Source organism: Vanessa atalanta, chromosome 8 (genome assembly GCF_905147765.1).
Source record: "Vanessa atalanta chromosome 8, ilVanAtal1.2, whole genome shotgun sequence".
In the NCBI taxonomy this organism is placed as follows: domain Eukaryota; kingdom Metazoa; phylum Arthropoda; class Insecta; order Lepidoptera; family Nymphalidae; genus Vanessa; species Vanessa atalanta.
Window position 1 is genome coordinate 10,222,273 of NC_061878.1, and position 61,767 is coordinate 10,284,039.

Here is a 61,767-nt window from a genome sequence, read left to right on the forward strand (position 1 = left end):
GGCACTCCCGCCACTTACGTCTCGTGGCGTGTATAACATAACATGTATAAAGTATGATTATTGATTCGGTTATTGACACCGTGTTGTGGCACTCCCGCCACTTACGTCTCGTGGCGTGTATAACATAACATGTATAAAGTATGATTATTGATTCGGTTATTGACACCGTGTTGTGGCACTCCCGCCACTTACGTCTCGTGGCGTGTATAACATAACATGTATAAAGTATGATTATTGATTCGGTTATTGACACCGTGTTGTGGCACTCCCGCCACTTACGTCTCGTGGCGTGTATAACATAACATGTATAAAGTATGATTATTGATTCGGTTATTGACACCGTGTTGTGGCACTCCCGCCACTTACGTCTCGTGGCGTGGTGAGGCGAGCTGGTACTGCCTGGCACGGAGACGCGCGGGATTTTGGAACTAGAGAGAAAAAAGAAAGAAACTTAGGACGAAGGACGGATTTGCTGTTAAAGTTATAAGTAATACATGAATCGAGTGGTTTATCAATATAGTGGAAATCAATGTGATGTGAGTTGTTTTATTTTACTACCTAGTGGGATACCTGCGCCAATAAATATATTAAAAGAAGAACTTCAATAGTTCATCGTTCTACGGATTGCAATCAAGTTGTAATCAACTAAGAATCGTATTTGATCCTTACCACTGTCTGATTAATTTATTTATTTTTATACGCCATAAACAATAGTTACATGAGGTGGTCTTATAGCTAAAGCAGCGATTATCTTCCAGACGACCTTTGAGGAAAGATCCACTTAACACTTTTTCATTTAAGGGGAAGATGATCAGTAATCTTAAAATAGTTGAAAAAAGAGCTATATATAAAAATCAACTCAAAGCTATGAAATAAAATATATTTAACATTTTTAATATCAGCTACACAAATATAATGAGCCATGCTTATTTCGTCTTAAATGAATTTATAAGTACTCTCAACTTTCTTATTCAGAAATAACTCGAAGTTTCCTTAGAAATGTCTAATTTTCGCTTCCTTAGAAAAGTTTATTAATAGCCTATTTGGTTCCAGAATATACTCTTAATATAAACTTATTCTCTAATGTCCGGTTACAATAATCATAAGAAATGATAAATTTAGCTTACGAATTTTGTATAAGAGGCGTAATTAAGAAGCCACTACTTACTGACTATGGATAAGTAGGTACCGAATAATAGATACAATAAAATGGACGCAATTAAAAAGTGCAATAACAGTTTCAAGAAAAATTTAAAACGTCAACTTGACAATTCTGGTATACAAAAGCTAAACATATTTTTTTCAATAGGTAAACTTAGCTACGTTTAAGTTAATATTTATGCCTAACTAATAAAATACTAAATGACGAACTAATCCATGGCTATCTAGTCATCCGTACATTTATTTAATAAATAACTAGGCGTCACCCGCGGCTTTGCTAACATTTTAATTAATTTAGTCATCAGCTTAATTTTGTCTTCGTTGGATGACCTTGCTTTATAAACCTTTTCAGTGATTTGAAAGAACAACAGACAGAGTTACTTTCGCATTTATAATATTAGTATAGATAATAACAGATGAATATTATAATCGTTAAATATATAAATGTTGTTGAATGTTTCTTATTCATGAAAATCTTAAAAAATACACACTTTACAATTTTCTTTCCTTTCAAGACGGATACACAATTGGTGTTGCATTTTACATTACGTGCCAATTGCCATCTTCGGGTTATTGTATCTTTCAAACTTCGCTGTTCTGTTATCCGTCACACCGAACCGTAACGTAGCCGTAGTTGGAATATTACTTGTATATGTGTAACACCGTTGCTCACATTTGCTATTGCACAACTGTATCTGTAAGCATGATTTCGTGAAAAGCAACGTAAGCAAAAGGAAGCCAGGAAAGCGCGCGAAATTTGATTTGACTAATAAGCGAGCGTGATACAGGAGTCAGTCGTCAGATGTTAGCAACACGTTTTCCGATAGGATACAATTTCTACGTTACTAATATTACCAAGACGAGATGTCGTTTGCGATATATATTCACAATGCTCGATCGTATTTTTTTTCTGCTTTCTTTTGCATTATAAAATAACGATTTTTTATTCGAATAAACTGCAAACGTTTCTGGGTAAATACCACCCACTTATGCGATATTCTACCGCCAATTAATACTTAGTATTTTCGTGTTCTGGTTTAAAGGTTGAATGAGTTAGTATAACTACAGGCACAAGGAACAAAACAACTTTGTTCCCAAGAATGGTAGCGAATTTGCGATATAAGGAATGCTTAATGTTTCTAAGAAGCCAATGCGTATGGACGGTAATGACCACTTAACATCAGGTGACCCATTGGCTGGACCGCCTAGATATTACATTAAAAAAAAACAGTAGAAACATTCATAATTCAAAAAATCATTGTCTATGGGCGGTGATGACGATGACGGCTTACCACCAGAAGGCCTATTTGCCCCTCCTATACCATAAAAAAAAACTTGTCAAGACAATTATAGGATGTTACTCTTTTTACTCTTCAATTGTTGACTATCTGCCTGAAGTCTAATGGAATAATTTCTAGAGTATTACTAAATTACATCCTCTTTGTTATTTAATTTTCCTGGCCCATAAACATCAATTTTGACACACCGGCTTAGACTGAGGGGATGTCATCAACTCAGTAATTTTAAAATTTTATATCAATTAGATTAGTTGGGAGTTATTAGACGTTTTTGAGTTCTAACAACATAAAAAAAAATATGTCCAAAAATTGATAAGGCTCTATTTGAAACCAGCTTAATTATTGGGTTTACATATTGAAAATATTTTGCGTCATTGTAAAATTACTTTCTCATTATATTAACAGCATACTCGTAGTAAATGTATTTTATTTTAGAAGGAATAGTAACATACTATATAATTTTGAATATGCTATATGTTTTACGTGTTTGTCCCAAGTATAGATTGATGTGAATTAGACAAAGGAATGTGCATAAAGTGCAATCTTATATATGTATACCATTTGACATATAAAAATGTATTTAAATAAGGTTTCATAATTTTGATGCCAAATGTAGATGAGTAACTTATTTTGTGTATAGTTTACAATGAAATAAAATCAAAGTAAAACTTGTCATAGTATCGAAATTTCTAAAAAATCTTTTGAATAAAGGAGATGTTTCGCGGGAGACCCACTAGTTTCTCATTAAGTATAACATTAACATAAGTAGCCTATAAATTTTCCCACTGCTGGGCTAAAGGCCTCCTCTCCCTTTGAGGAGAAGGTTTGGAGCATATTCCACCACGCTGCTCCAATGTGGGTTGGCGGAATGCACATGTGGCAGAATTTCGTTGAAATTAGACACATGCAGGTTTCCTCACGATGTTTTCCTTCACCGCCGAGCACGAGATGAATTATAAACACAAATTAAGCACTTGAAAATTCAGTGGTGCCTGCCTGGGTTTGAATCCGAAATCATCGATTAAGATGCACGCGTTCTAACCACTGGGCCATCTCGGCTTTAAGTACAGCAAAAATGTTTTATATATATTATTAATCTTTTCATACTTTTTATAAAAAAAAAACATCGCATCGGTGTGATATACATCCACAACATGTGTATCCCTACATATGTTACAAAGTTAGCAATACAGCTTTTCCAAAGAAGTTTTATATAAATAAAAGATTTTATTACAGAGAATCGACGGTAACGTGGCGAAACAGTCGATTGAAAATCGACCATTAGATCGGAATTTCCTCGTCCGAGTAACAGTAACCTTAAATTTGGGCTTGTGAATTAAGGATAAATTGTATTTTGATTAAACCTATTCTATTTCAAATAACGCCGTAAACGCGTACTTCTGATATTTATTTTAAATTAAACTCGGAAATATAAAGAAAGGTACGAAAATGAAATTGTGATTAAAAAGGAAGAGAAATAGCGTTTGATGAGAATCCAATATAGATAGGAAGTAAGTTATTAACAGAATATCCAAAATATCCCACTACTGGGCCAAGATCTCTTTTTGAGAAGGTTTTAAAGCTTATTAAAACGCAATCCCAGTGCGATTATGTGTATTTACAAATAGCAGATTTTCATCCTACACATGCAGGTTTCCTCGAAATATTTTACGTCACCGCCGAGAACAAGATGAATTAAAAACACAAATTTTAACCACATGAAAATTCAGTGGTACTTATCTGAGTACCTGAAGTCATAAGATTAAAGCCACATAATCAAATCATGACTCACAAGGAATATACAAAATCATAACTCAGTCTGTTTAACGACGACAGAATACGAACTGAGCAACAATTCATATACATTCTATTTGTCTATGGGATTTACATATAAGATAGTATATTTGACAGTTCGCCATAGGGCTAAACGTGAGTAGGGTCTATGACGTGTACCCTCATAATATTAAATATGTATATAGGTATCAATAAATAATCCAGACTCGAAGCTTAGGGTGAAAATTAATTGTCCTCTCTCTAGTAAGGTTGAGAAGACTTGTTTACTTTTCAGATACATAATCAGGGATCGTTGCTATTCGGTCTGTGTTGAGAATCACCGGTCACTGTCGGAATCAACTCTGAGTGGAACTTTGATCGCCATTTATTCCACAAATTCCCCATATTATTTTTCCTTTAATAATGACGCGTCTTGCTCTTGGTGTATAGCTCCACGTATAATATAATCTATACTTTGATACTAATATTATAAATACAAAAATAACTGACTGCTTAAAATGCTAAACTGATTTAGATGAAATTTCGAATGGAGATAGTTTCAGTACTGGGAGGGACTTTTTTTTTAATTCACTCTTCGAGGGGATAAAATTAGGGAGACTACCACCGATTCGGAATGTACATTCTACCGAAAAGAACCGTCAAGAAATTCGGTAGTTACTCTAAAACTTTTCAAACATTTGAGGTACAAAGTCAAATACGAGATAGATAATAGTTATTCTTTTACAGAATTTAGAAAGGATTTATAAAATTTTGAAGAGGATCATGATCTGAGTCAATGCTATGAATAAGTATTAATTAATTTACAGATACTTGCGTATTTGAATAGGAGCCTAAAATTGTCCTACATGACGATGGACAGAGTGAGGTTTCATCAAATTTCATTTAAATCGGTTCAGCGATTAGATGAAAATATTTAAATGATTTTTATATAATTTTATTATTTTAATTATATCAGCAGCACGTGATATACATAGATACAAGACACGTTGATCTTTAATGAATTAAGATATAAATATACTCTTAGACCTTAAATGTTAACCTTTATTTCATACTTGCGCCCATGGTTCTCGCGAATGCAATTTAAAAATATAATATATACCCTATAGCACTCAGGAATATCGTAGTTTTCTACCAGTAAAAAAAAATTAGAATTGGATCATTAGTGTCGGATATTACCTACATACAAACAAACAAGTTTTACTTCTTTACAGTATTCTTACAGATTTATAAAAGAAAATATTATTAGTTATTTTTACAACAATTTTATAACAATTACGAACGCTATTAAAATATACTATATGTAATACACTATAACATCATGAACTTGTTTGAACTTTTGAACTCGGCTGGTCTAAGTAAGTTACACCCAACAGGTGTGTGTAAAGCGACAACACATTAAGATGAAAAAGTAATAATATATACATAAATAAATGTTTGTAAGTCTGTTTGACTAGTCAAAACACAACCTCGACGCCATTCGACAATGAAAACTGATAATTTTTTTATATCGATAAAGTTTTTATTCCAAGTTCGCCATGGAAAATCGTATATGTACATAGACAGGACAATGTCTCCCGCTTTTTGATATTCGTTGAATTAAATTAATAATATTATTGTGGAACTAAAACTGAGTGCCGTGGTTAAGGAAGTGACTTCACCTTTCAGACGTAGTAAAAGAAAGTGACATCCATCTTGGGTTGTCATGGTGGTAACAAATTTGTGACCGTCAGTTGCGTTCTTAGTTAAACAACTAAGAACGCAAACGAAACTTAGTTAATCATATTATAAATATTTTAGTTAATGGTCAATTATAATATATTAAACTTTATCACGTCAGAATAAATTACAAATCTTACTGAAATACCTTAAGTTAACTTAATAAATACAGACAATGTTCATAAAATAAACGTAGACAGCAAATTATAGACAAACGTTACAGGCACAGCAAATTCCCAACTTCAGGCTATGTCTTACAACCAATAAAAAATACACTTTATCATATACCTAGTTGACCCTAACTAATAGTTTCGGGTTCAAATTCAAGCAACCACCATTGAATATTCAAGTGCTCAATAATTTGTTTTAATTATGATTCTTTAATAACAAAAAAAAAATATCCCCCTGAGTTTTTTTCGCCGGTTCTTCTCATGTCCGAGGTGTTAAATTCCGAACCGGTGGTAGATTTTTGACAATCAATAAGCAAGTGTAAACACTTCTATATTGAATAAAGATTTTTGACTTTGACTTTAATCTGTATCTACATCGTGAGGCAACCTGACTGGATAAAGTTAAAGATTCATTTAAATGCCCTTTGAAATAAAATTGCAATATTGTAGTCTAAACTAAAGTAAAGCGAAGTTTTACTGCAAGCAAATAATTTTTGTTTTAAAATTTATGTCTCACTTTGGTAGTCTAATCAGAGACTTTTATATATATATTTAGTATTACTATGTAGAGACATACCCATTTGGCACCACTGTGTAATCAAATTTAACCAAAAATTCTGACAAGATTCTAAATGTATCTGTCGCCCAAACAAAAATACTACTATTTATTGCGTCCCCTCTATAAATCAGTGAAATAACAGCAAAAGTACATCACGGCAATAGTATTTCTTCTTTTAAAAAATAGTAGCAATGCTCCATTTAGCTTAAATATTGAGCTAGGAGTGGAATCCATAATAGCTCAAGGGGTCAGGATCGACCGACGACTTTTAAATTGCTAGGCAGCCCGTAAACCATCGCGCTGTGGACGTTTAAATATATCAACAACAATATTATTAGAAAAATACTTTTTGTAATATAAAACCAAATCTTATATTATTTCTTGCGATAAATATAACTATATATATATGATTTCTAGTTACGCATGAGGTCATTGAAGTTATTGTTATCAGCATGCTTCCCCGACGCGATGCAAAGATGGGACGTGAAGGGTTAAGTGATCTTCACTGTAAATACTTATTTTGTATGATTGAACTTGTCTACCACTATTTGAAAAATGTAAATTATTTTTGGTAATTTTGGTGTTTCATAAGAATTTTATTTCTGCTTATGAGACAATTTAAATCTTAATAAAAATTGCTATAAAAACTTTTAAATGATAAAATGCAGTATTAGATTTAATCATTCTTTTCTATGAACGGCTATTTATGGCGTGCAGCATGTGTCTGCGTAATAATGTATTACACAATTGTGTTCGCTACGGTGCAACGGATTGGAATAACAGACGAGCTTATCGAAAATATAAGGGATAAAATACCAGTATCAATATAAGTCTGACCGTTAAAACAACGTTCACATTCCACGATTGGCTATAAAATGATTCTATTTTTATAAATCTTATATCTGTATTAGTATTTTGTTTGGAACACATTTTGGTAAATATTGACAACAAAAATACTACGTTATGTAAAACGAAATGAAACCATTTTTCATGGTAGATTTAATATCTTAAGGATAATATCTTATAGGCCTCTCTTAAGGTTTTGGCAAAGCTACCGATCTCCTGCCTTCCGTAACAAATTGAACCTTGCTGCCTTCTTCAAGTCATTAAATAAAACATTTAACGGATTTAACACAGTGCAGAACCCGGTCTGCTTTGGAAAAATTCCAGTCTGTATGTTTTAAGTGCCAATCGTTATACTGAGAGGCAAGGAATGATGCGAATATGTTTACACCAGGGAACAGTGGCTGCTTAGAGATAATATATTATATTATTTGCAACTCCAACACTCTTCCATTACCTAACAATTTTTCAGAATTGACAAGACACTATAAATAGTTTTATATTATTTTCTACCGTTTCCATATTAAAATCATTTTATTAAAATAATAGCGATATTTGCTCATTACGTCTGTATGAATCGATGGTTGGAGAATTGTAAATAAGGGAAAAGTATTAAAAATTATAGCCTATTCCAATGGAAGTAGGAAAAAAGATAAAGAAACCTTAGATTTACGTATTTCAACTCAGCCATATTGTGTTCTACTAAGAAATTATGATTATATATCTTTATTTATAATATGTATAACACTATTACACTTAACTACTTATTTCCATTTTAATTTTACTTCCAAAATTCCGATAACAGTGTCGTCGACGTTCAAAACGCCATTATTTTTGCAAATCCATAGTAAATTTTATAGATTAATCAAGCTCCCGACCAATGATATCGCGTTAATTTGGTTTCAAATGATGTTTATTTGGCTTTTTTCCTCTTATGCTTTGAATAGAGTGTACTAAATCTGATAGAAAATTGAAGGGTATGCTTAAAAATATAATCGGTATGCCAAATGTTAAAAATTACGACGTTCCAACTACAACTGTAGTAATTGCATCACAAATGAAGTTAACGTACATAAGCGGAAGTTTGTCTAACAAGGTTTAAATCCTAGATTATTTATATATCTAGACAGAGTACACTGCAAAAGAACTAAATCAAACGGGCCAACATCTTAGCGTGTGTGACAACTACGCTTGAAACTCGCTAAACGTTTTCGTGTACCTTGGTTTAAATTTAAAGAGTTTTATAATCACGTTCTGCCTAATAGTCTCAGCAACGATATTGTCATAGAAAAATATATTATAATACAACAAGAAAATGTTATTTGAACATTTTAAACAATTAATCATTATTGACAGAAATGTCATTCGCGTCGCTGCTCTGTATCACGTATTAAAATTTACATGGAATATTCTTAAATTATATAATTATACGAACATGAATTATTCTTGTGTATAATTGGTTACACCAATGTTTTACCGCGATGAGGAAAATTGTCAACAGTTTCACGTCACCTTAATTAAGAGATAAGACGAAGTAATAACATTACATCACACGTATATCCCTTATTAAATTTCAAGCGTGACATGTTTCAATTTAATAACCCAGCCATGAGTAACTTCCTAGCATTCTTAGACTTTTGGGAAATTTCAGGCCTAAAGACTTCATAACTAATAAATATTTAAATATATCATCGAACTCGTCGCTAATTAATATGGCCGCATTATAAGAACTTAAGAAAACTTCTTTCAACAAATTCTCAGAAGCAAGCCGAAGTTTGGAAGTTGGCAGTACTGTAACACTGTAACACGGAAAGCACGTAAAGCTGCTGCCCCATTTTTTATGATATACTCTTAGGTTGGCGTACGAGCCAATGGTTTACCTGATAGTAGGTGGTCACATGGCGACAATGGCCAATTTTTTTACATTGCCAATGCGCTACCAAACTTGAGAACTAAGATGTTAGGTATCTTGTGCCTGTAGTTACACTGGCTCACTTACTCTTCAAACTGGAACACAACAACACTGAACCCTGCTATTTGGCGTAACACTATAATATGTTCAACTCAGTTGGCTAGTCTCTATTGATGATTAATATTCTCAGGTTATAATCACAATCATCTGTTAGAATCCCTTTGTTTTAAAGAAGAAAAGAGAGGAACAGCTTTTTCAGCTTTAGTAACGTGGACATGTAAATGATATTATAATGTACTTACTTTTTATTTAAAATAGATTGGCAGAATGGCGTGCCACCGGCCATAGACTGTAAGGGTTATTAAACATTTCTTACATCGCCAATGCACCACCGACCTTAAGTACCTACTAAGATGTTAATTTGTAATATTTCTTACTGTTATTCGGGATTTTTTCTAAGTATAATTATTAATATTTTTATAATTAATTTCATTAATTATTAATAATTCATATAAGTTTTAATTCCAGATTTAATTTAAAAGATTATTGTACTTACGGCAAATTAAAAATGGCCATTACATAAACACGTTATAAAAGGGAGGACGAATCGGAGAATGACGGAGTCATCATATAAAAGCTAATTAATGTCTGCTGACTGTCATATAAAATGAAAATGAATTAAATGCTAACATTATTTTTCTAGGTAAAAGTTCCAAAGTATCGAACTTAATTAAAAGCTAAGTACCTAATTGAAAAAATGGAAATTAAATGAAAAATATTTTTAATAGAAAATATAATTTATAGTGGTTTTATAATATTATCTTTTTCTAGTAATTAGAATCATAATCCATCCTTCTTCCCTGCCCAGTAAAAGGGGTGTCATAAGTTTCAAAATACCTGCGAACGCGGCGATCGCCTTTCGTGTGTAAATAGACTTGCCCTTCTAGTTGCTGTATCAACTCTAAAGTAATTGTACTGATGCTAACCTCATGTGTGAAACCGAAGAATGAAGTCTGTTCGGCTTCTAAAACATTTAATGACTAAAAAAAAACAACTTATATTTTATTAGAAAAAAATACAACTTAATATAAGAAAGTTCAATGTATAAAAATACTAACAACATTTATAAACTTTTCTCTATATCACTCTAATGACAGAAAATTTAATCTACGTAATAATCAAAAAAGTAGGTAAATAAATGTTATATTTTTCATATAATTATTTTTCATGAAAACTTGACTTTTTTCTATTAATATTATCAATAGGCAGATATATAACTAATACTATAATACTTTTGGGATAATTTATAAAACATGTGTTTATTACAAATATATAAAAAGTCACGTGAATGACAATATTTCGACTAGTACCTAGTTTTCAAATTGAGTGCATTAAACCATATTTTTGCAAATCAATCATTAAAAGAAGACGATTTTTTTATTTATTTTTGATATAGTCATTGACTCCAATGACTAGAGTAAATATTACATTTTATTATCTGTTTTTTTATGATTCTCATTTTAGTACATTTAGAAAATAAGAAAATATACAATAAATAGACCTATACGTCGAATAAATATAATATTTATTAGTCTTATCGTTATCAATACTCACCACAGATAAAATTATACTCATTGTTATACAAATAACAAACTCTATTTGAGTGATATACATTGTACAAAATGTTTTATAATTACATCATATAATTGGAATCATACACGTTATTTTTTATGTATCGTAAGATTTTCAACAAAAACATTGTAATATTAAAATTTTATTGAAAACATAAAACGCTATCAATAAAACTGTTTAAAATATAAATCTATACAACCAAACTAAAAAATATTAATAATTTTCTTTGAGTAACATGCATTGAAAATAAAACTCAATAGTAATAAAAAATAATTTATTTATTTCATCATAAATGTAGTTTTGAACAAAAAATATTTTATATATTCATTTATATATAACGCTAATAATTTAACATGGCGCGTATATATAATAATTCTGTAACTGTGTACACTTTTGAGAAAATTCAACTTAAATATATAAAATAATCTCCGAAGATAAACTTACACCGGAAACAGCTTGTATATACGCAATTTTATGATTTTTAAGACGCTTGTATACAAATAAAAAATTTTCGGCTTTTGGGTTTCTTGATAATATTAAAACTTTTTTCTCTTACTAAACCTTTTAGATCTGGAAAAGCAATCACAATAGAATTGTTAAACAGACTTAGGCATATTTAAGTACAAGTACAAATTATGTCGTAATACTGTTAAAAAAACTATTTTTTTACAATTATTTTGAAAATGTAAATTGTATCTTGTATGCAAAAGCAGTACGTTTTTTTTAAATATATGTATTTTTTTTCTTTTTGGTCTATATATGATATATGTTATCAATAGCATCAACGCATTTTAGTGACTCAGCAATTGTAATGGCGATAGTACCGTGAACGATATACATCCCACATAGATTTAAAGATAGCGGCCATTAAATTCTGCCAAATCTTATTTAATGCAATGTAGGAAACAAGCATCCTAGTGCAAATTAATAGTATAAACTCAAATTAATGAAAAATCATAAATTGTTTATGATTACTACACACTACACTAGGACAGGTATAGTAAACGGCATCAATCGTGAGCACAACCTTGACCTGCGCAGTATTATATTTTTAGGTATCTTTGGAGGAATGAAGGATCCGGGAGCGCCGAGGCTGCACGCGATTGGTCTGTCAGTCGATGCTTGTCGTCTATTGGACTCTCACTTGTCATTCGGCCACTGTTTATGCCGATTTGACCGAATCGACTCGTGCCGGCTATATTAAGCTAGTACAATAAATACATTTATGAAGTGATGACTTCTTATGGGAGAGTAAACTGCTTCGTTACATAACGCGTTAGGGTGCCAGTCTGTCTGGCGTCCCTTTCTCTTAGGCATACGGCAGCAGTAGGCAGACTCCTCCTCTCTCACTCTAAGCCACAGTGTTCGGACTGTCAAAGTTATCACTTCTGAACTATTGAACACATAACATAGGAAAATTATTGTCACACCATCCTTAAAAGTGAACCTTTTGTGTTACAATGTATGATATTAAAGGCATTAAATTAAAATATGTCGTTATAAACCAAAAATTAAATTCATAAAAACTAAAAAAAGAATAGTTTTGAAATAAGTACAAATAATTTCTGTCATAAAATATAATTTACCTAACTAATTACAATAGTTGTTTGTGTATTTGACTTTATGCTGTTCTGCTTTATGATTAAATATTTTATGAAAGTAATCTAAAAAAATTAACCATATCACAACACATGTAAAATCATCCTTGCACTGTGAGCAAAGTATTAGCATACTGAAATTCTGGACTGTTCTCATATTCAGACATGTCAAGAGCCACCTCACAGCTCTCTCTGACGACAGGACGGGGATCGTGAAGATATCTGAAATAATATTAACCATACTATTTTAGCTTCTGGATTTATACCTTCATAAAAACACAATATGTAACTACAAAACATTATATGGATAAACTATAATAAAGCATCTGTCATCATTAAACTAAATTAAAAACATTTAATAAGTATTTTTACTTCAATTTTTTTTTTTTAATGTTGCTATCATTCATACAGATTATTATAGTTATTCTAGTGAAAATGGATACAAGTAGAGTTAATTAAATATTTTTTTCAATAACTATAAAAATAATATATATTTTTATATAATTTTTAAAAAATATTTTAAAACCTAGATGGATGTTGGAACATGTGAATCTTGTCTAAAGATTACAGTTAAGTGAGCAAGCCCTAGAAACTTTTCATGTGCTGAATTTACTAATAAATTGAATTTACGCAAACATCTTAACAAGAATAAAATGACTTTAGCCAGCAGTAGCATATTTATCGAGTATTTCAGTGTATTATAATAATAGGTACCTTGTTAATACTTCTGTGCATTCATCAGTAGCTATTGAGCCCAGGGCCTCAGCTGCTTCATGACGTACCATTTCATGTTCTGTCGTATCTTCTAAGGTCTTCTTAAGGAAGGGCACGCTGCGCTCATCCTGCATCTGGCCAAATATAAAAGCAACTTCATGGCGAAATAGTGCACTACTCGCTTTAAAGCCTGAAAAAAAAAGAATATAATAAGAAAAAAAAATATTCTTTAATTTATTTAATCTTTCTGGGTATTATCAAATTATATATTTTTTTATAGTGAGATTTCCACTATATTTAATAAATTTGTTGAACATGATATTTTGTAGTTAAATTAAATTGACAAATTACATCATAGATTAAAAATGATACTAAAATACTTTATTGTAAACCAACATTAAAGAAAAACTTTATTACAAAATATGAAATTGTTAAGGAGCTGTACTAAAAAGCCGTCTTATTACTTAAAAGCAATATCTATGTTTATTCTAATTTCTATAATGGATTTTTATAATGAATTAAAGTTTGTCTGTATGTAGTATTTTTTTTAAATATTCTTTCTATAATAGTGATATATATGTAAATTTAGGTTTTACTTGTACTACAGATTAATTAGATGTAAAAAAAAATCTGTATTTTTTTTTCTTGTAATGTAAAATAATGTATTAATACATAAATAACTTCTAATTACCTTCCCCTAAAGCATTAATACTTTCTGTAGTCCCTAAGTTACGTAAGCTAAACATCGCTCTATAACGCTCAAATAAGGTTTTATTTTCATCCATCATTGTTTTCCGTAGCTCATCAATATTTACTTCTTCACTCGGAGGTGCAGGATCAATAGAAGCATAACGACTTTGTGATAAATTATTTTCTGTTTTATTTTTTTCTGCGATCCATTTTAATCTCTGTAATGCTATTTGACATGTTTCAGCTACTTCTATAGCAGAGTCATATTGATATTTTTCAAGTAATTCTTGAAGGCCTGAATCTCCAATGGCACCTAATGCCTCACCTGAAAATTTGATTGTAAAAATCAGTAAAGAAATCTAAATACCATATTATTTAAATATATGTGTCTTTTAATAAATAGAAGATTACTTCAGTAATTAATAATGAAATCTCAATTTAACTTAAAAAAATGCTTGAATCGAAACGCTCCCTAATACTTCGGCAACTAATCTATTAATCCATATCTCGTACGTGACTAAAACATTGCGATAATAAATAAAACAATACCTACCGGCTTCGTGTCGAACTATCGGGTCCTGGTTCGTGTCTGCTAAAACGCTTTTAAGAATAGGTACTGCCTTTACATCTTGCATTTGACCTAAGCAATATGCTAGCTCATGTTTTAATAGAACTGATTCATCTTTAAAGCAATCGCTTATACATTTTATAGCAGTTTCTCCTCCCAAGTTTCGAAGTGTAAAAAGGGCCCGAAAACGCTCTTTCATGGGCCTCTGCGGATCATTCAGCACCCTTCCAATATTTTCTACAGCACTGTCACTAATATTTACCATTTCTTCTGTGTAATTTAACCTTTATAACAAAATTTCTTAAAACGTGTTCGTATTTACCCACAAAGTAATTGTGACACTGACAGTGACACCTCTCACTTAAAATCGTTGCGAAACTGACACATGCTTGTGCTGCCAGCTGCCATAATTGTTTTATATTTAAATAATATGTAGTAATCGTGACATTGGCGAAATAATCGGTGCCATGTCGGCACAACTAAAAGCCATTAAACTAAGAATTGAATTGGATATGTAGTAGATTCTAAAAATATTTTGTTTTATATAGACACTTAAAGTCTTGGATATTAGATTTAAATACAAGTTCATTACATGGGACACCCAGCGGATTAAATGGGTATTTTGTATAGATGTGTTAAAAGTTCGTTTATGTCATACATAGCTTTCACATTAAACTATTACGCATTTCGTTTCATAAGTATTTTGTAAAATTTTTTTTTAAGAAATTGTTTGCTATGATTATTGATAGCTTATTCTTGTCAGTCATGGCATGCATAGTCAGTCAAGATTGTTACTTTAGCTATTATTTAATATTATTATATGACCAAAGAACAATCTTAAAGTTTGGTTAGAGCTTTAAACATAATTAATATATATATATATATATATATTTGTAAGGTATACATTTTTATGGTCATAACATCTCATAATATAAATAAGTATACCAAAAAAGTAATTATTAGTAAGTTATCATTCGGAGTGTAATTTCACAATAATTTTCACTTTAATAGACTTATATAAATTAATCTACTTCATCAATCATCGTCAAATTTCAGTCAATTTACATAAAACTCACTACACCTGTCTCATGAATCACTCCGTCCATTGGTAAAAATGGTATGAAAATCCGATCGCTACTTTTTGAGTTGACCCCTTTTAGACACACAGGCGCTGCGGAATATGTTTGCTTTGTAATATTAAGTGATAACAGCTGCATCAAATTTAAAGAAAAATAAAACATTTATGACTATTATTGTTTTGACGTTGAAAGAAACTCAAGGTTAAATTCAAGTCGATATCTTACACATGTAGGTATTCTTCGAACGCACGAACTTTTATTTTATATAAAAATAAGAGGCATTTTTATTAATATTACATGTTAGTAAAAAGTAGTATTAGAGATTTTCAATGTCTAAATCTCTTTGTCTTCGATTAGAATCGTGCAGAAATGAAATAGACTTAAAAATACAATAATTTAAATTACTTAAAACAATTTACTAACAAACCAAAAAAAGCTCTACTAACTAGCTAACTTCGAATTTATCTTAATATAAATAAACTCCCAAATAAAATAGTAAAGCTTACAAGTCTAATAAAACATAACGAACACTTTTAACAAATTACAAGTCGCACCAATATCGACTAAAAATTAATGGCTGTTTAGATTCGCGCGCTTTTGTTTTTTTTAGTTCTAGCGTAAATAGTAGATAAAAATAAATAAGACTGAACTGAATAGTGATAGTTATCACAGGCATATCATCCTCATATGGAATACATAAGTTATACAATATAAGATGCGTACCAAATAATAAACTATTTATAACGCTTAGAGCAAAGAGTTATTTCAGATAAAGACATATATTGTACATCGTCGTACGTACTATGAAATATATAACATATATAGATACGCGATATTACTTGATATACAATCGATCAATTATATATATGAAGATTGTAATCGTGATTGGTGAATGGATCAGTGTAACACACATAAAGGACATAGCATCTTAGTTCCCAAGGAGGACTGATGACGTAAGCAATGGTTAGTATTTCTAACAAATCTTACCATCAGCTAGTCTATTTGTCAGTTTGCCTAAAAATAATGCCTACAAAAATATCCTAATTTGGAATTTATAGGATTATGAATTAACCAATAGTATGAAAAACTCTACATCCAAACAGAATTTCCCAAACGGTTGTTATTGCGGAAAATAGAGTATTTATTTTATGATAATTAATTTAAACAACGCTTACTAGTCATTGATGCAATTATAATTTATGTTTTATTGTCCAATATGATCATTTATCTACGTCATTGTATTTTTGCTTTACAAGATAGTCGTACGTAATTTAGCATATTTTAATTACGACTAACGAACAATGAAATAATACTTATTTTAGAATATTCAAATACCGTAATGATCTTTAAAAGATTAAAAAAATATATTTTTAGAAATACAATAAAATTTAAAAATTCACTATCACTAATTGTGTACTATTAAAAAAAAATTGACTAACAGAATGATAATGAAGTTCGAAAGTGCGATATATATATAAAAAAAAAAAAACTAAACATTACCAATTCAGAGAAACAATTGTTTACGTACGTTTACGTTACATAACATCAATCAACAGCTCTCTACTATACTTTTCTTTAATCTTATTTTATTTCGTAAAAGACCAAAAACCTTTTTTAGGCTTTGTGTACTCATCACATATTCCACTGCGAAAAATAAATACTTAGTATTGTTGTCTTCTATTTTGAAGCGTGAGTGAGCCAGTGTAACACCAGACAAAAGGGATATAACATCTTACTTTCCAAGGCTGGTGGCGTGTAAACAGCAGTTAAAATTTTCTCTGATTTGAATAACTATATTATAATAAAAGTACTATAAATTACACAACACAATCAACATATGAAGTTTATGACAATGCTGATTTGATAAATTAATCATTAAATCTCTTACAACGTCTTTAAAGCGATAAAAACATAATAAAATCACATGAATATATTTGTGTCGTTAGTACAGTGACAATCATCATACGCGTTACACGTTCTTAATGCTTTATTTAAACGATAACCACGTGTGTAGTTAAATACGAAACTTCGCTTAAACAGACGGTGAGTTAATACTATTTATATTTATGGAATTTCTTATTCTGATTTTAAAATAAAAGAATATTTTATATATTCTGTGTTAGTTACAGTTTTAAAGTTATCATATTCATTTTGATATTTTAAATGCAAAAATAATATATAAAAACCTTTTTATTAATTTAATAGTAAAATGTATATAATAAAATTATATTATAACTAATGTTAAAGAAATTATATCATACAGTACGTATAAAAATTTTACCGCAATGTAATGTTTAATAAAAAAATTGCGAAATAATCTTATGGAACCCCAGACAATTTTCCTCTACGTTTCATAATATACATAAAAATAAGTTTCGTCTGTTCTAACAATGCCGACGATAATGTTTAAATATAGCTCGTATATAATGTTATGTTGACAAATAATTTAGTATGTTTCGCTCTGTGAAAATAGAACGACCAAACAAATGTATATATCGAATAACAGTGAGTAGCGTCACAAACGTATTTTTAATAAAAAGTTCTTACATTGGAAGGATTTATCTTCCATAATATAATTAAGAACAAGAATTGAAATAATTAATTTATTATATCAATGCATGAATTTAAACTATAAAAAATATTTTTAAACCCTCAGTACGAGTTGAAATCCCTCATTATACTACAATTACCCATCACAAATATTTAGTTATTAGAAAAAATGATTTGTTTAATTTTTAAGGTAAATCTACTTGTTTTTTTTTTTTATATACCAAAAATGTTGTAGTATAATTTTATAACCTACATGTCATGTTAGCCTATAAATCTGTACACAATGTAATCACAAATTTTAAATGGAATTTTCATATGTATTCATTGCAAACCGTTGGTAAAAGAGGATGGAAACCTACATCATCAGTATAGTAAGATTTTACAATTTATAGCTTTACGGAAAATCCCGAGCTAATTCATTGTAGTGCCCAATCAAATATTGGCGACGGCCAACGGGATCGAAGTGTTTGCACAAAGTCTTTAGTTAACAAACTGCTGGGATAACAATCACGTGGAGCACTTTCGTGTTACAAGCAAAAATAGTAAACGCAGTAATACGTAAGTGTGACCAATCAACAATTGCAACATTTGATTGAATGTCCAAGAAATATTTCAAGATTTTATTGATATATTGTAGTTGCTTATTATTGTTATTGCTCTTACATCGACGATATATTTATTTTTGTATTGGATTTTAATGAATATCATGAATGCCGTTTGTTTAGAGCCGTTGCCCAGTGGTAACAAGACCTGAATCTCAATCAATGATTCTGAGTTCAAGCCCGGGGTTTACACTGAGTTATCATGTAATTAATTTGAGCAGCAAAAAAGGAGGTTTCAGTCCAGTGTGACACATAGAGAATGTCGCTGTTCTACTGAATATAATTGATATGGATATAAAAGTACAGTTCTTTTTCATTCCTTGTTCATTCTTGATTTACATTCTTTATCAAAAGTATATTTAAGGGATATACAATTTACCCGTAGTTATATGCATTCTAGTATAGTAGTGAGTGTAGCATCAGGAGCCAAAATTCGACTACATATAAACTATTATTGTTATAAAGGAAAAATTAAATTTGTTTATTATATATATTTAAATTATTAGTTTCCGTTATTACTATTTCAAATCTTCAATGACAATACCTATACTAATTATAAATGCGAAAGTTACTCTGTCTATTGCTCTTAAACGGTCAATACTGAATCGAATTTGATAAAAATTTAGTATGAATCAAGCTAGATTTCCAAGTCATGACATAGGCTTCTTATTTATGCCTAACCTGAGGACCAACCCTAAAACGCGAACGAAGCCAAATGACAACTAGTTTAATATAATCTTTTAAAATGGGGACTCAATAGCGCATGTAATAATGTGAACGGCCATGACTCGCGAGCGATCGAAGCGCCACCTACCGAGTCCAATATAAAACTACCAGTAACCCAACCAAAATACGCAAAAAAAAGTTCGAGGAGTTCAGTTGCACACACACATATGTATAGAACATCTATATATATATAAACATATTACTATCATCGTCTTAAAATTAAATATGACCGTCTATCTAACTTCGATAGTAGGGGTCATATGTTAATAGATCATTCAACGAAGCACTTATTTAATCTTAATCGGACCACCTTGAGTAAAAGACGCATCGTAAATTTAACGTAAGTTTTATTTTTGTTCAATAGTATTACGTCCACCAATTTTTATTTAGACTTGAATACATTGTTTTTGAAGTTATATTTATTTTGGCTCGTTACGGAATAAAATATGAGAGTGAATTTCTATGATGCGCGCCCAGGGTGACGTGAAAACTACACGATGAATACACGATGAATTTGCTCTCTAAACCGTCAATTAAGTGTAAAATCGCTCGAAATAGTCAATTTCACACTTTATTTTAAAATGTTTATTTTATTATAAAATTATATGTAAATGATTAAATTTATAAGTGTGTTATAATAGTGATGAAAAAAAGATATTACATTTCTCGTTATTATTATTTTGATCCTATTTATAATTATGCCGAACAAGTAGAACTTCTCTCGTGTATGCATAAATACACGTACCATTTTTTAACATTTATTTTATAGGTATAAATTATCTACAATTTTAATTTGTGTTATTAAATGGGTAAAAAACGAATTTTAAAATAACTGCATCGATTTTGTTTATCATTTCATTTCTGTTTTACTTCATTCTCTCTTAAACTATATATACGGACTATGCAATGTCGTGATAACTTACGTTTGTTGTAATATCATTTATCATGCAAATAGGATTACTTGTTTATTGGACCACGGTAAAACAATCAGTGGCTGTATGGTAGAATACTTTTGTAAAATCAAAAGATTTAAAAAAAGTTATTTCAGTAGGAAACCTCAATACTATAAAATTCAAAAACGAGTTTTATTTTATTAAATTCGTCGTAAATATATTCTATGTGATGGGGGAAATTTTGAGACGATTGTTAAAGCAAACGTTTCGTTTATATTATTAATATTGAAAATACGAAAGTTTGTGTATTGGGATGCTTATTATTTAATTACGCTTGAAGACTAGATGGCTACTAATTAGTCACGTCATAGAAGTCGGTTTTGAGTTTATAGAGATCGATTATTATCAACACACATGTTACATTATTATTAAAGTACATTGGAAAAACAAAATCTGTACTCGTATCTATGCTGTGATTTTTGAGAAGCTCCTTCATCTTTAGGTAATTCTGGATGTGTCATGATTATCATTTGATTTGTCATCGCACTTGAATCTACATGTAATTTTAACTTCATGGAATAAGAGGAAGTAGTTCGATTACAATATAAAAAATTGACACAAACAATCTAACAAATTAAATAAAATTTTAAATTAACATGGTTATTTTCATTACTATCAGTATTTAAAACGGGATATTTACCATGTTTTTTATTTTTATTTGGTGGAGCTCGAGTCTCGACAAGACAAGACATTCGTAAATAATGTCGAAATATCGAGATCCACCAAATAAAAATAAAAAACATGGTAAATACTCAAAACAGTGACAGTCCTACGTGACTATTGTCATTCGATTCTTAATCTTTTGTCCTTTGGTACAGATGGGTGGTTGGGTGAGTCATCTTTGGTGGGGTGGTGATCCAAACAGCGTGAACGAAAAATCAGGGTTAACTAGGAGAGACATACATGCAGTACAGAAATCTTGGGCAATAGCAAGCGCTGATCCTGTGGCTACTGGGACTGAACTGTTGAAAAGGTATTTAAATATAAAAACAAATCATTTTTTTGTGATAGAAAAGGCTATTTGGTATGGATACGTGAACCTTAATTGCGGAATTAAAACCTGGTCATGCACGACTTAATTCTCATACGATTAAAAAGGGTATCTGATATTATATTAGTGCAATAGCTAAGCGGTATAAGGGGCCATAATGATGTGAAGTCGAAGGTCCAATCCTAACAAAAGCTTTAAGCTCAGTTGGAGTGGAAAACGGAATGGCAATAATTAATAATTTAAATTATATAATTTTTGACTTGAATAAAATCTAACTAGATTTATTATAACGGTCCTTATAAAACAGATAAAACCTTATAACACATACATGTCGGATGATGTATTGAGAAACGTTAGATTAGCCTTTGACCCTGTCATCGTCCATTCATATATTCATCGAGTCCAATCTACAAATAAATACGAATCTCGGTTACAAACACACAATAACACAATTCCATTCAATTAGTTTTTATTGGAACCAGATCAGCTATTTCGGTCGTTCCTTCCAAATATTTAGCTTTAATCATCAGAATTATTAATAATATATTTTTTATATTACATACCTATATTTATATACATAAAAATAATTATTCAAAAACGATACGAGGCCTTCGATAATATTTTAAAATATTTGACATTTTGGCCTTTTCCAAAAATACCGCAAAACGAAAGAATGAATTTGTCATTCGAACAATACACACCGGTTTAAGAACCGGTTGCTTAGCGTGTTTATCGAACACCTCATTTTCCAGTTTTTTATTACTATTGTTAATGATTTATAAAAAAAGATTGGTTTTACTAGTAATTAAGTTCATTCAATTCAATTTATAGCGCATAAAATTTTTATTGCACTTGTGTTTGGAGAGCAGCATGTCAGCGCCAGATGTTCGCTACAACGCAAACGTTCAATGTTGGTATAAAATAAAGGATCTCTTTGATTTTGCGAGATCAAAGAAATCGATAAAAATCAGACAAAAAAAAAACATTTTCAACACCATATCAAATTCTTTGACAAAATATTGGTAAATTCTTACTATCGCTAGTACTTTCTACTAACAACTATTTAGATGTACTTATTTACACTTTTCACATAGTGAAAATAATGTTATATTACAAATCATATTAATTTTATAAACAGACTTTTCCGTGCGTATCCAGAGACGAAGGAATTCTTCAAAATGATACGTAACTTACCTGAAGATCAATACAGTCAGAATCATCAGTTTAAAGCGCACGTCATCAACCTCATGTCATCGATCAGCTTAGCAGTGGATAACCTCAATCAACCAGAAATTGTCGCCGCCATGATGAACAAGCTAGGAGAATCACACGGGAAACGAAAGATACAAAAAAGACATTTCCATGTAAGTATAAACACTTCTCACAAGGGTCATATAAATTCGGGTGACAGTTCTTTGTGATATATTTTTAGCAAGGTCATTGCTAAACTTTACCAGACTTGAAACGTCAGTGCGCTGACTTGTTGAATCCAATTTTAAACAAATTGTCACATTCGTAGAGCCCAGAATTCTATTCGGTGTTTTATAGAATATGTATGTGTGCATGGCCGGATCTACCTTATGGCTTTTTGGGCTTCAGCCCAAGGCCCCGTGGATTCAAGGGCTCCCCTAAATCAAGTCAAAGTCAAAAATAGACAAAAATGCAAATGATTCCGTAACTTTATTAAATAAAATAGATCTTATGGTTTGCAGCCCTGCGAGTCCTGCAATCAACCCATTCAATTAATTTAATTAAAGCCTACGTTCAGATTTGTCTTAGGTGGGCCCCTAAGTTGTGTTAGTGAGTCAGAGCCCCCTAAGCTTACGGTCTGGCTCTTTATGTTCGTGTCATCGACATCGATGTCTATTCATGTGTGTGTATGTTTTCCTCATCTCGCATATCTTTCTTACAAATGTGATAGCATTATCTCCTTACTATTTTCATCTGAAGCGCATTTGCAAAGTCATATCTATACATGATAATGAATATGTAGGAGAGATAGACACGTCACATCATTTTTTTTTTTTTTTGGACAACATCACATACATTATTCTGATCCCAATGTAAGTAGCTAAAGCACTTGTGTTATGGAAATCAGAAGTAACGACGGTACCACAGACACCCAGACCCAAGACAACATAGAAAACTAATGAACTTTTTCTACATCGACTCGGCCGGGAATCGAACCCGGGACCTCAGAGTGGCGTACCCATGAAAACCGGTGTACACACTACTCGACCACGGAGGTCGTCAAACATCATTATTACATTATGTTTATACAAAAATCGACATTGCTGGTAGACCATATATTTCATTATTCATATTTCAATTTTTAATCAACAACGTAGTAATTGGATAAGTACGAAAAATTTGGTAGAAATGCTAAAAATGATAGCTTAACCAAGATCTATGCTTGGTGATAGCCTATTCACCTATAGGTTAGCTTCATAGGCTTTGTGCAAATCCGTCTAGGTAGGTTACCATCAATTCATCGCTTATTCTACCACCTATCAAGGGTAAATGAGCAAGTGCACTATAGGCCATTAGCATAGCTAGGTCGGGTTGGGTAGGTACAACTTACCAAGTAAACACAATCCCCTCTAGAAAAAATTGTATAAGCTTGGGCCTTCCGACGCTACTTCTATTGAAAAATCATGGCTACCACTATGCAGATACAGGCACAAGGGGCATAACATCTTTCTTCCTTAGGTTGGTGGCGATGACGATGTAAGGAATGTTTAATATTTCTTACATTAGCAATGTCTTTGGGCGATGGTGAACACTTACCGTCAGTTAATTTGCCAGTATTTTTATTATTTTTAAACTAAAAAAATTGTACTATACGAGTATATAGCAATTTTAAAAATGATTTCTTCAACGAAAGATTATATCAAAATACCTATATATTTTAGGTATGATCTTTAAACGTTTAATATCTCACGTAATAGTCATATAGACAAACAATTGACTTTTTTCTGTAAATCTGTTTACTCATGAAAGCGTTACATCGTCATAAGTGATAAGATCTATATTTTCTAACTGACAACACTTTACAGGATCTAAAAGGGGTTATAGTGAAAATGTTCATCGAAGTTTTGAAACTAGACGACAAGACCTTAGGTGCATGGGGGAAGACTGTTGACTTCTGGTACAAACATATCTTCGAAACATTAGGAGGAGATGAAACAAGATAACGTGCATTCGATCGGATACGATAAGACAATAATTAAGTATCCTACTCAAATACAACATGTACAAAAGAAATATTACATCTAAAGACATTTGTGTAATAATATATTACTTAAGAATTAAAAAATAAAGACTAAATGACATGTGCTTTTTTCTCTTTGCTCTGCTATTCTGTAACTACAAACTCGAAACTCATCGCAGATCACGATCGTAAAATATACGCCAAACTTTATAGCGTACAAGCATCAATATAACGTATCACAATAAGTTGGTTTTAAAGTTGAGATACAAAGTAAGTTATTACAGAATAGCCGATTAAAATTATGTTGAAATATTGATTTGTACTGAACGTAAATGTAAGGAGGGATATACACCGGATAAGTCAATCAGTTTTGACACATACATTAAGTATTCAACTACTTTAATGATATTTTATAAAGAGTTTTATATGTCCAAAGATTATAATAATTTTAGAATTATTTAGTAAATTGTTAATTTTTTGTTATTTGAATTATATTGTTGATTAAATTCTATTTTAATAATAATATATGTTTGTACATTACAACGTTCTGTTTTATAATAAAATTTTAATATTATAAACTGATTTTTTTAAACACCTATTAATATTTATTTAAAATAATAATCAAATACATATAATATGACACAATTCGGTATGAATATAAAATTAAAAAACATTCAATTCTATTGTATGTCATATCCATTTCTATATATAGTCATATGAATTTACTTTTTTAAACTATTGTAAAATAACGACCCCAATATAACGAAAAGCGTTTTTCTTTTATGCTAATATAGTCTGTGGTAGCAAATTGTTGTTCCGTATTTCTATTTTCGTCGTCTGTCTCATTTCCTGTTATAAGGAGAAAAGCAGATGCGTTATTTTGTATGCATTCAATTTAATAAGAAAAAAAAAATATTTAGATATGTATTTCGATATATGTTTTTATTCATAATGATTAATTTAAAAAGTACGATATCATTCAAATAATTATACGTATTATTTTGTTCACATTAACGCATTAGGTGTAACGAAACGTAATGACAGTTAGGATAAAATTTAACCAAAACGACGATAATCTATATTTATAAAAATGAATCCCTTGGTCACGGCGTCACGCGTGAACAGCTGGACCAATTTCGCTGTTTTTTTTATGTTTGTTAGTGTTCTTAAAAAAAAAATAAGTAAGTTGCTCGGAACATAAAAAACCAGAAAACATTACTTAATATATTATTTGTGTATCATTAAGCATTATTAATAATAAACTACGTTTATTAATATATTAATATTAATTTGACGTTTTGACATAAATTTTCTTTTTTATTAATTTATACCATTTCGAATTGAATATTCATAGTAAAGGCAGGACAACGTCTGTCTGGTCAGCTTTTTTAAAAAGTAAGTGAACAATCGTTCGTGTATTTACATACATAGTTTATGTTTGATTTTGTAAAGTATTATCTTTTTTTTTATATTAGAGGTGGCAAACGTGCAGGAGGCTCACCTGATAGAAAGTGACTACCAACGCCCATGGACATCTGCAACACCTGGGGGCTTGCAGGGGTTTTGCCGGCCTTTCAGGAAGGAGTACGCTCTTTTCTTGAAGGTTCCCAAGTCGTATCGGTTCGGAAAAACCGCCGGCGAAAGCTGGTTCCACAGAGTGGTTGTGCGAGGCAGAAAATGTCTTAAAAATTGCGCTGTTGTTGTTTATCTTGTTCTACCATACAATTATAGCTATTTACAAATTCATAAAACAGTTTTTAACTACACATAAGTATATAATAAAACTTAAAGTCTCAATACCAATTAATATTATTTTATAATATAAAAATATCCAACCTCTTATTAAAAACTATTGACATTTAAATATAGAATACTAAAACACTGCTAACATAAAAATAATTAATAGTAGATAGGTAGGCAAAAGTGGTTATATGTAGAGAAATAGTACAGAAGAGTTTAGAAGTAATAAAATGAGGGGCGTGAATACGCGAAAACTGAATTATTCATAGCTGCGCGTATTAGACGCTCAGATCACATTCCTCCATTTCCCTAAAAATGAGGAACGCATACCGAACATTTTCGAAGTTATACTTATTTGGCGCGATGAGTGAGTGTGTGTGTGTGAAATTTCCAAAGTATTTGCCTTGTTTTGGTATATATTTCGTTATTACAAATATTTCACACGTCCTAAGTGTAGTTTTTTAAATATTTTGGCTTCGCTGCATATTAGGGGAGACTATCGAAGTTTTAGGTATAAAAAGTACCCTATGTCCTGCCTTGGTGTCTGCCTTAAACTAAATTTCACCAAATTCGGTTCAGTGGTTGACCATTCAAAATATAACAGAGAGACTGAGTTACTTTTCCGTTATAAAATATTAATACTAACATAACACTATAGTAGTATGAAGCAAGCTCAGGACGATTCCGAACCTTATTTGGTCGCGGGAGTCAATCTCAAGGGAGACATATGTATATAACGAGTCAGTCATTAAAGTTGATTATACGCATATTTATATACAAACATTTGTATAATATAATGAAAGCTTATGTAATTCCATTATGCTCGAGAGCCAACCAACAGACAACATAGATCTGCACACATAAATATAATAAAACTTAAAAAAAACTTAACGGAAATAAAACATAAATTGACATTTGGTAGAAATAAAATAAAACAGCTGAAAAAGAACACATGAATATTAACTGATGATTGCGGTTACAAACCGGACCGATTTCCATCTTCTTTAATAATGTGTGAAATACATGTCGTCCTCGGCGGTGAAGGAAAACTTCGTGAGGATTTCTTTATGTGTCGGATGAAATTTCAACGCATTGTGTATCCACTTCAATGGGACCGTAAAAGGAGAGAAGGCTTCGATACTTTACTTTAAAATAAAGCCGCAGTACAATTAATGTATATTTTTCTTATCTATACTAATATTATAAATGGGAAAGTATCTCTGTCTGTTTGTTTGTCCATTGCTCTTTCACGACCAAACCACTAAAACGAATCTGATGAAATTTTGTATGAAGTAACTTTAAGTCCAACATAGGCTAATTTTTTAAACGCGATCGAAGTCTCGGACAACAACTAGTTTTAAAAACATTGCACCATGCGTAAAATATGAAGACGTGACTATGGACACTCAATCAATTCAAATTACGCTCTTGACGGTCAATTGACTCTGATATTGAATAAACTTCGGACCATAGTATTTTATTTATGCACATATAGTTATATGATAAATAACTTTTAAAGAGTGTAATTGTAGTAGTTATATAATAGATGGGGTTCCCTGTACAGAGATTATTTGCATAAAATTTTGTAAGCAATTTCTATAAATTGTTGTATGTGAAATTTACTATTTGAATTATCTCGATACTCTGTATATACATGACCTATTACCACTTAAATGAGAATAAAAAATTAGATTAGAGATTTATTATAAAGAATATTGTTTTTTTATATGTATATATATATATATATTGAATATATGACATAGATAGATATCGCAAGTACAATACAGTTAGATGGTAGAAAAAATTACTCTGAAAACACGTAGAGCCGTTGGTTCGCGACTGAACTCTCTCTGTAGTATCGAATCCCCGTAGCTAAAATAATTATCATGAATCGGTTCATTTTAATACAAATATGTTGTGTCATTTAATGTCTATATAACGTATTATAGAGAGCAATGTAAAGGTGGATATTTTGTTGCTATTTTTTATTTATATATATCTGGCAAATAGAAGTGTACTAATTTTAAAGCGCGATATCGTACCATTTGGCGTTATTATTATTATTGTTATAAACAAAAATCAAACTGTTTGTCATTTATAATTTTATTAGAAATTGAAGCGCTATGATTTTTAATTTAATTGCTTATTTATTAATATATAAAACTCCAACAAAAACAACAATAACATATGATTCAACCTATATACTAATTATTTATTTATATACTAGTATTTGATTTATTAAAAAAAAAAACCAATAAATTGCATAAATATCATTCAACGTCTTAAAACCGATAAAAATGTATAATCTGTGTGATTGTGTCGTAACTCGTAAGTTTGTTAGTATCGTGACTAACGTCACACGAGCTACACATGCTTAAGGCCTTATAAACACGAGAACCACGTGTTTATTAAAAATACGAGAATTTGTTTAAATATACGGTGAGTTTATATAAATATTTTTTAAACGTACATTTTCGTTAATTACATAATAAAATCAACACATTCAAAAGAACATTTTAACTCTTACTTTTTTATAATTTAGTATTGATACTAAAAACACTTCATAATTTTTTTACGGTATTTTATCAAAACCGACGTTGATATACTTGTAATAGTTTATGAGGTCTTGTATTGTTATCGAGAAAGAATATTAGTAGCAACAAAAATGCTACAAAAATTAGGCATCTTTCTTCATTCATATTTTTAAATAAATATAATAAATGTTTTTTTTTTAAATTTAAACACACTAAAGTAGAAATCAATTAAATGAATTATATATTGTAAGGCAATGGATAAAATGCCCACCGAAATTACTCACCAACTAGATTGACTAAAGTATTAACAAATAATCTTCTTATTCGTAGCGTTGAACTTTCATTTGAATGAGTTACTATATTAGACATATTATAAAGGTATTTACATTACAAGGACTAATGGGGTATTTCCATGCACCAAACCAATATTATCTGAAAAAAAAAACGTTTAAATTATAGGATACAAAAGATAAATATTTTATTTAGTCTGGAAGTAAAGTTAGTAAGTAAAGTAAATATTTAGCCGAAAAGACAAAACGTTTGCATGACCAGTAAGTTAAAAAAAGTTAATAACTAATTTAAAAAAATATAAGGCTAACTTTAAACAATAGTGGATCTAAATGAAACTACTACATTTTTATTTAAAATCACATTAGACCCAAAACTTCTGTGGAGTCGTCATTCATTCACAGGAAGACTCTACCGTAAACACGGTTAGGAAAGTTAGACAACTATGTTGATATACGACTACTAATGAGAAGTTAATCGATTATTATACCTTGGGTATTTTCGTAATAACTCTATGGATATTAAAATTATTTCTATTCTACAAGAAGAGCAGTCTGATCATTTAATATCTTGAAGCTCGAGTCGAGAAAGTTAAAAGTAAAAAGTAGTTTACAACTTTGCAAGATAATATATCCTTCCTAGGGCACTTTATTCGTTTCAATAAAATAATCCATAGTTATTATAACTTGGCCTATTAACAAAAACTTTGATAAATAAGGCATGTTACTCAATACAATATTCAATGAATACTAACAAAACGTGGAGTTAGTATTTTTAATATCCATCCTATACATATATATGTATATGTATATGTATATGATATATTATGTAAATTTAATTGTATTTGATTGACTGATTTTCTTGCCAGTTCTTCTATGAAAAACCTACTTTCTGAACTAATAGTAGCTTTCAATTTAATTCGATACTGTAACTTGACGATTCAAAATTGCTTTTATTAGTCAACTTGAATAAAGAATATCTTGATTGTATTAGTTCCGATGTGAATATTGAGTGAGCTAGCGTAATTACCCTTTTTGTTTAATTAACTTTTCAGGCAAAGGCGTGGATTGTATCAATCATTAATAAATATTCCTTTCATTATTAGAGATGGGGGCTTGGCTGAGTCATTTTTGGTGGGGTGGTGATCCAGACAACGTGAACCAAATATCAGGGTTAACTATGAAAGATGTGTACGCGGTACAAAAATCTTGGAAATTGGCAAGCGCCAATCCTGTTGCTACTGGAATCGAATTGTTTACGAGGTACTTTAAATGTTAATATAAATGAGGCTTATTTAGCTTATTTACCTGGATAATGTTTCCATGTTATTATATGTTGAAAAATGTATCAATATAGCAAAAAAAGTATAGAAATGTGAGATTGGCATTAGATCCTTACATCTTCCATTCTTACATTCATCGAGGCCAATCTATAAATAAACCCAACACAAACTTATCTCAGTTACAAACACACATTAAGACAAATTCATTTATTTCTTTTGGAACCAGCTATATATCAACTATTTTGGAAAATATTTCCTTCCAAAGTGAGGCTTAGGTTTAACGTTCAGAATAGTTCATGATTACCCACCTTACTAATATTATGAAAGTGAAAGTACAATGTATAGATGTTTGTTACTTTTTCACGCAAAAACTTCTGAATTGATGTTATCGAAACTTTACAATAACATAGGAGAATAACACATAGGGTATTATTTATAAGCATATTGTGTAAATGCCTGACAACCAACGTCTAAAACACGACCGAAGCCGCAGGCGATAACTATTTAACATAAATTTAAAATTGTACTCAATAAATAACGATGGCGCTGTTTATATTTTATAATATCTGGCACCGAACCCTTTTCCAAAAATACGTAAGAATGTAAACTGACTCCACTCATCTGAACAATCACACTGGCTTAAAACCGGTCGTTTAGCGAGTTTATCGAACACCTCATTTTCTAAAGTATTATTAAAAATCATTAGTTTAACTAGCAATCAATTTCATTCAATTCAATTTATGGCACATACAATTTTTTAGCTCTGTTGGAGATTACCATGTCTGCGCCAGATCATTGCGATATTGATAAAATATAACGGATTTCTTTGATTCTCCGAGATCAAAGAAATCAATTATAATCAAACGAATAATAGAAAAATTATATCTTAATTTGAATACCTTTTCTACACCATATCATTTTCTTTGATATTTTGTGCATTATTCGATATTAGAACACGTCGACTAAAAATTTGAATAAACTCTGAACGTCAAATATGTGATTGCTGTTGAATTACAGTGACAACGCAAATAATTGCCCTATTCTAGTATTTTAATGTTTAATTTAAAACAGAGAAGTCGATAGAATCACGCATTTCCTTGTCATTATTTGTCTTTGTAATGTACAAACATAAAAAAAAGGTGAGACACATTACGATAATACAAATACGAAAGTACGATACAACCAGCCCCGTCTTAAGCACAACAAGTGGTTGCAAGCAGTGTTATTGCGATCTCGCTTAACTACGACCCCACAAATATGAATGATCCAACTTTGACGATCCAAGACTTTACCATTATCGGAAAAACACCGCCCTAAGCGCAGCACCCGCGTCCTTACCCTGCACTCTGAATCGAGACGAGGTTGGAACACCAAGTAAAGTAAGACCATTAAGAGAAATTAACCTACAGCCTAACAAGTAAATGAAAATATGCTTAATGCAAATATACATATAATACTTTATCAACAGATTATTTCATGCGAATCCAGAGACAAAGGAATTCTTCAAAATGATACGAAATGTACCTGAAGATCAATTCAATCAAAATCATCAGTTTAAAGCGCACGTCATTAATCTCATGTCGTCGGTTAGCTCAGCAGTAGACAACCTCAAACAGCCAGAAGTTGTCGCTGTCATGATGAACAAGATAGGGGAGTCGCATGGAAGACGCAAAATAAAAGAAAAACACTTTAATGTAACTATAAATTCTTTTTGCAAACGTCACTCAAATTTAGCACTACTTGACATCTCTTTTTGACATATATGGTTGGATTAACGGCATTTTTTTCTTCTAGGCTGAGTAGAATGAACCATTTACTGAACAAACCATTTTTTTTATATCTCTAAGTTTTAAGTCTAAAATAATTTCTAAAATGAATTCTGTGTTCTAGATATTAAGAAATGCATATATTTATTTAATAATTACGTTAAAAGCCGTTGCGATGATATGAGATTCCACATCTTCTAAATGTCTTAATATTAGTATTACAACGTCGTTAATTTATAATTACAGCCCTTTTGAATTTAAAATAAAAAAATATTTAAATTCGAACATCACAAATTGTGACAAAGTCGTCGTTCCCATGATAATTCAGTAATCGACTGCCAAACTTTACGAAAAAAACGCTTTTGCAGCAAACTCATTCAAAAAAACTACGACAATTTTCAAGTTAATAAAATACATATAAAATGACAAACGATTCGTGATATAATATTTTTTTTTATTTTGACATATTTCTTTGCAGGATTTAAAGAACGTTATAGTTGAAATGTTCATCGAAGTTTTAGAACTAGACGACAAAACGTTATTTGCTTGGGGAAAAACTATCGACTTCTTGTATAAACACATATTTGAAACATTACAAGAAAATGAGACAAGATAAAATATAAGAAAGAATAAAAGACAAGATTAATCAATATTATAAAACAAAGGAATATAAAATGTTGACAACATTTTATATATAATATATAAAACAATATAAAGTTATACATTTACATTTACATTTTTAGTCCTTTTGAAGATAAGAGACTAATTATAAAAAATATATATACCGGTCCCAACAAAACGTTATTTGCTTGGGGAAAAACTATCGACTTCTTGTATAAACACATATTTGAAACATTACAAGAAAATGAGACAAGATAAAATATAAGAAAGAATAAAAGACAAGATTAATCAATATTATAAAACAAAGGAATATAAAATGTTGACAACATTTTATATATAATATATAAAACAATATAAAGTTATACATTTACATTTACATTTTTAGTCCTTTTGAAGATAAGAGACTAATTATAAAAAATATATATACCGGTCCCAACAGATTCTAAATCACATACAGATTGAACCGAATATTAGTTATTGTGAAGTTTTAATACTTAAATATCAAACGACAGAAATTATAGTTTTATTATGTAATTAATGTTCTGTTGAAGAGAAAACTATAAGTTTACAAGGAGATTTTATATAAGTCTTTAAGAGCTTTGTGCAAGCCTGTGCAAGCCTGGGTAGGTTAGTCACCCTCTTATTATATATTCTACCGCTAAGCAGCACTACTTAGTATTATTGTATTCCAGTTTGAAAGGTCAGTAAGCCAGTATAGCTACAGGCATAAGGGACACACCATCTTATTTGCAAAGATGGTGGCACATAGACCATTTAAGTTATGATAAAAAAATCTTACGGTGCATCTATGGCAGTAGCACTTACCATCAACTGGCCAAATTGCCCGACCACCACCTACAAAAATATACAAAGATTATTTTAATACAATTATTATAAGAATCCCTTCGTTTTTTTTAATATTAATGTTACTAAAATTTTATACATATTAAATAAAAAAGTTTTTATAATATTATTTGTATATATCAATTTTAAGGATAAATAAAAATTACCTTATTATTATTATAAGGATTTCTTTTGAACCCTTATTTTCCTGATAATACAGGACGTATTTGACGGACAATATACCCATTATATATCCTTACCGCCTAATACAACAATACCTCGAAGCGTAGAACATTTTAAAAAAAAAGGCGCGCGATCGTCTGTCACAGAGACTTGGGTTTTCTTTTTTGGCGCGGAGTTCGGATGCTTTGGACATACTATTTCGGAGTCATAGCGAATTTGTCAGTTTAGTTACTTTAAATAAATAATATAAAAATAAGTCGAATAGTTATTAGTCTATTATTTTAAAAAAAGAAATTTCACACACAACATATTTGAAAATAATATAATTCAATAAAAACCTTTGTTTTTCTTTTGTACATTCATACAAAACTACTTTTATATTTGTATTAATTCGTAAAAATATCGTCTATACTCCAAAGTAATGTTAATTATGTGAAAGGAATTCTGTATGTATGACTGTCTGTTTCTCTTTCACGGCCAAAAGGCTGAACCGAATTTGATGAAATTTAGTATGGAGAAACCTTGACCGCTAAGGAAGGACATTGGCTATCTGGCATAAAAATGATTGGTCGTCTGGCATAAAAAATGCCAGACGACCAATCACTTAAACGCGACCGAAGCCACAGGCGACAACTAGTTTAAAATAAGAATGAAACTAGCGTCTCGTTGAATTCGTAGTCCAAAAATTACAGTTCATATAATGTTAATTTTAAAAAGGCATATAAAGGATCATATTTTATCAGAATTAGACAAAGACACCGTCTTATTCTTCAAATATTTCATTACATCATACTTTAAAAAGGTAAGTTTTCATTGTATGTTTGTTGTTTTTCGATTTCACAGTAAAAATACTTATTTAATACTTTTTTTAGTTTATAGTCTCAGATCGCACATATACCCTATTAATCTAATATATAATATTACATTATTAAAAATCACTGTTTGTCTTAAATTGTTCGAAATTAAAACTAAGCATAATTTTGCTTTAAATAGGTAATTGAAATAAATTCTACCATGTACAGTTACTAATAATGGAACACCCGGCGTCATAAATATATAATTGTACCATAATATTAATATTATAAAGAGGTATTTAACGGGGAATGTTTCGAGAATTATTTGGATTAATCCCAGCCGCTGAATTTCACCTCGTTCAATCTCGGTTAAGTTTCTAGTTTCACCCGAACCACCTAGATGTTGCCGAGATGACCCAATGGTTAAAACGCGTGCATCTTAACCGATGATTTCGGGTTCAACCCAGGCAGGCACCACTGAATTTTCATATGCTTAATTTGTGTTTATAATTCATCTCGTGCTCGGCGGTGAAGGAAAACATCGTGAGGAAACCTGCATGTGTCTAATTTCAACGAAATTCTGCCACATGTGTATTCCGCCAACCCGCATTGGAGCAGCGTGGTGGAATATGCTCCAAACCTTCTCCTCAAAGGGAGAGGAGGCTTTTAGCCCAGCAGTGGGAAAATTTACAGGCTGCTAATGCACTTAGATGTTCGAAAAACAGCGCGATTTTTAAGGCATTTTCTGCCTCGCACAATCACTTTGTGGAACCAGCTTTCGCCGGCGGTTTTTTGAACCGATACTTGGGAACATTCAACCAAAGGGCGTATTCATTTCTTCAAAGCCGGCAAACAGCAGATGCTTCTCTGCAGCCTCCTGTCCGTTTGCCACCTATAACATAAAATAAAAAAAAACATATCATATCGCTAGTAATATTATTTTTGTATTTCCTTTATTTTCTCACGTCCATGTCAACTTGACTTTCACATTCGAGCTAAAAGTTATTTAGGCACATGTTGAGATTGCTAAAATAAGAAACTTTTTGTGGATACTCATTCTTATAACACGACCTAAATTAATAAGGTTTTCTTTACGTTCGGTTACAAAAAAAAAAAATTAAAAACATAAACATTAAAATAAAATCAATGAATGAAAACAAAAACTGTATACCGAATCTTTCTTTTAGTTATGTGTATTTTTATAAAACTACGTACTCGCATTTTTTTTTTCAAACAAAACACAGTAGCTCACGCTATGGTATTGTTCTCGGGAGCCAATAAACAGACAATAGATCTTCAGAGATGAGAAAACTTCAATAGACCTAGACATTGTACTGAGCTGATTTTTAGGATGAATAAATAAAACTTTACTGCAATGAAAGTAGATCTTGCCTCATTTTAAATCCGTTGCAACATGCATAAAAGATAAAGACGTGTCTATGGGACACTCGATCGATCCACATTAAACTTCATGCTGATATTGACCTGACATCAAGCTGCCCATATGATATTCAATCTTCATTATTGGTTTCCTTGTAATGTAATAATGTAAGAAACAAGTAGAATAAAAGAAAATAATAAGTTAATTCATAATAAAGTTACCAATATCAGTATCAATCATTACATTCATCCACCAATTCAATCATCCACGCATTTGCCCGTCTACCTGTCCACCGACCCATCGATCCTCTCATCCACTCTTTGTATCTAACAAAATATGTTTAAGAACTTTAAGATGAATAATTTAAAAAGACACAAACCATTTTCTCTGCAGAGTTATGTAAATCGAAATCAAAACATTTTCCAAATCATTCACAAAGGCACGCGTACAAAGCTCAGAACGCACGAAAGGAAACAAATTTGACGAAACATCGTCGAAACAGTACACAATAAATCCACATAAAAAAAAAACTACATTTCTTTAAGAATCTCGTCAAGTTTATATTCGGGTCACGTCACAGGCAAGACGCGATGGCGTTCTAAAAATTTCTATACGTTAAACATGCAATTCAGATTCTCCGTCGCTCCATAATTACATTTCGCATTCGCCTAGGCTATCTACCTTTATCTAATCAGTATTCGACTCAAAATCGGCACATTTAACGCGCTATAATAGAACAATGGGTCATTATGGATAGTTATCATCGATTAACCAATTAAGGTAGACAATCCGCATCTAGAATGCAACTGAGTTTATGGTTTATTATACGTATTGTCTATTATAGATATAAATTAGCAATTGTATTCGAAAACAACTGCAAGTAACTAGATGCAACTGCAATTAATATATGTATGTTTGAATTTATATACTAGCTGTTTACCCAATGGAATATCGAATATGAAATTTAAAAAAAATGACGAAAATCTACGTAATACGTAATTTTGAATCCAAGTCTAAATAAACCTCTTAAATGACGAATCTTCAAAAATAGTGTATCAATATTTTTTACTCATATACAGATGCATATTGACATATTTCCATATTACAAAATGGCTACCTTATATACAAACTTTTAACCGAAATTTCACCCTCTTAGGTGATGTATTTTCAAACACGCTTTAATAGCTTCCTTGTATTCATGAACAGAACCCCAAATACTAACTTTAAAAATGAACGCACTTCTATACAGACTTATACCCCAAATTTCAAAACTGTATTCTCTTGGATGATGAATTTTAACCCCTTTGGAATTAAGAAGTTCTCTATTAGTGTTCATAATCTATAAGGAGTTCTTGTGGAAAAGATCATCCTGATAGACCAACTGGTTTAGGCTGTGTGTTGTATGTCATTTCTAATTTTATTAATCTACATACCCTATTGTCTCCTACGTATTACATCGTACCTACTTATTTAACTACCTCGTTAAAATTGTGGCTAGCTTATAAGGTTGCAGATTCCAAGGTCATATATTATAATCTCGGAATGGGCCAATTTATTTGAGCTATTCACGTAGCCACTGATCCTGCACTTCAATCTATTCTAATCTATTCAATCAATACCTTAGTAGGCATACCGAAAAGATTTAAATAAAATCCAAATTTACTATTTTGAAAAAAAAATGATAACAGTAAAATTCGATACAGATTAATTGAACTTATAACAAAATAAAATATGTAGCTACAGATAATTAAAAACTGCAGTGAGTGGGGAGCAAAACAAGATAACATTTAAAAAAAATAATTAAAAAAGGTTCCATTATATTAACTTAAAAATAGATCTTGTCCAGGTTATCGAAGTTCTGTTAATGTGAATTCAATCATTGAAGAAAAACATATTTAAGTAAAATTAAATAACTTCAGATGTAGAGCAAAAACCCTTTTTTTTAATCTTATTTTATGAATGCAATATTTGTTCATATATACAGTACAATCGAAACATTTCACAAGTATCAACAGCAATTCGTTAGATCAGCCGTATTTTCATTTCAATCTTATTATTATTATTAAATAACTTGCCGCCACAGACACAGATGTTTTTTTTATTCGCCTTCATTACGAAAATAGTGTCTATGAAATTAATTTATGTAGTTTTGTAATTAAAATTAATTAATAAAGAACGCTGAACGTTGTACATGACCGCCACATACCAGGACCATGATATAAATTAATGTTTAATTGTGTTAAAATTAAAACCATAATTTGAAACGGTCAATTAATGTACGTGACAAGACGTGAAACGGCTCTTAACAGAAACTTTTCACTCAAACGTTACAAAAACGAAGCACTTAGATTAGACGTTTATTATTATGCATATTAAACTCGTGACCAGTAGCCCACTAACCAGGTGCAGTGATAACTAGAAAAAAAAGACATACGATTTTATAAAAAGGGCTCTTACGACCATCGACGTTCCTTTTCTCGGAGTTGTCAGGATTAAGTCTGAGCTCATGGACTGAAATGATACGTGCCCTTATGTGGGACTATGTGTATTCACACAAATCATATGTGGGAAGCAATGATAAAAACCGGAGCCGCCGCGGCAAATGCTGAAGTGAACAAATGGCTCAATTACACGTCTCTAATTTCAAACTATATCTTTTTTCCGTTTATAGTTAAACACTAGAAATAAGAAAACGTGAGTAATACTGCAAATAGTTTTATAAAACTTACAACACCTTTAAAGTAGTATATTATTGGTCTAGAGAATCAATTGCGGGATAATGCTTCTAAGATAAATTTAACGCGGTCATGTTTTTACGGAAGGTATTTATAATTTTATATAATTACTTATATTTGTATGTACTTATTAAAGCCTACTGTGTATATCATGCTATCAAAACTAATAATAATAATGCTAAGCAAATTAAGTTAACATTAGATGTTCCCACAATCATTCAATACCAGATACAATCGTTGATAATCTAGGTACTTAGGTAAAACAGTATGTTTAATATAACATAATAAGTTCAATTACATTAAATATTAAAAATGCAACAACGCTTTAAAATAAAGAGTATAATGCAAAACATATACAAATATTTTCAAAGTAGTTCTAAATACATTTTACGAGCGGCGCCTAGACGACTATTAATAAAAAACCACTAAATATTCAACAACATATCTTTGATTTATAAACATGAATCACAAGCGAGAATTCAAACGAGACATGGAATTATTTGCATACTTATAGTTTTTTTTTGTTAAACTCATTAAAATAACCATTATCTACGAAAATACGGCAACGACGTCGCAAATTTAAATTGCTTTAATGAAGTCTAATTTAATTCAAACGATTTAAAATTAATTGAAATAAACCGGCGTTGCCGCGAGAAAAATGTGCCTTACTTCTGAACCTCAAGCGATTTTAAATTCAACAATATATGAACTTCATAGTTATAGTTTGTGACGTATCTAATTTATTTTTAAATATAGAATTCTTTCCAAATTCGAATCCGAAGACATTTTTATTATTTATTAAACATAATGATTTGATATATGTTTGTTTGAACTTGAACTGAACGTTGTTTATCAATATTTTTTTTGGACAATACGTTACTTTTTTGTCTGTGCTTATCCGCAGCATGCCTAATGCTTACAAACGAATGATAGAATCTTCAAAGTTCTAAATCTACTTCTACTCCCTAAATCTACTACTATCTTTTGTTTATCAATTTATTGAAAAAAAATATTTCATATTTTTTTAATCTGACGTTATTTTTAAACAATAATGTTTTACAGTGTATTTTATTTCATGGGTGTTGATAATGTGTGGTTTCGGAACAACGTTGCCTCTGGTTATGTTTTATATTTAGCTTTGGACGACTTTCGTAAAATAGAATGGCTCGTATTGATTAACTGACCGTCATTTGCATAGTTTAAATTATTTAAATGACGTCTTTTTTCGCATTGCGTTTATTCATATATACATGTATGGGGATGGGCAATGTTATATTTATCAGCCAGTCGCAATCCTTTGCGGGATATAGGCCTGTCCAAAATGTGCCAAAGCTTTCTGCGTCTAGTCCGGTCCCGGCACCACTTTAGGGTCAACCATCTACATAACCCTTCTCAAACAGGTAGATCTGCTTAAGAAGGGTCAAGCTATTTTAAATTAAAAAAAAAAAAATACAGTTTTTGCTGATTTTCTTCTTCATATAAATTATTATTTTGTTAATTGTACTCTTTCGAGTACAATTAACAAAATAATGTAAAATGTAACAACAAATGTAAAATACAGGAAACAATTTAAGTTGGAAATAATGTCTGAAACTCATAAATATTTAAACATTATACTTTACTAACAATACGTAAGGAAATTTATTTTAATTCTATGAAGATTATTGCTATTTATAATTTAAAACTGACAATATTTTAAATGCATTACTGTGGAAAACAATTATCTCTCTTAAAAATAATATTTTATGTCATATCTTCATAGAGATGATATATCATTTATTAATAATTCGTCATTTGGGTTACAAGCAGACATACAGCCTGCTGTTTCAGTTTAAAAAATTCAAATGAAACAAGTACCACTAAAGACAAGCACAACTAGAATCGAGAGAAAAATTTATACTCAGAGTACACCGGCAAGTTTCACTATAAGCCATAAAAGCGATCAGTATGAAAAGGATACTGAAAAATGGTTTATTGTCAATATTATGATTTCGTTTATTACATTCATAATATAAGTAAAACTTCAACGACCAATTTCAGTTATAATTTACCGAAGAAATTCATGAAGCTAATATTTTCTACATTTTTTTGTAAACTTATTTCAATAATCGATTTTCAAGCAGTCTTTCTTGAAAATCTATATTTAATAAACGTATTCATAATTAGTAGTCTTTCTTCTTGAATATTCAATAAACAACATTTTTGGTAATTCAATAAACAAAATAAATTTAAGAATTTTAGTTTTGATGGCGACTAATTTAATTGAATCATAAAAGTAAACAATGTTTAGTACCTACGTAGCTTTGTAGCTTCAAGGCAACACAACACTTTAAAATTATAAAAGCAAAAACCGTTGTTGACTATGCAAAGGCTACAAAACTTCCAGCTCACGTTGAACAATCTAATAAAATAACTCAGTGTACGTCTAGCAAAGAGGTTATACATCACTTAGATTCGTGCCCTACGGCGTGGCTCGAAGGGCGGGCGGGGCGTAGTAAACAACTGAAAACTGTCAGTATCAAACCAGCCTCCGTACAGATATGATGTGTCTCATGAGTCGTTGACCGCACATACGGTCACGCGGTAAAAAACTTTATTAAAAAAACACATCAGTATATAAAACAGATGCAGCGCATTGCTGCTTTAAAAATTGCGACATTATACAAAGTGTTATGAGTTTTATGAATGCAATTAGTGTTAAAGAACATCAGATCCAGCGCTCGGATTAATAAGTGACATAAAACGAGTCATATGTAAAGGTACGTCTGTTCAAATAACTTGTTTAATTTTACTCGGCGTTTTATATAAACGCATTAATGCTAATTCCGCAATTAAATAGAGTACTCGAAATTAACGAAGTTTTTTTTAATGAATATTAATGAATATCATTTACAGGAAATATAATTTCGATATACATTTATAATTCTGTCCTAATAGAAATAAAATCATGACATAATTTGTACGTATTAAATATTTAAAGTTATATTTGATCTAGAGATTATTTGAGGAAAATGTTATTTTTAATTATACTTAAGATACTTAATATCTATATTTGTTTTTAATTGAAATTACAATCTTATCGAAATCGATAAGCGTTACAGCTGTAATAAAATGTAAGTTTTATCAAAATTTTTGGGCAATTATGCGAATATTCAGCTAGCAACAACTAAACGCAACTGTATGCAATATGTATATTATAAATATTCTATTAAAAGATATATAATCTTTAAAAAGTATGATAAATAATTTAATTAATTATTTAAAAATCATACATACATTCAATACATAGCGAATACACTTATAGCTCTTTTTTAGGTGCTAACCATAGTTTTATCGCAACCGGAACCTGTAAAAGTACTTTTTAATAGAGTTAATTAAAAATTGATTTTTTAATACTACTAATAAAACTTAGTGTTATTTTATGAAACAACTTTTAAATTATTAAAAATATTTACAATTATATTTAGTTTATTAGAATCCCGTCATTAATAGTACGTACGGCAGTACTTCAGTACGTACTATATACAGTATGATCTAATAAACACTGGGAAATAGCTTGTGAGTATCGTCAATACCGATCATACACTGGACACATAAAAATACCTGAATGTACACATTATTATGTACATTCGAATAAAATCTACATAACTCTTAATACGCAAACATCAAAGACCTTATTGAAACAACCCTCTCAATATAACGTAGCATAAAACCACAAGCCGTAACACGAACTTGACCTACATATTGAACCCATAAATGTTTATGAAGAAGTTCGGATCGTGAATTAACAAATATCACGTAAAACGGAAAATTCGTGACTCAAATTTCAACTTACAAGGTTAATGAAATTTAACTTTTTAAACAATACAATAAATAATTTGAATATTAGAATAACTAAAAAATTACCGAAAATTATGAGCCCGAGAATGCACTTTTCAAGTGCTTACAATTTACCTCGACCTTAGTATAAAAGGAATACATTACGAGGAAACATTGCACGTGTTACATGAAAATATGTCACATTTATTTTAACCAATCTGCATTGGAGCAGCGTGGTGGAGTTTTCCTAACCTTCCTCTCAAAAAGAGAGAAATAACAGTCGAAACTTTAGAGGCAAATCTAGAAATAAAAAATAACCGCATAAAATAAAATGTGAAAAATAACTCTATTAATAATAAGTTTAATATGTCTTACAAAACAGTCGGAAGTCGGTGCCAAATAATATACTACTATGTTTCACTTAGCATAAACAAACAACTTCATTTATTATTAATATTCCAATTATAGTTGCGGATTTAATTGTAATTAAGTACTTACGATTGAATAATGACAATGTGATTGCGAATGGCGCGCTAACTTATTATGTAAATGTATAAAAAAGTATAAAACTTAATGAGAAGAAAACGCACTTCTTACTGAAGGATTGTTTTCGTATACATGTTTTTAAAAAGCATACTTTACAAAGACAATATCAGCCTTAAAACATGTTTCCCGATTTTTTTACAAACCCTTCAAATAAAAATACATGGAACTATACAGTTTAGTCTTTTTCGAATAATCGATAAACATATAAAAAAATTATAAGCACTATACGTTTTCTATGATTTGTGAAAAAATATTGAAAAGGAACACGGTCTATTTTCAAATAAAGCCTTGATTATTCTTAGTTCAAACGGCCATATATTATACGAATGTAAAACTTCAGCCCCGTACGTATTGATTACCTTGGATTGTTTCCAACGGCCCCATATCGGACAGGAAACTATTACTTATACTTAACACGACGAGTTTACGACAACAAAATGTATGTTTTGGCATTGTTGCTAATTTACAAATAGTATTAAATTACTGACGATTAATGAAATGACTATATTTTGCCGCGGTTAATCTTTTTGTCGGATATGTCACTCCAAACGTCAGTATACATATTCATAAATAGATACATGTTCATATATAGATACATGTTCATAAATAGATAAAAAAGCAAGGCGTCGCGTCGTATTGTGTACACGAAAAATTAATTAGTGTTATTTCACATATAAATACGATCAAAAATATCGTAGGTGTACTTATTTATAGATAGGATTTTAAAACCGCTTTTGAACCATATTTCAAGATTAAATTTAATTTTAAAGCGACATTCTGATTCGGAATATGTTTCAGGTAAGTTTACCGTCATTTTTTACCGTCACTCTTTTATTCTGTAATACATAACTTTAATAAAAACCCAATTAAGTTATTATCACTTTAGTGAAGCATCTGCTCTCTTTGGGGTCAATTTACTTTACTTTCAACTGAATACCTTGTTGACTGGATTCAAAGCAGATCAAACCGATAAAAAGTTATCGAATTTTTCTATCGAAATACTCTCAGTAATAACCTGGAATCTGGAAGTTGGAAGAATACATTCCCGTGCCTCGAAAATCGCCTAAATTTTATGGTTTCGGTCCTTTCGGATTTACCATCCCATTGGATTATCAAGGCATAGAGTACACTGTTGTTGCGTTAGTAATTCTACCAGGAGAACATCATCATATTATTTTTATTAAGCAGTGGATAAAAATCACTCCAATTTTATCATCTATTAATGTATTACTGACTTTTAGAATATATGAACATATACATTTTTGTCTTAAACTTCGTATAACAACATTTAAAAAATAATACATATATATTAATAGGAATTTTATGAAATATTTGTACCTATGCTTTTGCCACTCTACTTTTTTTAATAATAAACCATTTTGGAATAATGTATTTGAAAGGAATATTCTAGGTACTCAAATGATCTACGAATTCTGACAAAAACTTTAACAAACAAACACAATAAACTTCTCGACTTCTGTTTCTGCCTGGTCTAGCTCTAGCTTATATGAATGGAGACCTTTATTTCCGAAGCCGGAGAAATCCTCCGTATCAGTCTCAATTTTGGAAATTCATTATTTTATACTAAGTCGCTACGAGTAACATAAAGACGTTGGTCATAGCGAATTATGGTCTCATCGGATTATGACACTCAGGAAAAATAGAGTGCACATGTGTATACATTTATATTACCTGCTCAGTTGGATCATCTCCGCTGACAATGCCCGACTCAGCCGTCAAAAAGTTAAACATTTTAAATTATATTTATTATGGTGGTAAGGCTTTGTGCAAGATCGCCCGGGTAAGTACCAAACACTCATCAGATATTTTACGTCCAAGCAGCAATACTTAGCACTGTTGTGTTGTTTGAAGGATAAGCGAGCCAATGTTACAATAGACACAAGACAACATCATAGTTTCCAAGTTGGAATCGCATCGGCGATGTAAGTAATGGTATATTTCACAATTTTTGTTGGTGGTGGTGACCACTTAACATCTGGTGACCCTTTTCCCATCGATCTACCAATATCATTAAAAATATATGTTTATGAACATCGATCTTTGGAATAGTTTCTGACCTATACAAACGTTATTTCCTGTATTTTATTGTCCGCTACAGACTTCTCTTAGCGTTAGTTTGGAGAATTGGAGAACACAATATCGTGTACTCACTAATTATATTTAATATTTGACTGAGACTTTTTAGTTATTTATCCATGATGGGGCATTTTGATTACCTAAATATTATTTTATATTAAATAACATTGGTCGCGCTTTCAATACCATTATTTTATAATATATGCAATTTATTTTCTGATATTTTTTTTAAATTGTTCCAGTAATTTATATTTAATACCAGAAAGTTTTAGAGTTTGAATTAGAATTTAGGAACAGTTAGTTCGGAAATTAAAATTATATTTTGGAATACTGTGCATTGTATTAATAGCATTTAGTTATGTTTCTTTTAACCCTTTTTTGTATCAATTCATTTTTTATTGTTATTTTTTTTTATGTTCTTTTGTGTAAATGTTAATAGTAATTTAAGTTGTTTTTTTTTCTTTGGTTAACTTTTTTTTATTTTCTTTCTAATTTTGAAGTAACTTATATATATATATATATTTTTATAATTTTTGTACGGTCCCAAATAAAAGTGTTCTTTCTTTCTTTCATAAATGCTTGCTATTATTTACATAAAATATTAATTACATAATAATAATTTAGATTAATATTATAGTATAAATAAAATTGTCGGCATTTATTATGTCATTTTCAATTCCAATTTATAAATACACATTTTATTTCATGTACTTGATTTTGCGTTAAATTTGGTATTTATCGTATTATGACTAATATTATTCATTGTTTACGTTTTAAGTGCAATGCGATAAAGAAATAAATTGAATATTCTTTACAAATATTTTTATCGTAATAATAAACAAATTCTGAAATATTACAAGTGTAGTCAAAAAAATCAGAGTAGTTCGTAGTTTAAAATTTGACAGCTTACAATTTCATCCTTAGGGCAACACATAAAGTCATATGTTCTGTGGCTGATCTCTTTCCAGTCCTGTATATTATGCGAGTAGAGGATTTAAAAGTGCACCTGTGTTTGTGAACATATTTGTGCACTATAATATATCTGCGTAACAGACTAGTCACTCTTGGGATTGGACAATGAGGCAGAATAACATCTAAAGTAAAATGTTCTACGGAATTTTATTATAAATACAATACACTAATAATAATATTAACACGCTTCCTTCATAGAAAAGAGATTCCCCGGGAACTATGCCTTAGTTAATATCACAGTTATAGTTAATATACCTCTATTCCCCGGTATAGAAGAGTATTAAGTATTCCTTTCGAATGCAAGCTAAGCAAAGCCGACGCAACTGCTTGTTTTAAATGAAACATTAATGCAAGTTGGATCTAATGTAAATAAAAGCCGAACAATCAACTGACATAATTAACAAAGAGCAAACAAAACGATTCAAATGTCAATTTCAATTATTCAAATACATTGATTTGCGTAATTGAACAAAAATTGCACATACAAATTATTTTTATTTATTGTTTACAACGAGACATCGTTATCAATTTATATATACACCCTAGAGCTGAGACAGCGCAGTGATTAGAACAAAAGTATTTTAACCGGAGTATGCGTATTCACGCCCGACTGACAAATTGATTTTACATGTGCTTAAATTGTGTATTAATTAAGGAACTTAATGCTTTCGTAATAAATGAGTGACCTATCACATGTTTAACCAAACCGCATTGCAGCAGGATGGTTAAATAACTCCAAATCTTCTGCTCGAGAAGGTACCACCCACACATAATATATCCAACTACCAAACAGCAAATAAATACTCGTAATTCTAAACCGTACCTAATAAAACCCTCTAAGTAAGGATTTCCAAAGTTAGGATACAAGATATTACCAAAAATAAGTTAAGATGCAAGTTTATCACACGTTGAACCAAATAAAAAAAAAAAAATAATGTTCTATAATGTAACCTAGTAAAAATTGGACGTGGTGACTGTATGTGTATATATACATATATGTATATGAGCCGAGATGGCCCTGCGGCTAGAACGCGTTCATCTTAAGCGATGATTTCGGGTTCAAACCTAGGCAGGCACCACTGAATTTTCATGTGCCTAATTTGTTTTTATAATTATTCTCGTGCTCGACGGTGAGGAAACCTGTATGTGTCTAATTTCGACGAAATTCTGCCACATGTGTATTCCACCAAACAGCATCGGAACAGCGTGGTGGCATATGCTTCAAACCTTCTCCTCAAAGAGAGAGGAGGCCTTAGCCTAGAAGTGGGAAATTTACAGGCTGCCTATGTAATGTAACATATATATTACAAATAGATAATAATCAATGCGATCTGTTTTAATGGTATAGAAGCTTATGTGCTGCAGCAGCGAGTCGCAATATAATACATCGGTCCATTCAAAAATACATATATATACCTACTACCGATGACCGACCTATAAATCTATGAATCAAATGTTTATCTACCCAATGTATATTTTTATTAATTTTTTTCCCACAGACTCAGTAATTCGATTCTCGCGACCATACCACGCAGTCGTGATTTTAAAAATAACTATTTTTAATTTTTAATTGTATATAATTAATTAATGTTTATAATTATTATGTAAATATATATTTTGTTTTTTATAATATTATGTATATAATGTGTCGCAGCACGTTAGACTCTTCCATTCATTATCATCTCTTCTTGCTAATAAATAAACATTGACAAATTATTATCATTAGCGAAGTGACCGCATGAGAACTGAGAAATAATAACAAGTGAATACCAGGATCTATTTATAAATATTTTTCACATTCACGCCTTTTATAATACGTGAAAAGTATATAATCAAATAAAACAAACAGCTAATTAACTTAACATCATGTAACAATTTTCTAAAAATGATATGTCAATATTTTTATATTAATTATTGGCATAGTTATAAATACAATATGTTGCCCATGTCGATTATTTTTTTCTCATTTCAAATAGGCAAGCAGGCTGATTAATGGCTATCCGACGGTAAGGGGTCACCATCATCCATATCAAACTACAAATCCTCACTATGTTATCCTTCATTACCAAACTAGAGCATCAATTCTAATTATGAACTTCAATCATTACGAGATGCTTGGCTAAATTTGAAGCCTAAACATTGTAATAATTGCCTCTAAATATCCCATTGCTGGGTTAAGGTGTCTTCTCTTGAGGAGAAGGTTTAGAGCTTATTCCACCGCGCTGCTCCGGTGCACCACTAGCCGAATTTGTGACATGGAGGTTTCTTCATGTCGTTTTCGTTCACCGTCGAACACGAGATGAATTATAAACATAAATTATGATCTCAATTACTTTTTGTTTGATTATTTATTTTAGTCGATTTTTTTGTGAACTTTTTCAATACATATAGAACATCACTTATGTTTTTCATCTTAATTTTTTCGATAAAGATAAATTAGCTTCACATTTTACGCTGTTATTTATTTAATTAGTAGTTGTTAGTTGAGTTGAGGGACCTTATATTTACCTACCAAAGAGAGGCTGAGAAGAAGAATGGACGGTGTGACAAAGAAAAGTGGTAAAAGAAAGGAGTGACTGAAGGCATGGAGAAAAATAGAGTTGAATTGACGATAAAATTCAACTGCTTTGAACTACATAGAATTATTATATTAATAATTAGTGACTAGAATAAAATTTCGGATATTTTCTGTTAATTTGAAAAATATGTCATATAACTTCTGTAAAATAAATAAAAGAGTTCTAAGTTTTATTGAAAAGAATGATAACAATGATATAAAAGTTAACAGTAATTAGGTAGATCCTAGGTGCAAGTCGTCACCCAACTCATCTCATCAATCTAGATTCTTATCAATCATACTCGAAAATAAAATAGTTCAAAATATTTGTAAATTTTACTTAACGTAAATTTCATTGATTCAACAAAACACATGTAGCCTTTTACAGTCTAGTTATAAATACGACTAGAAGTACCTAATCAGAATAATTGGTGCAAAATGGTTTAATATTTGTTGCTTTTGTTCAGATATATCGTTTCAGAATTAATCATAATTTTACTTTTTAATTTATAATTTTCAGCATTTCGTACACTGGATCAAAATGACATCCCTGGAAATATTAGACTAGCTGAACCTGCAGTTTTACCTGCGCGAACTTTTCCCCGACATTTATAGTATACCAAATTTCATCTAAATCAGTTCAGAAATTAAATTAAAAAGGAGTTACTTTCGCATTTATAATATTATTATATATTATTTTATTCTACATTTTACGTTATGTATAATTCACCTTTGTTCATCGTTCAGCTGAGAGCTTGATTGAGTCACTAACATCTGAAAAAATCTGTACAGTACGAAAAAACAAAACTAAACTTCTCAAAAAAAATTAGGAGACCTTTACCCAGTAAACTTTGATAATTTGCGGATTGTTTACTTATAACATTAATGTCAAAGGCTTTAATATAATACACATGTTTCGTGGCTCAACATAAATTGGAGCTATAGATTAAGCTGCGAGGTTAAACCAGGCAGATGTCCAAGTACGAAGATTATGTGATCAAAACCAAACGCTTCATATTCAAATACATTTATAAATTCACGCAAAAAAAATATATGTAACCTTAAAACCATTAAACTACAAGTATATATTATGTTTTTTATTTGCAACTATCTAATGTCTGACGTGGATTGGATCTTTTACATTTATGTAATAGTTAGAAAAAGGCTTGATTATACATTAGGCAGGTGACTGCCTAGAGACTTGCCTCAATTAGGACCCCCAATGCTGACCAAAAATTGATAGAAAATAAAACTCTAGCCGATACAGGGCTCCTAGGCAGAACAAAAATTTTTTGTAGCAGATAAAATATATTTTAAGGAACTAAAAAGGGCAAAGGAGCCCCGAGTAGTGCAAAACTTAGGTGCCCCAACATGTTTAATGCCCTTGGCAAAGATAACACAGTTCAATACCTTTTTCTTCTCTGTTTATCAACTGATTTCCTCTTTGTTAGGTTCCTTATTTATCGAAACAAGCAAATTTCTATGCTTTCCTCAAATCTTTAATAACGTAACGTAATAAGTATATATTCTTATTATTTTTACTAATACTTATTATAAATGCGAAAGTTTGAATAGATGGATGGATGTTTGTTACTCAATCACGACAGAATGGCTGAACGGATCGAATGAAATTTAGCATAGAAATATACTACAGTCTGGATTACCACTCAAAAAGCGAGCGAAGCCGCAGGTGACGACTCGTACTAAATAATTAAGCAATACAATTTTATAAGTAAAACTAATTATTATATTTGATTTATTGTATAAACGAAACGTCTGATTTAATAATTACATTAAGTCACGCTTTTTTGTATCACATGACCCTAAAACGTAAACACACTGTAATACAACGCTACATATTAAAATACGACTTATGAAACCTAAAACCAATATTATAATCTCGAATGTTTATAAAGTGATTACGATTTTATAAAAAAAAAATACTTGATAATTCTTAGTCACTGTGTAAAGCAAGTTATGTATGTTGTTCGTTGTTCTCATGTGATAGTAACTGTAGTATCAATGTTGACAGCACAAACAAACCTATCAGACTGTTTAAATTACATATATCTTGTGTTAAATTAACAATAGTTACAGTTCAGTTGAACGGGCAATAGCTAAGGTAAATTTACGTTATATTATACACAAAATATTTGACAATTTTAATTTCCTTACTAGCATATTACTTAAAAACTTTTTATTTAAGAGCCACAAAAGCCCAGTAGATAGAGTTTGTGGGTTCAAATCTAGCATTAGTGCATGTTACGTGCTTAATTTGTGTTCATGGTGGTGTTCATCCATTTACTTCATTTACTTGGTGGTGGGACTTTTTGCAAACCCGTCTGGGAAGGTACTACTCACTTATCAAATATTCTCCCGCCAAACAGCAGTAATCAGCATTTTTGAGTTCAGGCTTGAAGGATGAGTGAGCCAGTGTAACTACAGGCATAAGGGACATACCATCATAGTTCCCAAGGTTGGTGGCGCATTGGTGATATGGGCGATGGCGACTACTTACCTTAGGTGGCCAATTTTTTCGTCAGCCAACCTATACAAAAACTTAAAACCAGTGCTTAAAGATGAAACAAACATTGTGTTCAAGTCTACTAGTCATATGCGAATGAAATTCTCTATAATTTGTATTCATCAACCCGGGGAACAGCGTGGCCTTATACACTCCATAACCTTATGAAGGGTAAACCTTACCCAGAAATGTGACATTTCTGAGCTGTTATATAACTAAACTAAATACCTTGGCTTTCAGCAATAACACTCCCGATTTGAGAAAATCGTTTACTTTGAAATTGTATATTATTTATTTTTTAACACTTTTTTGTTAGCTTCTTTTCAAAACATTCACTTCAAAATACGTGTGACACTTATGAAAATAAAACATAAAGATCAACCAAATGTTATTTAGATATACAATAAATGAAAAAGTAACTCTATCTGTTACTTCTTTACTTTACGATATTTGATAAGGAGATAGTTTGAGTCCCGAAAAAAAAATCATAGGCTATTTTTTATTAACCCCTCTAAGGGATAAAAAGGGGGGTAAGAGCCAATAAATAAAAGCCTTGATGTTATGAACCCTAGTTAATTAAACATATACTTGTTGTTATACTTGGTGGTAGGGCTTTATGCGGGCCTATATTAAGGTCAATATTTACCCTATTACATTAGAGATAAATAAAATGTATCAATCGGTGGAACGCACCTTTATTTAAATTATATTATATTTAAATTATATTATATTAATTAATTGATGGAAGGGTTTTGTACAAGCGCGTCTTGATAGGTACCATCAACTCACCATTAATTCTACCGCCAATAAATATTATTGGTGAGTGAGCCAGTATAACAGGCACTAGCGACATAACATATCAGTTCCTGGGGTTAATGGCGTATTGATTATGTAAGAAATGATTAAAAATTCACACAGTGGTGATGAATTGCCATAAGTTGCCAAGTCGGCCGATAAGAAATTGATACTATAAAAAAAGATATAACTATAATATATAAAATATACATATGTTTGTATATTGTGTTTTGTGATATGAATCATATGTGTAAAGTTTCTTTAATAATAAAAAATATCAATCGCAACTTACAATCGTGACTTGATGTTAACCACCAATCCTCCACGCTCTGATTGGTTTCGGCTTAAGTTTTTGATTGGTGTTAAAGGTAGGGCTTTGTTTACGCCTGTTTGGATTGATACCAAAGAGTTTAACCCAGTTCTATAATAGGCATATATCCCTATATCAATGCAAGAAACGGTTTTTACAAGGAACCGTTTTTACGGGCTAAAAAGACCATTTGATTATATCTGCCCCTGGGGCTAACAAACAAACTCATAATTAATTTTTTTGAAATTTGAAACTACGTAACGCAAAAATAAACAATGACTAGACTCAATCGATTTGTATTTATGTCAATCAATGAATATATATGTTCATATTTTTAATATTTTCTCGCCTGACATCCTAATATTATTAAAAATACAAATAGGATTGTATAAGAATTAATTATGTTAAATCTTTTAATTTAAATCTATGGTGCATTTGTGTAATTATTATTTTTATCTGTATCTTTAATATATAAAAAAATATCTTTAAGATTTGGTATATACGTCACTAAAATATACTAATACTGTATTTTGAATTTATTCGATGCCTCGTTGGTCTAGTGACTAGTTTGTAAAATTACAGAACTTACTTCTGGCATTAAGTCTCGGGTCTAATTACTAAAAAGTTTTAGGGATTATACATCCCGAAGTTTGGAACTTGGCAGTGTTAACACTCCTGTGAATCAGAATGCGCGTAAATCCAATAGTATATTTATTATTATTATATAGATATATAATCCTGTACACCTACTCTCCAATTGTGTCGGATTACCGTTATACAAGATTATGAAACTAAAATAGAGAGTGCACCTATCTGTCTGCACGTGTACTTTTTTTATAAGATAAGTAGCAATACCCCGAATTAATTAAGGAATTACTAATATTACTATTTACCCCTCTTTTTAAGTTTATCACCTGTGTTAGAAGTGGGAACGACCCAATAAGTCAGTATGGGAATAATCAAAGGACTCAGTTTCGAGTCTGCAACCTTTTTAACCATTGCGCTATTGACGCTTCCAGCAACAACTTGAGTACAACCTCCCGTGCATTTGGCAATTCTCCATCTAGAATGACCTCCGAAATTGGTCAGGACATCATCAGTTAGTTTATGTGATATTAAATTCATGCTAAAAATCAAATCATAAATTAACATAAATAAATAATTAATTTCATTAAGTCCATACAAAATATAATTAGGTAGAATAACCGATATTCTAATCACACAAACGTAATTGTTTGTTCAGCGCTTATAACTTGAAAGACAGTTGTTTGAAACCACACGTTTCAAAGATAAACTTGATTACAAAAAGCTTTGGTGAATTTAACACACTTCAGTTCTCCTTCATTTGCGCTAGAGTAAGGTTCCTTTGTCTGGAAGTATGCTTTATTTCTACCTGTGTTCAACATTCGTTTTGTTGTCAGCGTTCGTTGTGCTAAAGAGGGTGAAACTTAGACAAAAGGTAAACGGAGCATTTTGTGGATTATTTTTACATTACAAAATTATAATTTAATTTCTTAACGTGTATACATATTTTAATACAACATTTTAAATATTATAGATTTATATATACCTTATATATTTTAAGGAATATTTTTATTTAAAAATTATTTTTGTACATTCATATAGAAAAAAAACTTACATCCACCTTTATCCAAATAAAATCTAAAGCATTTACAATGTGATCTATACAACTTTAGAAATGTGTATCTAGATGGTATGTCGGAGTACTAATAGTAGAGCAGCAGTAAGAATTAACTCTAAATATCTTAACAAATAAAAATCTTAACAAACAGTCAAAACGGTTCTAAATTAAATTTGAAACCAAGATAGATTTGTCAGGAATAACAGATAATTTTATCTCTAACAACAGACTCATTCCCTAACATGCGAGCGAAGCAGCAGGCGAAAACTAGTATTTTATATATTAACGAATCCTTTCTCTTAACAAGAAAGAAATCCTTTGGCTTGCTTTTTAATATTTATATTATTCTTTATGAAAAATAAATCGAAGTAAACAAAATACTTAAATTTCAAAGAGTCGAAATTGTTCTCATAGCGTGGGGCGAGCTTGTTTTAAACAACATCCGCCATTGACTGCTTCTTTTATAAACGGCTGAAATTTAAATATTATGCAAAGACATAAAATATAATGCCTTGTTATAACACGAAAGTTTTTCTGTGTGGAATTCGTGACTTACCTTTGAGACCTTTTTCGTGGACAATAAAATGAAAAAAACAAGAATTACTAGATACCATATCATAAAAGCATCATAAAAATGTTTTGGCCTATAGGATAGTAGAGGGAACATGCAGATTTCAACTGAAGGTTCGTGTGCCTTTAGTATGTTGCCAATCAATTCATCTTGTCCTCGCCGAACGGAGACATGGTGAAGAAACTTTCTTGTGTCGGTTATTACCTAAACTGAAGTAACTAAATGAAGTACGCATCAAACGTTATCCTAATTCCTTCTTTAACCTTATTCCTTTTATCACAATTCGTCTGGGATCCTAAGGAATGGTGTTAATAAAAAGGTTTATATAAATAATAATATCATTTTATTTATAAGAGACTGCCTTCTGCTCTACCTGACTGGCTTCACTCCGTTGCCATTTATACGGTACGGATGTATGGCACTCGGTAATAATGTACCTTTTTAGTAAAAAAATCTTTTAGAATTTGATTAATTCCAGAGATTACAAACAAAAAGAAATTACTTCTTTTTAATATAAGTATGGATTACTTTAACATTTATGTAAAACATAAATACCTTATATGACTTTTATATAAACATATTTCTAGCATATCTTCATTTCATACAGGTGAAGATGGGAAGCTGGCTTAGCTATCTTTGGTGGGGTGGAGACCCAGATATAGTAAACACACAGTCTGGTCTGACGAGACGTGAGGTATACGCAGTTCAGCAGTCATGGGCGCCAGTATATGCTAACTCTGTTGCAAATGGAACCGAATTGTTAAGGAGGTAATGTTTTAAATTAAGTATTATATGTAGGTACTAAATTATATATAGTGGACTTGTGCAAAATTGGCCTAATGTTTAGACACGTAAATCTTAAGGTTGTGTTAAGTTCTTAAGTACAACACGAGATGACAAACATAGTGAAAAAACTGCATCAAACGAATGTGTTGTTACTTAATAATTCTCACCCTAACCTAAACTATATTGGTGTAGCGTAAGCTGAAACATTATTCTCAAAAGGTCCCTTTTGAGTCTAGTCTAACCCTAGTCTAAGTCTAAGTGAGACGTTTACAGACTCATACAAGTTCTAATCAACAACATATTAACAAATTCTTAACATCTAATCGAAAATAGACTAAAAAGATCTAAATAAAATCTATAAATCGGAAAACAAATTGTACTTATACGTTTAACAACATCGTGGTTAAGTGTTCCTATATAGATAGATATTTTTACATTACTTACCCTCATTTAATGTACTAATGACTTCTACATTTCCAATTATATAACTCTATGAGAAATAATTCATGATAAATACGCAAATAAAGGCAACATTCGAACATAAGTATAGATATGTATGTAGATATGACATCTTAACTGTAAATTTTTAGTTTCAATTTGATTATAAAAGACGTTAGTTAAAAATATCAAATTTTCACTTTATATATGAATTAACTTATGTTTCTCTAGATTGTTCCAAGCATATCCAGAAACTAAAGAATTTTTCAAAATGATAAAGAAGTCTTCAGATGAGGATTATTCTCAAAACCCTCAGTTCAAAGCGCACGTGATCAATTTGATGAGCTCAATTAACTTGGCCGTTCTCAACCTCAATCAGCCGGAAGTAGTCGCCGCCATGATGAACAAACTGGGAGAGTCGCACGGAAGACGAAAAATACAAAAAGAACATTTCTATGTAAGTTATTAACATTTTCTAATATATTTAACTAAAGTCTTACTTTCTAATGAAATTATGAAATGAATGAAAATGAATAAATAATGATGAATGAATAGACGTATTAATTTAATAAGTTTATTTAATTTAAATAAATTATAGATAATTACTTATAAATTGAATAATTACTAATATTATTTGCTGAATATTATTTTATTATTTTATTAACTAATATTATTTTTATTACCTATTGTTAATGATATTATTAATGAAAACGAAATCATTGAATGAACTTAATATTTTTGTGACTATTTATTAGCTTAATTTTAAATATAAAAATTCACGTTCACTTGTCAATTGCAAATGTAATATAAAGGAGCAAATAAAAATTAAAAAATATGTAGAATTAAAATTTCTTGTCAGTATTCAAATATTTCCTACTAATATTTTATATGATTTTGTAAATAATGATTGGAAAATCATATTATTTTAATATATATTTTTTTGTTAATGACTAAATACAAATATAGCATAATATCATTTTTAACGTCTATAAACTAAAGGTATCTACATAGAAAGCTACTCTTTTTTATATTATTTTAATAAAATCATTCAATAAGATCATTATTAATATTTATGATTACAGCGTTTTAATTAACTCCCCTTGTTAGTATATCAGAGTTGAATTTTCCAAATGGTAATTTATATTTTCGTTCGTTTAAGTACATCGATAAAAGCTTGTTTTTGAAAACATTAATTTTAATTACAATGTTTTAATTAAACTTTTATGCTTTTGTTATTAGAGCTTAAAGGACGTCATAGTGAAAATGTTCATCGAAGTTTTAAAACTGGAAGGAGCAACGCTCGCTGCCTGGGGCAAGACAGTGGACTTTTGGTACAAGCACATCTTCGAATCGTTAAGTCAAGGAGACAGGAGATAACGCCTGAAGCCTGACACACAAAAAACATAATAAATAAATTCCATAGCTTTGCATCTTAGTTAACTCAACTAATATTTGCATATCTAGTTTAAATATGTTTATTAAGAAATTATACCGGAAATGTCGATTCTGAATCACCACTGATTTCTAAAAGGCCTTTAATGAATAATATTTAATGTTAAATTTAAAATAGTGATAAAATTTTATAAAATTTGATAAATAAGTAGCTATAGTTTATACATAGCTATAAAACCGCTTATTTAATCTATGAAATAAGTAGTTGTTTTGATTAAATATATTAGTAAAATATATTGTAATAATATTTATATTTAAACATATCAATACGACGTGTAATATTCTATCTCTTTGAATTTGTGGATTTATAATTTTTACAGTTTTATAATAGAATGAATACGTTTTCGTAGCAGCAAGAAATATAAAGCTTTTGTGATTTCCCCGTGGAACACTTCTGGAACTTGACTTCACGTATTCCTTGATAAAATTGATTAATTGCGCGAGTTATATGTATGTATGAGAGTTCACAGAACTGTACTAATGCGCTTATCACAGAAAATGTAAAGGTTATATGACTTTGATTAAATTATCTTTAAAATCAAATAATGTGTAATTTTATCCCATTTTAAACGGCACCCATTTATAACTCGATGCTTCATCGATTATTTCCATACAAATTCATTTCGTTTCGGATAGATCACGGAGCAAACTTTTAAGCCAAGCTCATCACCAAAATACATCTAATTCTTAAAGTATAGTATCAATCTTCAATATAAGTTTAATATTTAATAATTATATAGAAGTTTAATTTTTATTAATAATTTTAGACATTTTTTTTCTTTCTTTATATGTAATTTAAATTATTTGTTACGTACTATAATAATAGTGCAGCCCTGTTTTCTTAACCGTGCGTTAGGAGTCAGTTCATTCCCAATAAAAAATATTAATCCAAGGCGTGATATGTAGGTCGAGTGCGTGTATATTTGTGTTGTTATGTGTGTTGCTGTTTTCTTTTTGGTGAACATTTAGAGTAGGTTTCCATTTTAAAGTACGATACTTAATATATTTTCTTTTCTTCAGTTAAACTTTAAAAGTCAAAACATTGTTAATGTTTTAATAAAGCGATTGAAATTCCGAAAAAAAACTTAGTTTGTAATTTTCTTCTTTTTCAAGATTTTATTTATCTTTATGTAAATCTTTAGTACGAGAACAGTGTACGTACTGTTGCTGTGAAAAACTACTTTTCACTTTATGAAGAGGAAAGTTATCGCTTAACATGATAATATGTTGGATGTTGCGTATGGCAAATACATGACTGTCTTGAGTAGAGATCATTAGGCCCGCTCAGCTTCTAGCAAAAACTCACCCGGAGGTTTAGCAACAGCACCCTGTCACGAATACGATCCGTCTAAGTTTTAAAACCACAAAAGCACATTGCCACGAATACCAATATTCTCAAGTCGAGTTAATAATGTTTTGATCAAATAAGATCCCAAAATATTCCCAGACATGTGTCTTTATTTTCAATTTTTTTAAATTATCCTCTCCTGTAAAGGTTAACTTATAGGTAATTATGATTTTTCAAATATCCAATTAATCTTATATTAACAATTTTTCTAATTTTAGAAAGCGTACTTAACACAGAAATAGGTAGGTCTATAATTAGTCGATTCCGCTTGATCCCCACCTTCGTAAATAGGACGATACGACAGCATTCTTAAATATCGTTGGAGAGACACCAGACTCAAAATTTAAATTGACAATATGACAATGTTCAATATTAAAAATTGATTATATATGACAGTCAGCTACTGAATACCTACCTATTTATTTATTTTTTGAAATACAAGACGTAATCTTATCTACGTCTGATGATTTTTCTTTGTTTGCAGACTAGGTGTAGTACTAACAACTTCATCTGAATTCTATAGATACGATATAGAATTAATCAGTGTATGAAACTTAGCCTCGACAGAAATTGTAATATCATCGGTATTAAATTTTTCTAGTCTTTGAACAGCCAACTTAACTCCCACTGATGTAAAAAAACGTATTGACATGGTTAAGAATATATTGGAGTTGAATTTATTTTACCAAATAAAACCATTTGACATTGACGTAAAAGGGGACCTAGATAAAAACATTGGTTTATGGGAAAACAAATTGTGTCATTGGAGTCACGGCCAATAACCAGTTATTTACAAATAGCATAAAATCGGCCAAAGATAGTAAGTGACATTTGCTCCCAGAATCAATACACATCATAAAACTATGAGTCGATATAGTTTTTATGTTATCCTTATATTTATAGTTTTTGTAACAGTTATGTTATACATGCTTTAATAATAAATAAATAAAAAAGAAACAGATATTCCTTCGATTTTTAAAACGACTTTCTGAAAATATATCAAAATGCGTCGAAAACAGACGTAATAAAATATTGAATTAGTTTTAATCATGATGTAAATACCATACATATAAAGCATGCATGTTCTGTAAATATGTGCAGAGTACTAAAGTACATATACATACAATCATATTTGCAAATATTGTGTTAATTTTACGCGATTTGTTTAAACAGTAAAATATTATCTACTTGTAAATAAATATTCACATTACCTAAGAGTTGTTTCATTTAAAATTTCGTTTACAGACAGACGTTTTAGATTTCTTAATCATAAGTGTACCTTATAATAAAATGGAATATTGGTATAGAATATCAGTGTTTTTGTTTTTGCGAACGTTACTCACTCATACTAATGTACGTCTATAAAAATGTAACGTGAAGAGGCGAGCGTTTGTGAGTGAATAGGTCTATATATATTATTGTTAAAGCCGGAATAATAATATTTTCGTACCTGTTTGAAAAAAGTATTTATTTTGGTTTCCTTTCCTACGATTCAGGTAGGAACTTTTTAAATGAAGCGTTTGATAGTTCTCCCATACTTTTATCACTGATAGTCTGTTCGGATAGTCGTATTTAAATGTTGTTCGACTGTTTCCTTGTTTTGTCAGCCTGTGTCATTTAACTTTAATTCTAATAATAAAGTTAATAAAAACCAAAATTTAATTTTATTTTATTTGATTGGAGTTTTAAATAAAACACACGCTTTTATATTTTTTTTTTATTTTTTTTTACAATTAATCAGATAACATACATATCAAACCAGCCGAAGTATGGCTAAACCCATTTATTATCTAAACTTATGAACAATACAAGAAATTGATACATCGCAAATTCACCTTAGTTTAAATATATAGATATATTATATATGCATCCACTCTACATATAATCTACAACCTACTTATTCATAATCTAATTTTTGCATAAATTCAAAGTAAATATGCCCAAAAGAAATATTGTTGAACTATGAATATACATATAACTTTTTGGCAATTAATTGAGTATCATTTCTGTGCATAGCAAAATTAATTTTTCTTTAACATGTAACTTAGATCTTATTTATAAAGAGGCCACAAATATAACAGCGTTTCTGTCGTCAGTTCGATTATATAGGGACTTTTGTTAAACATTATTGCCTATACTATAAACATTACTCTTATGAAATGTAAGAAAAATATCCTTACACGATAACTGAATTAGCCTAGCAGTGCTGTGCAGTAAGAGTAGGGTGTACGGCGTGAGCGGTCGGCCCACCCTTGTGCGTACACGTTGCGCTGCGTACCGCCGGCCTGCGCCTGCGCTACACTTACCTTACATTACATTATCTTACGATACCGTACAACACTTCACATAATGATCAAAACAACTATTTGTCATCTACATAAAACTTTCTCCAAATGTTTATATTAAAATATGTCTACTTATTGTAACTTCTAAATAGTTACAGCCAACTTTACAAATAATTGATACATTAGACTCTCAAATAGATCTCTACTAACTATTATTAATGGTAAAAAATAAAGAATAAAATACTTCTAAACATTGCATTTCAATCACATAAGGTTTAGTTTAATTATACAATAATAACATCTTTTTAAAACCCGAACATAAGTATTACAAGAACATTGATATCGTTGAGTTCTGGAATGGAAAATAGCACACTTAAATTCACTAACTGTTACACTTACATAATAATTATTGTTCTTCTGTTTTGTTTGTAAAATACATTGCTTTAGGTAGTTTCAGAAAATAACAATAAAAATATATATATCAACTATACGTTACGGCGATACAATTCATGATATACCTTAAAATAACTTAAAGAAACGTTAATACAGGTGGGTGTACCAAATAACAGTGCAGTGCGCTTCGTAAGTACGGGAGAGACGATAAATAGTTTGATTATTTGTGAGGTTAATGAACGAGGTAATACAGATATAAAAGGACATGAGACCGAGGACGCCCGCTGCGGCGCCGACA

The 61,767-nt window shown here is 30.5% G+C and overlaps 4 protein-coding genes across 7 annotated transcripts; 3 read left to right on the forward strand and 1 right to left on the reverse strand.

The window, feature by feature from the left end:
• Nucleotides 1-11,463: 11,463 nt before the first annotated feature.
• LOC125065613 (deoxyhypusine hydroxylase) lies at nt 11,464-15,018 on the reverse strand. Its single transcript, XM_047673331.1, has 4 exons — nt 14,641-15,018; nt 14,089-14,412; nt 13,398-13,587; nt 11,464-12,905 (listed from the first exon to the last, which is right to left on the reverse strand). Exons 1-4 carry the CDS (start codon nt 14,918-14,920, stop codon nt 12,785-12,787), a joined length of 915 nt encoding a protein of 304 aa, XP_047529287.1. The 5' UTR covers nt 14,921-15,018; the 3' UTR covers nt 11,464-12,784.
• Nucleotides 15,019-17,665: 2,647 nt separating this feature from the next.
• LOC125065981 (myoglobin) lies at nt 17,666-25,213 on the forward strand. Of its 2 annotated transcripts, none has more exons than XM_047673849.1 (4): nt 17,666-17,777; nt 21,384-21,538; nt 22,695-22,920; nt 24,613-25,213. In XM_047673849.1, the coding sequence occupies exons 2-4, from the start codon at nt 21,384-21,386 to the stop codon at nt 24,748-24,750; spliced, it is 519 nt and encodes a 172-aa protein (XP_047529805.1). In that variant the 5' UTR covers nt 17,666-17,777; the 3' UTR covers nt 24,751-25,213. The 2 variants fall into 2 exon arrangements, with proteins under 2 accessions (XP_047529805.1, XP_047529806.1); XM_047673850.1 differs by lacking the exon at nt 17,666-17,777 and adding an exon at nt 19,881-19,952.
• A 3,653-nt stretch (nt 25,214-28,866) lies between these two features.
• On the forward strand, nt 28,867-33,006 carry LOC125065849 (hemoglobin F-I-like). The gene is made up of 4 exons (XM_047673696.1): nt 28,867-28,946; nt 30,435-30,591; nt 32,080-32,305; nt 32,856-33,006. Exons 2-4 carry the CDS (start codon nt 30,437-30,439, stop codon nt 32,991-32,993), a joined length of 519 nt encoding a protein of 172 aa, XP_047529652.1. The 5' UTR covers nt 28,867-28,946; nt 30,435-30,436; the 3' UTR covers nt 32,994-33,006.
• An 8,452-nt stretch (nt 33,007-41,458) lies between these two features.
• LOC125065897 (globin-like) lies at nt 41,459-59,274 on the forward strand. 3 transcript variants are annotated; one of them, XM_047673754.1, is made up of 4 exons: nt 41,459-41,693; nt 55,375-55,535; nt 56,223-56,448; nt 57,231-59,274. In XM_047673754.1, exons 2-4 carry the CDS (start codon nt 55,381-55,383, stop codon nt 57,366-57,368), a joined length of 519 nt encoding a protein of 172 aa, XP_047529710.1. In that variant the 5' UTR covers nt 41,459-41,693; nt 55,375-55,380; the 3' UTR covers nt 57,369-59,274. The 3 variants fall into 3 exon arrangements, with proteins under 3 accessions (XP_047529710.1, XP_047529711.1, XP_047529709.1); XM_047673755.1 differs by lacking the exon at nt 41,459-41,693 and adding an exon at nt 51,013-51,047; XM_047673753.1 differs by lacking the exon at nt 41,459-41,693 and adding an exon at nt 53,889-54,013.
• The last annotated feature ends 2,493 nt before the right edge of the window (nt 59,275-61,767 follow it).

What these genes read in the sequence shown, in the direction of transcription:
- LOC125065613 (XM_047673331.1), bottom strand. Translation starts at nt 14,920, where the DNA reads ATGGTAAATATTAGTGACAGTGCTGTAGAAAATATTGGAAGGGTGCTG. An exon ending in TATTAATGCTTTAGGGGAAG is followed by an intron (nt 13,588 to 14,088) that starts GTAATTAGAAGT and finishes TTTTTTTTTCAG; the next exon opens with GCTTTAAAGCGAGTAGTGCA. An exon ending in TGCACAGAAGTATTAACAAG is followed by an intron (nt 12,906 to 13,397) that starts GTACCTATTATT and finishes ATATTATTTCAG; the next exon opens with ATATCTTCACGATCCCCGTC.
- LOC125065981 (XM_047673849.1), top strand. Translation starts at nt 21,384, where the DNA reads ATGGGTGGTTGGGTGAGTCATCTTTGGTGGGGTGGTGATCCAAACAGC. An exon ending in GGGACTGAACTGTTGAAAAG is followed by an intron (nt 21,539 to 22,694) that starts GTATTTAAATAT and finishes TTTTATAAACAG; the next exon opens with ACTTTTCCGTGCGTATCCAG. An exon ending in TACAAAAAAGACATTTCCAT is followed by an intron (nt 22,921 to 24,612) that starts GTAAGTATAAAC and finishes AACACTTTACAG; the next exon opens with GATCTAAAAGGGGTTATAGT.
- LOC125065849 (XM_047673696.1), top strand. Translation starts at nt 30,437, where the DNA reads ATGGGGGCTTGGCTGAGTCATTTTTGGTGGGGTGGTGATCCAGACAAC. An exon ending in GGAATCGAATTGTTTACGAG is followed by an intron (nt 30,592 to 32,079) that starts GTACTTTAAATG and finishes CTTTATCAACAG; the next exon opens with ATTATTTCATGCGAATCCAG. An exon ending in TAAAAGAAAAACACTTTAAT is followed by an intron (nt 32,306 to 32,855) that starts GTAACTATAAAT and finishes ATTTCTTTGCAG; the next exon opens with GATTTAAAGAACGTTATAGT.
- LOC125065897 (XM_047673753.1), top strand. Translation starts at nt 53,933, where the DNA reads ATGCTTTATTTCTACCTGTGTTCAACATTCGTTTTGTTGTCAGCGTTC. An exon ending in GGAACCGAATTGTTAAGGAG is followed by an intron (nt 55,536 to 56,222) that starts GTAATGTTTTAA and finishes ATGTTTCTCTAG; the next exon opens with ATTGTTCCAAGCATATCCAG. An exon ending in TACAAAAAGAACATTTCTAT is followed by an intron (nt 56,449 to 57,230) that starts GTAAGTTATTAA and finishes TTTTGTTATTAG; the next exon opens with AGCTTAAAGGACGTCATAGT.